This window comes from Vigna unguiculata, chromosome 9 (genome assembly GCF_004118075.2).
Source record: "Vigna unguiculata cultivar IT97K-499-35 chromosome 9, ASM411807v1, whole genome shotgun sequence".
Taxonomy (NCBI): Eukaryota; Viridiplantae; Streptophyta; class Magnoliopsida; order Fabales; family Fabaceae; genus Vigna; species Vigna unguiculata.
The window spans coordinates 4,521,040-4,593,128 of record NC_040287.1 but is presented as its reverse complement, the minus strand read 5'-3'; the positions used below and the strand labels follow the sequence as shown (position 1 = coordinate 4,593,128).

Genomic DNA, 72,089 nt, shown 5'->3' with positions numbered 1-72,089 from the left:
TGATAACCAATGTTTTAAATTAAAATAAATAAGTCGATAGTAAATAGTGATGTCAATATTAAAGATAAAGTTTAAACTCATTCCAATCTTCGATAAACAAACTCATATGTGAATAAATATTCTATTATGAATAATCTAAAATTTATTAATCAATATAATATATTAAAAGAAATCGTAATTAATAATAACAAATAATACCAAAATTTGAAAAATCTAATCTTAGTTTGTTTAAATATTAAAATAAATAAGTTAATGGTTACACAGCACCTCGGAAGAAGATGACAAACACAAATATAATATATAACGAAAATGCACAACTGTTATACGATCGGATGAAAAACATAAGATAAAACAAGACATCGGGATGATGCATATATAAGACAAGACATTATTTTTCGATCAAATACTTACTATTAGGTAAAAAATTATAGTTATCAGTTAAAGTATAACTCTTTCTACTTAAGAGCGTAATAGTCTAAACACCACGATTCAATTTTGACCTGACCCATTTGTTCTCTACCACAACACAATTGATATCATACACAGCAATTATGATTAAATGATAACTACCAAAAAAACATAAACATGAATGTCGTAAATGTTGAAACACATGAATTTCACTATATATAAATAAATATAATTTGCTAGACGAGTTTCAACAATAATTCTAACATAATAAAACATTTTTTTTTCAATTTATTGTTTTCAATAATAGTACTTGTGTTCAAGTTTTTTAACTAAAAGGTTTTACAAATATCGTTAACGAGAACCATATATAGCCTGAGCCTACCGAATAAATCAATATAAAACTTTAAGTGTTCGGTGCTTACTTATGTACCATTTTTCAACTTTTCTTTTAAAGTAGGATAAATAAATTATGGTTTTAATCTCTAAATTTTGACATAAAATTGGAATTGATACTTATCCGAAATTTTGATACATTTTGATTTTCAAATTTAAAAAATGAATGGATATAATTTTTTTTAACTCAATTATGTTAATATTTTTTATGTGTCAAATACATTACATGCTAGCATTTCAATTGTTTACACTATTTTATACGTTCCCGCTTCAATATCTATTAGGAAATGCGTTTGACAAGTCAAAAAATTTTAACGTAATTAAATTAAGAAGACTATATCTATTCATTTCCAAAGTTTATGAACCAAAATTTATCAAAATTTTGAATAAAGATGAATTCCAATTTTAGATAAAAGTTCGAGGTTTAAAAACATTTAAAATATTTTGTATATTGAATCACACGTTAATCTTTAGTAAAATACATTTAAACAAGTTTATTAAAAGACGTAAATTAATAATTTGCTTGTTGAATAGTTTTGTCTACAAAGTATAATCTTTATGACTTTTGTATATTGATGTTTCTGATAGAATTGAATTGATTTTATTTTTAATTGAAATGTTTTCTTTATATAGATTATTTTAAGGTAATATATCTCAATAGTTTATCATTGCATATAGAGGTCGAGGAGCAACATTTGTAAGGAATTTCAGTTTATTTGTGTTTTTTCTTTTCAACTTTTGTATTCATATACATGCATTTTGTGAAGGCAATACAATAAATAAATATTATATATATAATGTGTTTGATATCTCATCTACTTATACTTCAAAGTCTTTGATTTTAATAGATGTTCACAACATGGTGTTTTAATGCAAATAATGAAAAATGAAATTTCAACACGTCTATATATCAAAGTTGAATGTAAAGTTATAAAATTTTATACCAAAAACCCGCGTATGCAAAGTTTTACTGAATATTTTATACAAAATATTTTAAAATTTTAAAATGATGATACAAAATAGACTGATGTTCTTGTTCATTAGAATTCCGTATTGAAAGTTTTACTACTTTTGTAATCTCACCTTTTCATTAACGTTTTGAATGTTCCATGTAAATTCTCAAATAATAAAATTTAGGTTCTATGCCAGTGTTTTCTGTGGTGGTCTTCTATTCTGTGTTCAAAATTAATTAGTAGATACTTGTTTTAATGTTTTAAAATATATTATTTTTTTAAATATCAACATTAATGTTTTTTGAAGACATATAACAGGAAAAAAAATCACTACAGAATTTGAACTTCAAATAATATACAAAATTGTTGATTATAGGTTTCTTTGTATAGTTTTGGCTCTTTATCATTTAACTTTTAGTTAGTTATAGGATTAAATATATTTTTAGTCATAAATTTGGATACAAAATTTGAATTCGACCATATTTCAAATTTTGATTTTTAAATTTTAAAAATAAATGAATTAAATTATTTTAACCTAATGATGCTAATTTTTTTAATTTATTAAACCGTGTTTGAGATTGATATTTAAACTAGAACATGTCAAAATGATATAAATAATTCAAATGTCAATCTTAAAACTCATTTGAGACGTAAAAAAAGTTAACGCTGTTGGGTTAAGACAACTAAATGCATTCATTTTTCAAATTTGAAGAACAAAATATATTAAAGTTTGAGATAAAAACGAATTCTAATTTTGGTCTAAATTTAAGAACTAAAAATATATTTAACTCCGGCTATATTATTTCTCTATTTTATAATGTTTAGTTTTTCTTTATTGTATTTCATTTTTAGTATTAACTTTTACTTTCAAGAATTATATACAGAGAAACACAGACGCATGCACGAATTGTATTATGTATATTATCTTAAAAGCAAAACATATTTTTCACAAGAATATGTATAAAGATACTGTTGACATAATTGAATTGCTTTATTAACATTTCCAGTTTTGTATAAGTTACAATAAATTTAATAAAATATGTAATTTGTTTCTTTAATTAATTTTAATTGAAAATACTCCCCAGTAGATATGTTCAGTATTATATAATACTAAAAATAATATTTTTCAGTTCTCAAATGTTTGTTTCATGATATTATAATCCTAGAAACGTAATTAATAAGAATATTACAATAAAAAAATAATTCTGAAAATACCTTTTAATTCAACTTTCCACGTACTCAAAAATATTTTTTTAAACATTCTAAATACTCTCACTTCTATATTTCCAGAAACAAAGAGCCCATGAATCAAACACCTCCTAAGCTATGAAAAACAAATAATGTTTTTTTCTGTGATTGCTTCTGTCACAATTTTTTTTTAAAACAAATATTTTATTACTAACGATATATCTATTAAATTAAATATCAGTTTATGTTTTGAGAATTAAATTCAAGGGAAGAAGTACAATTATACAATTGTACTATCATACAATTATTTTATATTCATATTTTATTATTAAAAAAATTAAGTGAATTTTTAAGAAAAAAGAGGGTGTGAAATTATGTTTTCCCATTATCAATGCCCCTGACATTAATTTATAACTGAGATGCCCCTAGGTTTGGATCTCATTATGGTAAACCTAAAACAATTAAAAATAAGGAAAGAATGTCTTACAAATAAATGTTACAAATTAATCCAGTTGACTAAAATGTTACAACTAAAAGAAAAATAATATTCGTACATTAAACTTAATCTATAAAAAAAAGGTTTAATTATGCCTTTGGTCCCTATTTTGGAGTCAAAATCTCAAAATGGTACCCATATTTTTAAAAGCCTCAAAATGGTCCCCTTTTTTGTTAAAACGTCTCACGTTTGCCCTTGCCGTTAAGTCAGGGGTGACGCCGTTAGAGGAGTGCCACGTGTCAGTTCCTCGATTTTTTGAATTTTTTTATTAATTTTTTTTTGAATTTTTTTTTTATTTTTTATTTTTTTTTGAATTTTTTAAAAAAATCAAAAAATTGCCACGTGTCAAGTTGTCATCGTGCCACGTGGCAGTGACAGTGACACGTGGCGTAATACTGACACGTGTCATTTTGTTAGTCTCAATTTGGTCCCTTTATTTTAATTTGTCTCAATTTAGTCCCAATTTTTGTAAAAATTAGCAATTTTGTCCCCCTTCAAATTGAAACAAAATTTAATTTTATATAAATGTTATACAAATATTTTTATTAAATTTGATATTTGTATTCAAATTGATATTTTTATTATATGTTTTTAACATAGCTAAGTTTAGTTAAAATTATGTTTCACATTCAACTTTACTTAAAATTGTTTTAAAATTTTAAATTTATATGTGTTTTATTGTAACATGAACTAGGTAATTTATGAATTTTTTTCTATGAACATTATTTTCTATTAACAACTTTTAAACCATTTTAAATAAAGTTCAATGTAAAATATTAATTAAATGAACTTAATTTGGTTAAAAATATTTACTTGAAATATCAATTTTGATGGAAATATTTGTGTACATTTATACATAAATTAAATTTGATTTCAATTTGGAAAGGGACAAAATTGCTCATTTTTACAAAAATTGGGACTAAATTGAGACAAATTAAAATAAAGGGACCAAATTGAGACTAAGGAGATGACACGTGGCGTAATACTGACACGTGTCACTATCACTGCCACGTGGCACGATGACAGCTTGACACGTGGCAATTTTTTTAAATTTTTTAAAAAAAATTCAAAAAAAAAATAAAAAATTAAAAAAATTAAAAAAAAATAAATAAAAAATTCAAAAAATCGAGGAACTGACACGTGGCACTCTCTCTAACGACGTCAACGTTGACTTAACGGCAAGGGCAAACGTGAGACGTTTCAACAAAAAAGGGGACCATTTTGAGATTTTTAAAAATATGGGTACCATTTTGAGATTTTGACTCCAAAATGGGGACCAAAGGCATAATTAAACCTAAAAAAAAACATTCGTACTAAGTACTAAGAAGATATTGAGAACTTTATCCCGAACCCATGTCTACTTTAATTTCTTAAGAAATTTTTTTTTTTTTCCTGACTTCGAGAAAAATAGCTCATGATGAGTCTAGTAATGAAATTAGAAATTATTAATTAATTAGAGAAATACACATATATTTATTATAATTTTAAAGTATCGTGGTATAATTTTTTTAATATGACAGGATGGTAATTTCATCCGAAGAAAAATTAATAATTATTTTATAAGTTATATTTTAAAATAATTATCATTATTTTTATTTTTCTATTCATGTTTAACTTAAAACTAATAAAAAAGTAATTTTCTGCATATAACACAATAATAATAATTTTTTATTTTTTATTATCAATAAAAAAGAAAATCAACACATGCGCTGTTTTCACTAGTGGTAAATAAAATAATTATTGCAGATAATGTTAATTACTACATCAAAAGACAAACAATCTATGGCTATCCAACGCAACATGTAAAAGAGTTATGAAATTTAGCTTTATTAAAAAAATAATGATTATTTATGAAAAGTACAAAAAATGGTTTATAATATTTTAAAATAAATTAATATAATTATTTTATTATCGTATTTATGAAATAAATATATTACCTAATTGAATTGTGTATTTTAAATAATCTAATTGTATTATTATAAAACATTATTAAAACATATATTAGAAATTTATGTATAATTATTCATTCAGAAACTAAGAAAAACTACTAATATAATAAATATAAGGTTATTATTTATGAGAAGGGTTGACATGCGTACCGTCCTATGAGTCATATCATGTTAATGAATGTCATTCAAATTAATTTATATACCAAAAACATTATCATTTCATATCCATGCAAATTCTATGTTGGACCAACCAGCAAACATATCTTTTTTTTTATTTACTCATTTTAAACCACCAAAAAATAAATATTTTTAACATTCCAATATATTTTACTTGTATTTATATTTGCCGCTGTATATAATACTGTTACTTGTTGTAATAAAATAACATACGCAAGGAAAGTTATTAAAATAAATATTTAACTTAATAAAATATGTATAAAGAAAATTAATATTGTAGTTTATAACAAAATATAATTCAATTCTATTAAATTTTATCCATCAAATATATTTGACAAGTGAAATATTGCTTGAGAAATTTGAATCTCCATTTTATTATTGTTTAAGTGAAAATTTGTCCTTGAAGGAAAATATTAAAAATCAAGTTTAGTTGTAAAAAAAATAATAGGTCAAATTTCAAAATGGTTTCAAAAACGCATTAATAATATAATTTGTAAACAGTTTTAAATAATTAATCTGATTCAGAATATTATAAACAATCATTTATCAAATTAATTTAAAAACTTTCAGTTTCAAACATTCAAAAAAGTTTTCACTCAATCATATAATAATATAATTTGTAAACAGTTTTAAATAATTAATCTGATTCACAATATTATAAACAATCATTTATCAAATTAATTTAAAAACTTTCAGGTTCAAACATTGAAACAAATTTTCACTCCATCATAATTTCTAAACTCAATATGTTTATATTCAAAATAATTTCAAAGCCAAACAATAAGATTATTCCAAAATTTAGATTACAATATATTCGAACATAAGCATTTAATAAAACAAGTTGAAAGATCTCTTTTTTCAACTTGTCTCAAGTGGGTTTACCAGTATTGATAATAAAATTATAAAAACAAATGAGAGAAAAAAGAATCTACAAAAATTAAAAAAAAAATATTTTGTTTAAAAATCTAATTGAATTATAAATGTTTCCGAGTCCCTCAGTTATTGTAAAATATAATTTGTGAAAGAGATGAAACATAAAAAAACTAAAAAAGAAAAAAAAAGATATATACTAAAGGAAAGAAAAAGAAAAGGAAAAAAAGATTAGAAGTGGTCATAGTTCATTTATGTGAAAAGCTAAAAAGATTAGAACAAAATTCGTCCTCTTTAATTTATGTTTTATATTTTTTTTACGTGATGTGACCCATTTCCAAGACTTACTGTGCTTCATCGTATACTAATAATCTCATTTTAAAGTTAATTTTAAAATACTTAAAAAAAATTAGGTTTTATAGGAAGAAAAGATCAGCATTGATGGTAGCTTTTTCACCTTAGAAGGTAATATTTGCAGAACAGAATACTAAATATAACAAGAAAACTTGTACAAAAGACTTGCCTAAATATTTAATGTAACTCATAATAAGGACTGTTTCAATTACCCTGGTTGTAAACTTTAATGAACTTAATTGTTTGAATAATTGTAGCAACTACATTAGAGTTGACCAATATGATATTCCAATTCTTATATATAAATTAGCTATGATAAACTCATAGTTTCTTTACAAATTTAAATATTTTTAAGTATGAATTTGCTTTAATATTGATAATTATACATTTTTATGTTATTTATGGTCTGGAATTTTCTTATTATCGTCTTCCCTCGTTCTTATGTTAGTTCAAAAATGTCCTTATGTTAGTTCAAAAATTGAAAAGTATAAGATGATAACCAATGTTTTAAATTAAAATAAATAAGTCGATAGTAAATAGTGATGTCAATATTAAAGATAAAGTTTAAACTCATTTCGATCTTCGATAAACAAACTCATATGTGAATAAATATTCTATTATGAATAATCTAAAATTTATTATCAATATAATATATTAAAAGAGATCGTAATTAATAATAACAAATAATACCAAATTTTGAAAAATCTAATCTTAGTTTGTTTAAATATTAAAATAAATAAGTTAATGGTTACACAGTACCTCGTAAGAAGATGACAAACACAAATATAATATATAACGGAAATGCACAACTGTTATGCGATTGGATGAAAAACATAAGATAAAACAAGACATCGGGATGATGCATATATAAGACAAGACATTATTGTTCGATCAAATACTTATTATTACGTAAAAAATTATAGTTTTCAGTTAAAGTATAACTCTTTCTACTTAAAAGCGTAATAGTTTAAACATCACGATTCGATTTTGACTTGACCCATTTGTTCTCTATCACAACACAATTGATATCATATACAACAATTATGATTAGATGATAACTATACTTATACTTATACTTTCTACTTATACTTCAAAGTCTTTGATTTTAATAGATGTTGACAACATGGTGTTTTAATGCAAATAATGAAAAATGAAATTTCAACAAAATGCGGTGATCGCTTAAAATAAAATAGCTGTAAAAACACGTCTATATATCAAAGTTGAATGTAAAGTTATAAAATTTTATACCAAAAACCCGCGTATGCAAAGCTTTACTGAATATTTTATACAAAATATTTTAAAATTTTAAAATGATGATACAAAAAGATAGTGATGTTCTTGTTCATTAGAATTCCGTATTTAAAGTTTTACTACTTTTGTAATATCACCTTTTCATTATTACGTTTTGAATGTTCCATGTAAATTCTCAAATAATAAAATTTAGGTTCTATGCCGTGTTTTCTACGGTGGTTTTCTGTTAGTGTGTTCAAAATATATTAGTTGATATTTATTTTAATGTTTTAAAATATATTAATATTTTTTAAATATCAATATTAATGTATTTTGAAAACATATAACAGAAAAAAAAATCACTACAGAATTTGAACTTCAAATAATATACAAAACTGTTGATTATAGGTTTTTTTGTATAGTTTTGGCTCTTTATCATTTAACTTTTACTTATAGCGTTAAATATGTTTTTAATCATTTGGATATAAAATTTGAATTTTGACCATATTTCAAATTTTGATATATTTTGATTTTCAAACTTTAAAAATAAATGAATTAAATCATTTTAACATGATGGCGCTAATATCACAGATATGCTAATTTCATCATAAGAAAAAGTAATAAAATTAATAAGTATTTTATAAGTTATATTTTAAAAATAATTATCATTATTTTTATCTTTCTATTCATGTTTAACTTAAAACTAATAAAAAAGTAATTTTCTGCATATAATAAGTTTTTTTTTTTGTTAACTCTTTTACGTAGAAAAGAACGAATTCATATTATATATTCCTATATATATAAATATATTTCCTTTTTCAGCATATTGTTTTTCAAATTTACTTTTCAAATATTTTTTAATTCAAATGATTATTTTATCAATTTTTTAAAATTTAACTATTATTTTAAATTGAATTAATTTTTAAATTTAACTACTTTTTGAATCTTAAGATTACTTACAAAATAAATAAAAACTATTTATAATAAAATTATAACAATTATTTATATTTAATTTCATAATAATTATAATAATAATAATAATAATAATATTTTTTTATTTTTTATTATTAATAAAAAAAATCAACACATGCCCTGTTTTCACTAGTAGTAAATAAAATAATTATGTGTAGATAATGTTAATTACTGACAAACAATCTATGGCTATCCAACGCAACATGTAAAAGAGTTATGAAATTAAGCTTTATTAAAAGAATAAAGATTATTTATCAAAAGCATAAAAAAATGGTTTATAAAATTTTAAAATAAATTAATATAATTATTTTATTATCGTGCTTATGAAATAAATATATTACCTAATTGAATTGTGTATTTTTAATAATCTAATTGTATTATTATAAAACATTATTTATCATGTTTACCATTCTAGTTAGTTTTTTTTTTTTTAGCATTAAATTATCTATATTAAGGGGAAAGTATTAAAACAGATATTAGATATTTATGTATAATTATTCATTCAGAAACTAAGAAAAACTTCTAATATAGTAAATACAAGGTTATTATTTATGGGAAGTGTTGACATGCGTACCGTCCTATGAGTCATATCAGTTAATGAATGTCATTTAAATTAATTTACATATCAAAAACATTATCATTTCATATCCATGCAAATTCTAGGTTGGACCAACTAACAAACATATCTTTTTTTACTCATTTTAAACCACAAAAAATAAATATTTTTAACATTCAAATATATTTTACTTGTATTTATATTTGCTGGTATATATAATACTGCTATTACTTGTTGCAATAAAACAACACACGCAAGGAGAGTTATTAAAATAAATATTTAACTTAATAAAATATGTATAAAGAAATATTTAACTTAATAAAATCAACACACGCCAGCAGAGTTATTAAAATTAATATATCCATCAAATATATTTGACAAGTGAAATATTGCTTTGAGAAAAAAAAAAAAAAGTCACCCCAAGTAAGATTTGAATCTCCATTTTATTATTGTTTAAGTGGAAATTTGTCCTTGAACGAAAATATTAAAAATCAAGTTTAGTTGTAAAAAAATAACAGGTCAAATTTCAAAATAGTTTCGAAAACGCATTAATAATATAATTGTAAAAAGTTTTAAATAATTAATCTAATTCAGAATATTCTAAACAATCATTTATCAAATTAATTTAAAAACTTTCAGTTTCAAACATTCAAACAAATTTTCACTCAATCATAATTTCTAAACTCAATATAATATGATCATATCACCTTAGAATCAGATTGCGTATTCTAAAGTTCTATAAAAAAATATATATAAATAACTTCTCTAGGTGAATATGTTTATATTCAAAATAATTTCAAAACCAAACAATAAGATTATTCCAAAATTTAAATTACAATATATTCGAACATAATCATATTTGGGCATTTAATAAAACAAGTTGAAACATCTCTGTTCTCAACTTGTCTCAAGTGGGTTTACCAATATTGATAATAAAATTATAAAAGCAAATGAGAGAGAAAAGAATCTACAAAAAAAAAAAAAGTTAGCATTGATGGTAGCTTTTTCACCTTAGAAGGTAAATATAACAAGAAAACTTGTACAAAAGACTTGCCTAAATATTTAATGCAACTGATAATAAGGACTGTTTCAATTATCTTGGTTCTAAACTTTAATGAACTTAATTGTTTGAACAATTGTAGCAAGTACATTAGATTTGACCAATATGATATTCCAATTATTATATATAAATTAGGTATGATAAACTCAGTTTCTTTACAAATTTAAATACTTTTAAGTATGAATTTGCTTTAATATCAATAATTATTCATTTATGTCGTAAAACCCTCTTTATTTTTCTACCATAATTTTAAAGGGATGCCCCTAATCTAATGGGCCTAAGGGCTGACCCATAGGGTGACAAGGTCCCTAAAGCAGCCAAGGCCCCTCATTCTGCACTCACTTGCCAAAATCAGTGCTCTCACTCTTCCCTTTTCTCTCCACAGAAGCTCTGTTAGGGTTTGGGTCTTACCCTTCTTTGCGTTAACTCAACCCCATTCTTCAATCCATGTAAGTTGATCATCGTACCTTTTTCATTCCCAGCTCTGTCATCATGATTCTAACTAGGGTTCACCATGGTAACCCATTTTGAATCTATTCCACTGTTTTACAGATCGTAAATCTGCTCCGTGGTCGGTAGTACTCACTTGTTTGGGTGTCGGGATATTCTACTAGCTTTTTCCAAGTGAGGGAAGCTAGGATTTTTCATGCTTTTATAAATAAGGTGTTTTTCGTTTCTGTTGGGTGCTCTTGATAATTTGATGTGTTTTTGATGGTGTGAAAATAATCTGTATATTGTTTCTGGATGGATTTTTGGCTTTGCATGCGTGAGAGCATGTGAGATCTCCTATGCTCGCCTAAGCGAGTTGTTTCTCGGCCAAACGGGAAGCTCTCGCCTAAGCGAGAATGGTAGTAACTCGCCCCCTTTTAGTTTCGAGTGCTCGCTTGAGCGAAGGCCTCTCGCTTGAGCGAGATGGGTTAGCTTGAGCGAGAACTCGAAGTACTCTCTGTTTTCAATCTCGTTTAAGCGAAAGTTTTTCGCTTGAGCGAGAGACCCTGTTGCTTGAGCGAGAGCTCCCTAGCATGAGCGAGATTGACAGTTGTTAAATGCTTGTATGCTCCCATGATTGATTTGTTTACTCTTTTAAAGCATGAAATATGATGCCAACGTTTTATACAACGTGCTTGTGTTTTCTTAAATTTTTGTTGTTTGGGATTTTGTGTTTTTACATGTTGAAACCATTAAAAAGCTGTCAGTTTAGCTTAAGCGAGGGATTTTAGCTTAAGCGAGATCAGTCTCGCTTAAGCGAGAATTTCTAGCTTAAGCGAGATCAGTCTAGCTTAAGCGAGATCAGTCTAGCTTAAGCGAGAATTTCTAGCTTAAGCGAGACCAGTCCAGCTTAAGCGAGACCAGTCCAGCTTAAGCGAGATCAGTCTAGCTTAAGCGAGAATTGCTGCAAAATTTTAATTTCTTACTTTATCTTGAACTTGTGGATTGATTCAATTACTTTCAAAAGCATGAATTGGGCGAATGGGTATGAGTAGAATGATTTATGGTCTGTGATTGATAAGTTTAACATGACCTTGGCATGTGACTTGTATGAGATGGTTGGTAATCAAAGTGGCATGGTGTCGGTATGACTTACACTTCTATATTCATGAATTGGGAAGGATGATTTGTAATGGATTCAACATGGAACATGTATGAGGATGGATTATAAAGGTTGGCATGAGAGTTATGTGCATGATAAATATTACTTTATTGATTGAGTATGTTTGGTCTGTGTCAGTGCGTAATTCCATGAGCCTCTAGGTGAGACCTCATGGTAGTGCTTCAGTGGTCGGGACGTAATTCCATGACCCCTGTTAGTGGGAGTTCATGGTGGTGCCCCATCTATATAATTTGATAAGGATTCAAGGTAAGGTTGCATCCTGACACTCTAAAGAGTGAGTTAGTCTCACTTAGAGCGGACTGACTCTTGTGGTGAGAGTAGCAGGAGGCCTGAAACTCACTAAGGGCTAACCTTGTGTGTGAGGGATTGATTCATTGTAAAACTTGTAACACATAGCTCAGGGGTGAGCAGAGGTATCCACCACAAGTGCAAGCATCCGCTGAATCCGGATGAGTCGAGTTGAGTCTTAGTGTATTGATTGGAAGGTCATAACATGCTTGGATGATGTATGTATATTGGACCGTGAAAGTATATTTGATTGCATGATAAAACTAATTTTGGCTCTAGCTTACCCTTCTATTGTTTGTTGTATGTTCTGTGGTGTGGTCTTTTCTTTTGCAATGATCATCAACTTGTTGATGTGAACAGAGGTGAGAACTCCCCGTAATCGTCAGGGTGATGGAGGTTCCGCTGCATAGTCTGCTTGGACTGGATTTAAGTTTACTTGGACTTTCCTTTAGGGCTATGGCTCGTGTACTGTTGGCCTTTAGGCTTAAAATTTGAAATGTTATTGATTTATATTTTATACTTTGTTATGGCATCGTAGTGTGCCATTTTCTTATTCGGTTTTCTCTTGGATAATCGTGATGAGTAGTGTCTACACTCCAGGACTTTGTTTCTAATACTATTCCGTGTGACATTCCTTTACTTAGCGTTATTAATTAAATGGGGTGTTACTTATGTTATTTATGGTCTGAAATTTTCTTAGTATCTTCTATCCTCATTCCTATGTTAGCTAAAATTGAAAAGTATAAGATGATAACCAACATTTTAAATTAAAATAAACACGATGATGGTAAATAGTGATCTCAACCTTAAAGATAAAGTCTAAACTCATTTCGATCTTAATTAAACAATCTCATATGTTAATAAATATTCTATTATAAATAATCTAAATTTTCTTAATCAATATAATATATTAAAACAAATCGTGATTAATAATAATAAATAATACCAAATTTTGATAAATCTAATCTTAGTTTGTTTAAATTTTAGAATAAGTAAGTTAATGGTTACACAACACCTCGTAAAAAAATGATAAACACAAATGTAATTAATAACAAAAGTGCACAAATGTTAGACTATCAGATGAAAAACATAAGATAAAACACAAGACATTGGATTATATATATATATATATATATATATATATATATATATATATATATATATATATATATATATATATATTAATGTCTAATTCTGGCCGATTAGTTTAATCCAAGTTTGTTTGTTTGATAGCTTCAAAAGGAAATGTGTTCTTATGGGATCTAGTTGTAATCCGCAAATCTTCGAAGGCGGCGCAGGGGACTTGCAAAAGATATTCTGATGCTTAAGTTAGTACTGATGATGTTAGGGTTTCACGGAATATTGTAATCAATGCATTGAATAGTGTGTTATTTATTCTTTTTTTACCTGTGGGTCCTACCTGGAATGGGCCTTTGGGCTCAAAATACCTCTTTTAACTGTTTCTGGATCCAGTGACAATGGGTGAGATTACCAGAAGGTCCCTCAATAGTTACTGGTAAGCGATTGTGGGTTACTAATGTCGGATACCGCATACTCTGGAGGGAGGGGGGTTCTGAGTATGCAAAGCGGTCATGTGGATTTGAGTGGCTGGGTACTTCTTGGCCGCTTAGTCATTTAAGTAATTATGGTTGGATATGGTCCGCTTACTCTATTCGTGAGGGCTCTCGAGTGCAAAGTAGGCAGCCTGAGGATGTTGTTGACGACCGCATACTATGTACTAAGGGAGTCCTCAGTATAAAGTATGCGGCCTAAGGGATTGTTAATGGTTGCATACTAGGGAATCCTCAGTATAGAGTATGCGGCCCAAGGGGTCTACTGGTTGGCAGTATACTATGTATGCTCTTTATAGCTCAGGATAGGCAGCCTGGGCAGGTTGCTCACTGGCCGTATACCGCATATTATGTGCATTTTCCTATGGTTCGTGGTATGGTTGGGACAAAATGAACTATCAATAGGTGAAAAACTAACTTATGGTAGATGAAAGTTCCTTAGTTATGTTTGGTAAAATTATATTTCTAAACATCTGCTACATAAATTTTATTCATGAAATATATTTGTTCAGTATTTGTAATTTTATTTTATTTGTCTAATTTTTAACTCTTTTAATAATTTTAATTCGTTATGTGTGTATTTTATATTTCCTTATATTTTTTATAATTAATTATTAAATTTACTTTGTTATCACTGTATGTTTATTTAATCGTTGTTATAAATGAAAATAACTAATGGTCTTTCTCTGCTTCCATTGTCCAACATTTCCTGCACAAATAATAAAACACATAGACCAAAAAATGGAGAGAGATGCAGTAGCAATGACGACGGTGAGATGAGCTCGATAGAAATGGAGGCACCACGACTACTCACTGCGATGTTTTCTAATCTGAAATGAAGAACGGAGATGGGAAAGAGTGGCGCCGGTGAAGCCGACGACGTTGCCGGAAACTTCGCACAATGATGCGACAGCGGCAACGAGTTTGGCTATATGTAGGTCATGAATGGAGGATGGTGGTGATGGGTGCCCCACTCGAGAAAGAAGAAGATGAAACAGAAAACAAAATGGCTTGAGAAAGAAGATGAAAGAGAAAATAAAAAATACTTTTTAAATTCTCACATGTCCCAAATAAAATGTTAGACTTGGATTATGGTTTGTCATATCAAACAAAATTCTAACGTCAATTCCACAAATTTAGGAAAAAAACATATAGTTAACCCTAATTTTTATCCTGGTCATGTCGTACATGTTCCAAACACATCTCATCTAATAATGGTAGCAGAGACATATATAAACATGGTTCAACAATGAAATTTTTAGGGTACGATAAAAAAAAAAAACAAAGAAAATTTTGATTTAACCTATAAATTATTACGTAAACTTAATTGTTTTCATTATCTCTTCACATCTCATTCTCTGTAATGTCTCTAATATTTTACTCTTACCTATGATCATCTTACAATAACTTGAGGCAACACTAGTGCAAATTTGACATTTTACTTCGCCTTATAGGCCTTGGTTATAGTGGAACCGAAGCCTATAAGGAGGCGGTGGCATTTTTGCAATTTCGTCCAATTATATTGCCTCGGGTCAACTAAAAATCGGTGCAGTAAGAAGTTTTAGGCCTCGGTTACAAAAGAACCGAAGCCTATAAGGCAACCCAGTAACCCTAATTTCAAAAATGCCTCCAGCGTCAGTATTATTGGTCTCGTATTGTAATGGACCGAGGCAATAAAGGGCTTTAGGCCTCGGTTATTAATTGAACCGAGGCCATAAAGCATGTTATAATTCCCAATTTGCGAACCCTATTCATCGTCTCCCACAATTTCTTCCCTCTGCACGAACATTTGCATTCTATTCTCTCTTCACGAACGTTTATTGCTCTGCCACCACCAATTCTCTTCTCTCTGCACAAACCTCCAATTTCTGGTCTCCGACGATTTGGGGATGGGTATTTGGAGATAAAAGATAGGTTGAAGGACGTGACAATAAGTGGGGGAGAGAACGTGAGCAGCGTGGAGGTGGAGGCCGTGATGTATGCGCACCCAGCAATGAGAGAGGCGACGGTGGTGGGGCGACCGGACGAGTTCTGGGGGGAGACGCCGTGCGCGTTTGTGGAGCTGAAGGAGTGGTTGGAGCGGCGGCCGATGGAAGAGGAGGTGGTGGAGTTTTGCAGAGAAAGGATGGCGCACTTAATGGTGCCGAAGACGGTGGTTGAGCGGTACGAGGTGGGGAGAGACCGGTGGGTGGGGTTTGTTGGCGGGGGAGGGAGGGAGTTCTGGGTGGTGGGAGGGTACGACGCGTCGCGGTGTCACTGTTTCGGTTGTTTGAAATGTTTGAACCACTTCAAGGCACGTTTTAGGATACCCTAGTTGAAGGTGGACCACAAAACAGAATGTTTGTTCAGGAACCTCATTGCCTTGGAGCAGTGTCAATACCCTGAGGAAGCTTTCATCTGCAACTACGTGTCTCTGATTGATTCTCTGATACACACTCAACTTGATGTGGAGTTACTGGTTGATGGGATTTGAGGGTGGGGCGTGGCGGGAGGTTGGAGATGTGTGGGGGGATGGGGAGAGAGTGAGGGTTGGGAAGATTGTGGTGGTGGATGATGAACCAGTGTACCAGTGTTTATTTTTTGTTTCGAATGAATTTTGAGTTTGCATTCTATCATCAGATTGAATCCGGGAGGCGTTTCTGGATTCGTTGTAACGTTCCAAGTATATGGCTTCGGTTCAACCATACCTGAGGTAGAAAGAGGGTGTTTTTGCTTCGGTTGACACCTGGGGCCAAAAGTTACCCCTTTCTACCTCACCCCAATATGTCTCGGTTTTGGAACCGGGGCAGAATATTGAAAATAACCGAGGTCAAAAGCCCTTATTGCACTGGTGCAATGAGGCATGTCTTGTTCTTGCATCACAGAATATTTCTTATGCACCTCCAAAGATTTGTGATGTTTCATTTATGCTTTCTGAAAAATTAAATTAAAATTAAAAAGTGAATTTGGACAGAGTATTAATCAAGCATTATGAAGTTCCAGAGTTTGGTGGGTGTCTGAACAAATTTATTAAGTGATGATAAATGGTATATACTACAAGTCACCTTTCTCTCCAGAAGTACACTTCCGATTAATGTAAAAGTTATCAACTTTTTTTATAGAATTTCATTCCGGAAATGAACTTCCGGTTCATGTAAAAGTTATAAACTTTTTTTAATTGGTATTTTTTATGTTTTAGTATTTATTTATGGCTTTAGTATGTTATATATATTTAAATTATGAGAGATCTGGAACATAAATTCTCCGGTGTAATAAATAGGCATCTGTTTATTAGTGTAGGCTAAATATATATGTTGAAGAATGAGCCTAAAGTTAATATGAAATGGAGAGGGTAAAAACTTCCGTAAATAATTTTTTTAATATCGAATTTTAAAACATATTATAATTATATAAATTTTAAAATAATTGAAATATTAAATAATTGTAAAAATAGTAAATAAAAACATAATTAAAATGTTATGAAAACTAAAACATCTAATATTTGTATAGTTTAAGTGAACTTGGTTTTATATTTATTTACTGAACTCAAAACTACATAAAAATTTTACTTCACGAAAATCTCCCAGGATTTTACTGTAAACAGAATATATTACAACACATATTCTCAGCGTCATTTATAATAATATTACTATTTGACATTATAATCCACAATTTCTCCCATATTCACTGTAAACTCACCGAATCAACTTTGCAATTCTTAAGTCTATGTAGAGAAGTTGAACTCAACTTCTGATATTCTCCCACACCAAACCAATCTTATAAATTATAAGTGTTATAGTGGAGAGAGTTACACTAAACTCTTTTGGTATGACACTTAATCTTTTCTTTTTGTTTCCCCTTTCAAACATTCCTTTTGAATGCCAAAAAGTCTATTTTGAATAGCAACTTTGTTAGTTTATATTCATAATTATATATAAAAATGATATATCCGATGTCTTTTTTATTTTTGCTAATTTTACTATTTTAATTATTACTTTTTAAATTTAAATAAGGGTTATATATATTTTTTATCTCTTAATTTTTTTTTTAAATTAGAATCAATTCCTCCTTAAAATTTTAAAAGAAATATAAAAGAAAACTATTTAAAAAAACTAAATTCAGGTACCTTTATTTCAAAAACATATTTAACTTTTCAACTTATTATTGATAATAAAAAATTATTTTTTCAATTTTATTATTCTTAGTTACTTTCTTGAAATTCAAATAATTACGGTAAAAAAATCATTTATACTTTCATTATTTTAGTAATTACTATTTTAAATTTAAATAATTATTCTTAATATTATTTACATAATATTAGTTATAATATTTTTTATTTCAATATGTAAAATTTATTATATATATATATATATATATATTATTTTTTCAATTTTAATTTTCTAATTATTATTTTAAAATTTAAATAATGTATAAACATTTAAAAAATACGTATACACAAAGATATTTTGTACTAATTGTCTTTTGATATTTTTGCGGTGAACTTTACTTGCCCAAAAAGAAGTTTATACGTGGTTGTATATGTATATGTATATGTTATATACATCTTCTATACTAATTATTTTATTACTTATTATATGCAGTCATAAATTCCTATTTGTTTATGACATGTTGTCATTAATTGCCTTCTAAAGGTTTTGCTCACAAATTCTTTAAATAGATAGTCTTCTATCTTAATAAAAAAAACTCACAAATTTTGGATTTTTTTTATCACCCTTATGGCAGAGGTTACATGGATTATAGCTTTTCATGCTTACAGTGATTTGAATCTCTACCTGCCCCTAACAGAACAAAGAAAACAAATGAAGATGACGTAAAAGAAAGGCATAATTTTTAGACGAAAAGAAAACGCAAAAATAGAGAAAACACATAATTCAGAATAGAAGAGATGTATTCTATATATGATGAAATTCTAGAAGACGAACTTGAGGGAACAGTAATAACAAAGATACCAGTTTAGTTTCTTTGTATTCATCGATAATGTATAACTATCCGAACATTTCGTAACCATTTTATTTTTATCAGCATAAACTATTTTATTAATTGTTTATCTTTAAATTTTATAATTATTTTTTGAAGAATATATTTTTATAAATTTAACATAGGGTTTCATAACAGAAAGAAACACTTGGTTACACAGTGTGGTACCAAAAACACAGATAGAAAGAAAGAAGAAAGGTTGGTAGCGAAAGGCATAGTGATAGTGATGGAAGGAGGAGGAGTGCGAAAGAGGAGTTGTTGCAGCATTCAGAAAAATGACTTCCTGCCGGAGGAGTCGTTCAAGAGCTGGGGGAACTACACGACGGCGCTGCGGGAGACGCCGGCGAGGCTGAAGGACCGATTCCTCACGCGATCCAGCGAGCAAGTGGAGATCAGCGAGATGACGGCGCGTAGCAGCCACCAGATGAAGAAGACGCTCAACTGGTGGGACCTCATCTGGCTCGGCGTCGGCTCCGTCGTCGGCGCCGGAATATTCGTCCTCACCGGATTGGAGGCTAGGAACGTCGCTGGTCCCGCCGTCATCTTGTCCTACGTCGTCTCCGGTTTTTCCGCCATGCTGTCCGTCTTCTGTTACACCGAGTTTGCCGTCGAAATCCCTGTTGCCGGTGCGTGACTCATTCCTTCACTGCTCACTGTTCACTGTTTTTTAGTTTTCATTAACAAACTCTGCTTCATCTTTTATTACGGTTATAATTGGTTTTGTCTTATTCTTCATTAGGGTAAAAAGAATAAGTTTTTGGGCAATTTTGCTGAATATTCAAATTGATACCTCCACGTATACATATTATATGACTTTGTCCGTTTATGCATTATTGATTTGAAACTTTTTCATATTTATATTAGATGAGTATAAAAAATTAAAGGAGTCTATTAATAATACGTATTAAATGCATTGATTAGATGTATTAAATGCATTGATCAGATGAATTTAATCATATATATTATTAGACAAAATTATTAATACATATATATATCATGGATGTGTCCATTTATTACTGATTAGACAGTCTAAACATATATAATAACTAAAAAATATATTAGTCATATCTAATTATACATATAGACTAGTCATATCATATACTCATGATATGAGTATAAAAATACACATAAAAAAGGAGTTAGTTCATACACTACTTAAAAAGTCTTGTTACACACATTATACAAAGTTACATTATTCTTCAAAATCTAATTATAATCTTAAAAATATTTATCGTGTCTTTCTTTAATCTTTTTATTAACATAAACAAATATTGCTTAAGCAAGAATTTAAAACTAGATTGTTATGGGGAAATTTGTTCAGCCGTCTATTTTATAGAAAAAGGTATAAATAAACTAATAATTGATGAAAACCTAAAACTGAGTAAATAATTTTTCTCGTTATATTTAAAAATAACTTTAGATTAATATATATATATATATATATATATATATATATATATGCAAAGGTTTCATTTTGTAGTAGAAAAAAAAAATCATAAACTAAGAAAAAGAAAAAAGAATACAGCCAAAGAAGAACTTGCTTTCTTTTAAGAGGAGCATTTGTAATACCGTAATACATCATGAATCAATAACGTTGTTGAAACTGTCATCAACTTCTTGTTTTGTTTCTCATTTTTTCCTTAGGTGGTTCATTTGCCTACTTAAAAGTGGAGCTAGGAGACTTTGTGGCCTTCATAGCCGCAGGAAACATTCTTCTGGAGTACGTAATAAGTTGTGCCGCAGTAGCAAGGTCATGGACCTCTTACTTCGCCACCCTCTGCAACAAAAACCCCGATGATTTTCGCATAGTTGTGCATAACATGAACCCCGATTATGGCCACCTTGACCCTATAGCTGTTGCCATCCTTGCACTCGTATGCGTCATGGCGGTTTGCAGCACCAAAGCCTCTTCAGTATTCAACTACGTTGCCTCAGTCATACACGTAGTCATCATCGTCTTCATAGTCATAACAGGTCTCATCCACGCCAAGCCTCAAAACTACGTACCCTTTGCACCCTTCGGTGTTAGGGGCGTGTTCCAAGCTTCAGCTGTGCTCTACTTTGCCTATGTGGGGTTCGATGCTGTTGCAACCATGGCCGAAGAGACCAAGAACCCTTCAAGGGACATTCCAATTGGGCTTGTAGGCTCAATGCTGATAGCCACATTGGCATATTGCTTGCTTGCAGCCACACTGTGCCTCATGCAACCGTATACCAATATCGACGTGAATGCACCCTTTTCGGTTGCGTTCAGTGCCATTGGGTGGGATTGGGCGAAGTACATTGTTTCATTGGGGGCATTGAAGGGAATGACCACGGTGTTGTTGGTGACTTCTGTGGGTCAAGCTCGATATCTGACTCACATTTCACGTACACACATGATGCCTCCTTGGTTTGCTTTTGTGGATGAGCGCACCGGAACACCCGTGAATGCCACAATTTCGCTGGTTCTTATCTCAGCTGTGATTGGTTTCTTCACTGAACTGGAGGTTCTCTCTAACCTCTTGTCAATTTCCACTCTCTTCGTCTTCACGTTGGTGGCAGTTGCTCTCCTTGTGCGTAGGTACTACTCCAGTGGAGTCACAACGAAGGGGAACCAGATGAAGCTCATTGTGTTCATTGTGGTCATCGTTGGTTCTTCATGTGGGATTTCATCTTATTGGGCACTGAGTGATGGTTGGATTGGTTATGCTGTTCTTTGTCCAATTTGGGTTTTGGGTACAGGAGGGCTTTGGCTGGTTGTTCCACAGGCAAAGGAGCCAAAACTTTGGGGGGTGCCTCTGGTTCCATGGCTACCTTCCATATCTATCTTTGTTAACATATTCCTCCTTGGATCTATTGATAAGGATTCGTTTGTTAGGTTTGGTGTTTGGACTCTGCTTCTCTTGGTTTACTATATCCTCTTCGGGTTGCATGCTTCTTATGACACAGCTAAGGAGTTTGAGGCACAGCGTTGTGTCCAAAGGGAGTTGAACAGCTTGGAAGATGGGGCGGTGTCTTCTACTACGTAGTCTCTGCTTGTTTTTCTTTTCCAATCTTTGTTTTTGCACTTAGTTTTATATTAATGCAGAATGATAGTTGTACATACAAAGTTAAGGATTTTTCGCTTTATTTCTTTATTAAATAAAGTAGATTTAATTAAATTTTAATGTTATAAATTTTGATATGTGTAATTAATTCAATATTTATTTTTTTAATTTTGCCATTTTATAATCATAAAATTATATGTTTTATATATGAAAATTGTGAAAGGGATTGGTGGATAAAATAATGAAATAATATATTATAACGATTAAGTATGGTGACATATAAGATAAGAGCATTTCTTCTGCGTCTTGTGTCCTTTAAAAAGAAGGGTTTCAGGTGTAGTTTGACATGGATAAACGTGTTATTATTTCGATAATAATATTTTGAGTATTAAACTTTTTTTTATAATGGTTATCTATTTTTTTATTTTTTTATTCATAATATTTTAAAACTGTTTAAAAGATATCGCATCACATATAAAAAAATAGTTAAAATTTAATAGTAAAAGATATTTTACTTATTATTTTTGTTGATATTCAACATGCCCTTAGTTGTCAAAGGAGATGAAGGGACTAAGTGTCATCACCCACTCTACAACTGCATTATACACCCGTCATTCAACCAACCTAACGTCAACGTCGATTACAATTCATTACCTTGTTCAACAACAGAGATGATCGAAGGCCACTACTACAAAAATAGCTTTTTAAATATGTAAACTTAAATTTGTTTACACATCCGCAATACAATTTTACATTAACATCATTTTTTTAGTTTTTTCAATTAAATCAAATTCATATATTTAAAAAAATATAACAAATAACAAATTACTATATTAATGTTTATACATATTATAGTATTAAATGAATCAACAATCAAAGCCAAAATATATGAAAATTCAAAAAAAAATAAAATATATATATATATATATATATATATATATTTTGCAGATGTCGATATCCACGATATAATTTCACATTAACATCATTTTTAAATTTTTTTAATTAAATCAGATTCATATAATTCAAAAAAAATTAACTAACCACTATATATATTAATGTTTATATATATTATAGTATGGTTACTGTAAGGCCTTTTTTTTTTTTTTCTTTTCAGTGTATAGAGTTGGGCCTGGCCTTTTCGGAGGCCCAAGGCCCTGCCCTACAGAAGGGCACCTTACCCTACCACATACCCTACATTCTCATCCTTTCCTCACCCTTCTGTTCCACAGAGCAGCTTCTCTCCCTCTCCAAACTCCAGCAAAGTGCTCTGCTAGGGCACGACTTTCGTTCGTCTCCGAGCCATCAAAAGACCTTCTTTTCTTCCAGGTAAGTGGACTTCGGAGCTTCTGGTTCGTTCATTTCCTTTTCCTCTCCGTTTAAAAACGCGTGGGTCAAGTTGGGGTTATGGTTCTTGACTCCGTTCTGTCCTCTTGTTCCAGTTTCAGCCACTGTCTTAGTTCTTGGAGCTGCTGTGCTACATAGTTAGGATCTGCTTGCTTTTAGTGCTCGAAACAAAGGTAAGGGAAGCTAGATTCGTCTGTTTTAAGTTGTCCTTGGCTGTTTTTGGTTGCTTTCGTGTTTATATGCATGTATAGTGTGTTTTGTTGAGAGAAATGGAGTTGCATGCGTGTTTGGGTGCGGATCCGAGCTGGGTTCGCCATTGCATGTGGATGGACAGTGGCGAACTCTGCTATTTTCGCCCAAGCGAGCTAGTCTCGCCTAGGCGAGAGTACCAGAGTACTCCCTGCCACGAGAGCTCGCCCAGGCGGCCCTCTTTCGTTTTGAGCGACGTACGGTCTCGCTCAGGCGAGAAGGCCTCGCTTGAGCGAGATCCCGTGAAGCCTCCACTATCGCGTGTCTCGCTTAAGCGAGAGTCCGCAGTGTTCTGAGAGGACAGCATCTCGCCTGAGCGAGAATTCGTGGAGACCCCTTTAGCTTATCTCGCCTGGGCGAGAATTCGCTGCCTCAGAAAGGTCAGCGTCTCGCCTGAGCGAGTGTGCGAGTGGGGGTCATGTTTCCTTGGCTGTTAAGTGATTTAATGCATGCATTGTTTTGATTATTCCTCCTAAATATGATGTACGTGAATATGCTTGGGTGTTTGGGTTTTTATGAATGAAACTGGCATGCTTGGGATGAGATTGATCATGGAGTTGTGGTTTTGTGATGTTTTAACATGAGGATTGTATGCATGAGATCAACGTGGTGGTTATGGTATGAGAAACATGATTGTGATGATGTGATAGGCGTAATTCCATGAGTCTTGTAGGGAGACTCTATGGTGGCGTGTGATAGGCGTAATTCCATGAGTCTCGTGGGGAGACTTTATGGTGGCGTGTAGTGTATATATTAAGATAAGGATTCAAGTAAGGATTGCATCCCGAAAACTCTAAAGGGTCAGTGAGTCTCAAGTAGAGCAAACTGACCCAAGTGGTGAGAGTAGCGGGAGGCCCTAGTCTTTGGCAGGATAATGGCCTTAGACGTTTGAAGGCTAACCTCGTGAGTGGTAGGGTGAAACCCATTGGCAATGGCTCTGCAGAGCAGTAGAGGCCACCACGAGTGCAGGCATCCAGTGAATCCGATCTTAATATATGTATCCGGATAATTGAGTCATAGTGTCCTGTTTGTCTGCTATAACATGATGCTCTGTGTTTGTGTGTTGTATGCTAAGGAATGTTTAAGTACTTGTCTGTTGTAGCATGATAAGATCTAATTGCACTAGCTTACCCTTGCATTTCTGTTTGTGTCCTATTGTATGTTCTCTTTTGCGATGATCACCTTCTGGTGGGAGCAGATGGGAAGAATGATCGGGATGGATCTGAGAGAAGCAGCGGTGCGGCCTAGATTCCTTGTCAGGACGTATTAGGAGAAATTCTAGGGCCATGAGGCCTTTTGTACTAGTTGCCTTAGTGGCAACCCCTTTTACAAAACTGTTGCACTCTTTTAAATTCTCTTTTGCTTAGGACTATGTGGTATGCCTAAGCTTCCTTTTAAGTACTTCAGGATGACGGTAACAGTTATCTTCCCTACGTTTGAGGTTCATCTGAATGTTTCTCGTTATTATAACTGTGTGATGTTTTATTTAGCAGTTTAATCTTCTAAAATGGGATGTCACAGTTACCGGATTAAATGGATCAACAATCAAACCCAAAAAAATTATTTATGAAATTTAAAAATATATATATATATATATATATATATATATATATATATATATATAATAAGTTATTTATAATTTTTAAAATAATTTAACATGTAACCGTTATTTTACCGTTTGTTTTTTCTCTGTAACAACATCATTTTATTACTGTTCTTTTCGTGAAGTTGTCTTGCCTTGCTTATTGGCTTTGTTTTCACACTCACTTTGTTGATGTTATTTATCTTCATTGGACAAAACAAAAAGGATATTTTTCATTGTTCCTTTTCATTTATAATTATCTCTATTGAATGTCCAATTGTCCTATTTATGATTACTCGCTTTTCATTTTTTTTATTGTTTCTGATGTTTCAAATTTTTTTTTCCTATCCTTTTTGAATTCATTATGATGAACAAGTAATCAACCAAGATGTTGTGGAGAAGTTCGGGGAAATTCCTCTATTGCAGTGGGAACAATGAGAAATAAAATTTAATTTTTAACACAAATACTTATAATGTCACCATTATTTTTTTGTGGGCATCTTCATAGTTGTTTTATGATAGATTCCGTTAAGGAGGCAAAGACCTGTGCGACGGTGAGGGATGCGACAGAAGAAAGTGTAAGGCTAGATTGATATGCAATTTGCATACTGTTCGCACAGTGTTTGTTTAATGGCTTCAAGCCTTTCCACCGGTTCAAGCATTTAATCTGGAAGAGAAATCCAGCAGGTGCACCAAATCTCATTATAAATTTATTTTTGTTTTAAATTATTTTATAACTTTACAACAGAAATACCTTTCCTTATCAGTATTTCTAACTATTTTGCATATAATAACTGTTTTTAACTTTTTATTATTTAATAACTTTACAGTCAGCATATCTTTATATACGTAGTTATTATTATTATTTTCATTACTATATTTATATTATTATTATTATTATTATTATTATAATAGTTGACCATAGTCTTAGTGTGTTAGCATTCATATTAATATTTATAACATAAATGTTATTATTATTATTATTGCTATCATTATTATTATTATTATTACTATTATAAGTGTGTTTTTTTTTAATTATAGAAAATATTGGTATACTAAATATTTTTGCAAAATAGAGTTTTAATCTCTTAAATTTTTATAATTTATAATTTATATTAATATTATTATTATTAGTATTTTTAATGGTTAAATAAATATAATAATAATTATATTATTATTCTAAAAAAATTTAAAATAAAAAACAAAAAACAAAAAAAATGTTCGCATGAATTATAAACTATTATAATCATTTCGTAAATTCAGTTAAATGTATTATATTGTGATATCAATTCTATTTATTATATTGAAAACTAAAATTATTATTGCATCACTTAGATTTACTATTTCATTATTTTAATAACAACATTTACAACAATATAACTTAATTTTTATAATATTTCATTACATAATACTTTCACTATTTTATTATTTTAAGGGTTAAATATGTTTTTGGTCCCTTAAGTTTCAGTAAAATTTGGAATTAGTCCCTCTTCAAAAATTTTGACCAATTTAGTCATTAATCTTTAAAAATGCGTGAATTTAGTCATTTTAATCAAATTTTATTAAGTTTATCTGACGTTTCAAGTGCATTTCATGATAATATTTGAATTGTTTACACCGTTTGACACATTTTTGCTTCAATGTTAAGTTAAATATTATCATAAAATGCGTTTAAAATGTCAAATAAACTTAACAAAATTTGGTAAGAATGACTAAATTCACACATTTCTAAAGATGAATGACTAAATTGGTATAAAGTTTTGAAGAATGACTAATTTCAAAATTCACTGAAACTTGATGGATCAAAAACATATTTAACCCTTACTTTAATATACAAAATAAAACAAATACGTTCCGTGTGTACGCACGGATCAGTATACTAGAAAAAGGGGAAAATAAAATAATAATGAAAAAAATAAAAGGAAAATGAACATAAGCTCAAGAGTTTCACATCTATTGTAATACAAATTAAAATTAAAAACATACTACAAATAGTGGTAGTAACCTTTTAAAATCAAAGGGAAACGTTTTTATTTTATTTTCATTGGACAACACACAGGCGCTGACACGTCTATATATCTGCATTTTTTAATTTTTATAAGATCAATAATATTTATTTTTAAAATATATATTTAATAAATTTTAAAATAATTGTTAAATAAAATAACTGTTAAAAAAGGTTTTTAGAATAACAGTCAAAATAAAAAAGATTTTAAAAAAATGGTTAAAAAAAATAATTATAAAATAAATAATTTTTAAAACAATAATTAAGGGTAAAATTGGAAAATGAAAAGTGGACAATATATTGTTATAAAATAAATAAATTTTAAAATAATAATTAAGGGTAAAATTGGAAAATGAAAAGTGGACACAAAAAGAAGAATCCCCTTTATATATTTTTATAATTAAGGGTAAAATTTCAAAAATTAACAATTTTATCATCATATATAAAGGCATCAAGTGTATCATATTATACAAACTTAATGAAGATTAACAATCAAATAACTTGTCATACATAAGTTTAAGAACTAAATTTCAAGTTCAAAACAAAAGTAAAGTTTAATGTTTTGTGTAGAATTTAAAGTTAATTTAAAATATTTATAGAAATATTTAATAAAAATGTTAATTTTAGTAAGAATATTACCATAAAATTTATAAAAAAATAAATTTAGTGTCAATTTAAGGAAGGACAATATTACTTCATTTTTACAAAAAATTTGACTAAATTGAAACTAAAAAAAATACAGGGACCAAATTGAGTCACTTTGACACGTGGCACAACTATGAAGTGACACGTGTTAAAAAAAATTAAAAAATTCAAAAAATATTCAAAAAAAAAACAGAAATTGACACGTGGCGTTGACTTTAACACCGTCTGGTCAAAGTTAACGGTGAGGACCAAATTGAATCATTTTTAAAAAAATGATTACCAAATTGAGATAACGAAAAACTTGAGAACCAAACTAAAATTTCATGACAAATAGAGGGACCAAAAGAGTAATTTAACCAAAAAATAACAAAATATTATATTAATGTTTATATATATATATATATATATATATATATATATATATTATAGTATGGTTACTATATTAAATGGATCAACAATCAAAGCCAAAAAAAGTTATATATAAAATTTTTTAAAAATATAACACTACTATTATCATTGTGCAACGTTAATTTAACATGTGATAAATTATTACTTAATTTTTGTAACTTTAAAAAAAAATTATATACTAACATGTGACACCTCTCAATATTGTTAGTATAATCTTAACAAAAATGACTTTATTACATCAAAAATTTTAAAACAAAAATCAAATGAAGACATACGAAAAGAAATACACGAATTGAGATTTAAAAAGAAAAACAAAGATATAATTTAACTTAAAATATTAACTATTACAATCTATCTACTATAAAAGTATTGTGAGACTATGTGAAATTTCATTTTAGTATAAGTTCATCTTACTATGTCATTTTAAGATTCCCTTTCTCTAACTTTAAAACCTTATAAAACTCACATGCATGTTTGTAATTTTTTACTTCCACTTTATTTTTTAACAACTTGAGAAAAACATAGCTTACTTATCCTCTTTTTTTTTTTTTTCTATCATCTATCTATTTTATTTTGGGTTTGATCCTTTAGGTTCAATTAAGTCTCTCAATCAAATAAAAACCCACAAATTTGACATTTTCAATATTCAATCAATTTCTTAAATTTATAAAATTGCAACAATGTGTTTTTTTCTTCTATTGTTCAATTTGAGTCACTGGTTTCACAAATATTTACTATGTATGGGTTATAACATATTAGGTGTAAATTAAATGTTAAAGATCTATTTATTAACTATTGTACTGCTAATTGGATGGAAAACTGTGACTTTAGTGCACTTTTAAAATTTGACCGGATTTGATTCAACATTTTATTAATAATCAGGTCAAATTAAATTAAATAAATAAATAATGAGATTAAAAGGATAACTAAGTTAAAACTTAATTTAATTATTGAAATTAAATATTAAATTAATATAGGTATAACTATAAACAAATTATATCATAGTATTTTTAACAAAGAAATGTTTATAAATTTTATTATAATGTAAATCCCATTTAGTTGCTTCAAATTATAAAGAACAAATTCTCATTAATTGTAGGCTGATATTCAGATTAGTAATTAAGTTAAATATATTTTTATTTACAATTATTAAATTAGTTATTATAATTATATAATACAAAATATAATTTTCTCGTGGCAACGAGTCTTTATTATTCTTGTGATACTTAGACAATTATTTTTTCTCTAAAATTGATGGTTGAACACTTTATATTAAAATTATTATCCTTAAGACTAACATCTCATATAAGAATCACGTTTTAATCATATCGCATGTTCCAATAAAATTTTATTTTAAGACCTAAGGCTCAAATTGCAAATCCTCCCTAACACCTTAAATTACAAATATTGTTAAAGATGAAATGAGATAAAAGAATATTCCAAAAATTAAGTGAAGAAAATATAAAAAACAATAAATAATATTAAAAAAATAGTAATATATTAAAAAGAAAATAAAAACAGGAAAATTAATTTACTTCGGCGTTTATAATTTTTTTTTATCTAGTTGAAGAAAAAGGACTACTGTCATTTATTTTAATTTAAATTAACAACATGCGAAAAACAAGCTATTTAATTATAGACCAGTCTTTTAACAAAACGCTACCGTATGGTGTTGGACTTCAACACGGATTACCCCTAAAACCCTAAACTCATAAACCTCCATTCCCGCCACACACCACCGTGAACTCTCGCAGTTCATGCAAGTAACGCACCTGTTCTACTCTACCACCACCACCAACGAAACAAAGCAATGAACTTTAGGTTTCAGAATCTATTGGGAGCCCCCTACAGAGGGGGCAACGCGGTAATTTCCAACAACACCCTGCTGCTCTCACCCGTCGGTAACCGCGTCGCCGTCACCGACCTCCTCAAGTCCGAAACCACCACCCTCCCCATCCAGTCCTCCTCCAATGTTGCCCGCATCGCCGTCTCCCCTGACTCCACCTTCCTCCTCGCCGTCGACGACCGCAACCGCTGCCTCTTCATTAACCTCCGCCGCCGCGTCCTCCTCCACCGAATCTCCTTCAAGGACCGCGTCGGCGCCGTCGAATTCAGCCCTGACGGGTCTCTCATCGCCGTCGCCACCGGCAAGCTTGTCCAGATCTGGCGCTCTCCGGCCTTCCGCCGCGAGTACTTCCCCTTCGAGCTCGTACGCACCTTCGCCGAGTTCGACGCGAAAGTAACCACCCTCGATTGGAGCCCCGACTCCAAGTACCTAATCGTCGGGTCCAAGGATTTAACCGCGAGAATCTTGTGCTTGAAGAAATTGAATAGCGGTGGTAAGAAAAAGCCTTTTTTGCTCCTGGGGCACAGGGATTCGGTTGTAGGTTCGTTCTTCGGTGTCAATTCGAAAACTAGTAGAGTTTGTAAGGCTTATACGATTACTAGGGATTGTTATTTGTTTAGTTGGGGTTTTACTTCTGATGATGGTGGTGAGGCTGAGGGTTCGGAGCCGCCCTCGCCAGGGACGCCGGAGAGGGACGTGGAACGGAATTTGGAGGTTATTGAGAAGGATGGTGTGAAGAAGAGGAAGAAAATTGATGTTGAGGATGGTGATGAGGGTTACCTGAGTAAGGGAAAGTGGGAGTTATTGAGGAAGGATGGGTTTATGCAGGGATGGGCAAAGGTGACGGCATGTGATTATCATAGGGGGCTAGATATGGTGGTTGTTGGATTTTCTAATGGTGTGTTTGGGTTGTATCAGATGCCAGATTTTGTGTGCATTCATTTGTTGTCTATTTCGAGGGAGAAGATTACCACTGCTGTGTTTAATGAGCTTGGGAACTGGTTGACATTTGGCTGTGCCAAATTGGGGCAGCTGCTGGTGTGGGAGTGGCGGTCTGAGAGCTACATTTTGAAGCAGCAGGGTCATTACTTTGATGTGAACTGCGTTGCGTATTCGGCAGACTCGCAGCTCCTTGCCACTGGAGCAGATGATAATAAAGTGAAGGTGATTGAATTTCTCTTGTGGTTGGGGTGTTGAAATTGGATCCAGCTTTAACTGATTACTTTGTGTTGTGCCTTTTGTAATGTGTGTTGCGCTGGTTTTAAATTGAATGTTTGAATTGAACTGAAGTGAAAGCCCTGTTGTTGTTTTTACAGGTGTGGACTCTTTCGTCAGGATTTTGCTTTGTTACATTTTCGGAGCACACTAATTCTGTTACGGCTTTACATTTTATGGCAAGTAACAATTGCCTTCTTAGTGCATCTCTTGACGGGACTATTCGTGCATGGGATTTATTACGCTACCGGAATTTTAGGACATTTACAACCCCTTCTTCTAGACAGTTTGTTTCCTTGACAGCTGATCAAAGTGGTGAAGTGATATGTGCAGGCACTTCAGATTCCTTTGAGGTATAGTTTTGCACAAAAGAGGTTCATTCTAACTATTTCATTATTATTTTACCATTCACCCTTTTTTCTCAATCATATGTGTAACAGATTTTTGTTTGGTCAATGAGAACGGGACGCTTGTTGGATGTTCTTAGTGGTCATGAAGCTCCTGTTTATGGGCTGGTCTTTTCTCCTACAAATGTTAGTTACATTTTCTTCTGCTGATATTTGCTTGCATAAGTTAATTTCTTAACTTGTGTAGTATTTTTAACTGGTTCCAAGTTTCCTCTTTGGTAGAAATTTATGTGAACCCATGTTTCATGTTCTCAGTTTATAAAATAATATTATCTTCTAAGCATGTAGCACATCATCAAATATCAATCATTTTATTGTTTCTTGAGATATATGACGAAAGGAAGTACTAAAGTTGGTATTTTGCTTTTTGTTTTACATCTATAACGACAAAAAACATTAGCATCATCTCTTTTGACTTTGTCCAGGCTGTCTTGGCTTCATCATCACATGATAAATCTGTTCGGCTGTGGGATGTCTTTGATGGAAAAGGAGCAGTTGAAACATTTCCTCACACACATGATGTTCTTACAGTAGTTTATCGTCCAGATGGAAGGCAGTTAGCTTGCAGCACATTAGATGGGCAAATTCATTTTTGGGACCCAATAGATGGTTTGTTGATGTACACCATAGAAGGTTCTAGAGATATTGCTGGTGGGCGTCTTATGACTGACCGTAGGTCTGCGGCTAACTCAACTTCAGGGAAGTTCTTTACAACCTTGTGTTATTCAGCTGATGGAAGCTACATATTAGCTGGGGGAAGTAGCAGATACATATGCATGTATGATGTTGCAGATCAGGTTGGTCTACATACACACTTTGGTTGATTTTTCATATATGTAATAGTCACATGTTAATGTCATGCATACTCTCGATGTGTTTCACTCTTCAGTTTTGTCCAACTCATTAAGGGTTAAACTGGTATGTTTTGGATGTGGGGCAATTAGATAATTTATAAACTACAAAAAACATGAAATATTTTACTAACTTTTGTATTATAATGATACAAACCTACTCAGTAATATCGTTATGTTAAAGCCCCCTTCTATATCATAAATTTTTGTCTAAATATCAAAGCTTAAATACTGTCTGGGGTCCATGTGTACAGTTGCCTTTTAGTAAATATGGATAGGTTGAGAATTGAAGAGGCGTATCATTTTATACTCTCCTTATTGAGATGCTTCTGAATGAAGATTTTTGAGTCTCGTCGTACCTAAGTTAAATGATACAGAAGTGAAACGCTGATGAGCTCAATAAGTTCTTGTAGAGAAAGGCTGTCTAGTTCACAAGTTGGATCCATTCTTGTGATATTTAGTAAAACAAATACTTGTGATACCTCTGTCCCTCCTCTTAGAGTTGTAACCAGGCATTTCCATTACAATTTGATTTGTTTGAAGGTTTATTTTCCCTAGTAACCAAGTTTTCGTAGGGGTTTTTTATTCTTGAACCAATTCAGTTTCACTAGGTGTCAATCCTATGGTTACTTCTTTCCAGGATACAGTCATCAATATAATCTACAAGTGCCAGTATAATTGGAAAGGTGCTTATGCCATGGATCAATCTTGTCCACTACTCTCTCCGATTTTTCATTTTTTTCATATCCTGAATGGTGAGGAACTTCATCTGGTCACTAGGATAGTTGAAAAAAAGATTATCTTGATGGTTGAGAGATTTTACCTGAAGGGCGTATATCTAGTTGTAAAGTGTCTCTTTCTTGGGTACCTTAGCTCATAATAATCTTTTACTGAGCTCCCCCATTTTAATTTGTTTTATACCTAGGTTTCTCAATAGGAAAGTCAGCTTCTCTTGAAGAGGCTGAAAGTTTTTTGTTTGTATTCTCTGAAATCTATTTTTGCTTAGAAGGTATGTTGAATGTCAATGCATCTGATGGTTAAAATATGTTATTCTTGAAGTCTTCTCTTATCTGTGCCTGATTGGTCTTATTGTTTGCATCCCTTGCCTGCGTGTGTATTGTAATATAAATTACGGGGTGTTTAAAGTGGATGCATATTTAAAATGGACTATTCTATCTACTTCTGTACATATTTTAGTACACTTCTGTTTATTAATTGAAATCTCTTTGTTCAGGTTTTACTTCGACGTTTCCAGATAACTCACAATCTCTCATTAGATGGAGTACTTGACATTTTAAACTCAAAAAATATGACAGATGCCGGCCCTCTGGATTTGATTGATGATGACAACAGTGACATTGAAGAAGGCATTGAGAAACAAACTCGAGGGAAACTAGGATTTAACTTGCCAGGATCTATGCCTAACCGTGGAAGGCCTATTATTCAGACAAAGAGCCTGAGGATTGCACCTACAGGGCGTAGTTTTGTTGCAGCAACAACTGAGGGAGTTTTGGTTTATTCTGTTGATGAATCGTTCATATTTGATCCAACTGACCTTGACATAAATGTTACACCAGAGGTAATTTAACTTTTTGAAAGAACTACCATTGTTTATTTCAAAGAATATAAGAATATTCCAGAATTATTTTCTGTAGTAAGAAATGAGTTAGAAAACACCTACTCTGGTAACTTCTTGTCATTCAATAATTTGTGTTTTGAGTCGTTATGATGGTAATTGACATATACTTGCAAGAAGAGGATGCAATTTTCTTCTTGAAAGTGCGGAGTTTTTCACATCATTGTTTTTTATTCATGACAGTCAACATAAAACTCAAGAAAAGTATGATTTCATTTCTCAGCAATTTATTAAAAATGATAAAATTTCTACATGAGATATAAATGAAGATAACTAAGTCCTAGATCCGTCTTTCCATTTTAATCATGAAAAGGAGGAATCAAAATCAACATTGTGCAGCTTGAAAATGCAGCATATATAAATTTCATAGCACTCCATCTAGCTGTATATAGTGTTCTTCCTTCACTGCATTTTTCCAGTTTTTGATGTTAACTTGAGCTGGTATTTCTGAACAGGCTGTTGAAGAAGCTCTTCGTGAAAATCAACCAAGTAAAGCCTTGATCCTTAGCCTTCGCTTGAATGAGGATTCCTTCATTAAAAAATGTATATTTGCGGTTAGTCCAGTAGATATTCCAGCAGTTGCCACATCAATCCCTTACAAATATCTCCAACGATTAGTGGAGGCACTTGCAGATCTCTTAGAAAACTGTCCACATTTGGAATTTATACTTAGATGGTGTCAGGTATTCTTTGCTTGCTTAGATTTAGTCTTTTCATAAGTTTTCTGCTCAAGGTCATGGTTGTTCTATAAAATCATCTTATCTTTGTTATGATTTGACAGGAGCTGTGCAAAGCCCACGGGAATTCTATTCAGCAGAACTCTCGTAATCTGTTACCATCATTAAAATCTTTGCAGAAAGCAATCACTAAAATCCATCAGGATCTAGCAGATACATGTTCCTCCAACGAATATATGCTACGATATTTATGCTCATCTGGTGCCAAGAAATGAAGTTAAGAATTCACGAGTTGAATTTTTGCAGCTTTGATCAAGAATTACTGTCCAAACTGAGTATTATTATAACCTGGTATCTGATGAGCATCAAGTAGCAACTAGCAAGCAACCTCTGAAGAATCCAGCACAATTTTGATGTAATTTCGAATTGAATGAAGTTTCAATTTCTTGAAGGTGTGGCCTCCGTCAGGTGCAATTTAACCAGGACATCTCAGAGAGGCATTTCTTTGTAATGTGGTGGTTAACAAATTGCAGAGGTTGAGGTTCGTGCTTGATATACGCAGCAATGTGTTTGGAATCAACTATTTTAGAATTAATTAATAGAAAATATTAGAAATTTTTGGTCAGAAATTTTGCCCCAATGATAGCAACCACCTTGGGTGGTATCAAATGTGGAATTTTTTATCTGTGTCTTGTACCATTGTTATTGGTTGTTTATAAGTTAAATTAATTGTTGGCAACGTTTCAATTTCTACGTACCTTCGATTTTTTTGGTTCCAGGAATATCTCTGATGAATGTTCAGTTTTAGAATTTAGTATTTAGTATTATAATTTTTCAAAATCAGACATTAGATTTTATTGGCATGTGTCTGGAGTTATAGTTCTGCAAGTCTATGGGTTACACGTTAAGAAAATAAAGACTCAAAAGTCTTTTTGTATTGTTTATAGTTTATTTATTTTATTCTGAATCTGAATTATAATTTTGGCATCGAGATATTTAATTTTGGAATATATAATAAACAGGTTTCCAAAAGTTTAATTCCAGAATTAGTGTCAAGGATATGTTTCGAACAAAGTTCAATAAAAGTGCCCACTATAATTAGTTAATGCATAATCTAGTTTATAGGATTTTAATTTTGTATGTATTCATTTGTATAAAATTAGTTCAATATTTGGAAAATTCATTTTATTTTTAATTTTTTTTTGAAAAAAATTACTTCAACATTTTTTAACTAGATAAACTTTCAAAAAGTTAATTACGTAATACACTTTAAAATGTTGAGGAAGAGGAAAATATGTAAAATGTACAAATTACGTTAATTAGGATTTTTTAAATATATATATATATATATATATATATATATATATATATATATATATATATATATATTAATTACGAGAACTTAACAAAATGAAAAATTAAGATAAAGGACAGAAACTAAAATTACATTATACCTTATAGTCTATGCACTAAAAACCTAGCTACCCTTCATTTAAATTTCAATCATTGAAATCATGGAAGACTCAACTCTTTTTGAATTCACAGCACCGTAATTTTCAAGTATTTCCTAAACTAGTCTAAATTAAAAGTGAGTTTATTCTAAATTAAAACTAAACTTGCAAATTATTTTAAAAAATATGGATTGAGGTAAGAGTGATGGGACGCCAAAGTCAAAATCCAAAGAAATATTCCCTAAGATCTTCATAATGAATGTGGACAAATATTTAACTTAAGAAGTTGACACATTTGAACGTTTACAAATTAATGTTATATATATAATATATCTCAACACTAAAATTTGTTTGAATTTTTTTAAAGAAAAATATTTAATTAAAAAATTAAAAAATAAAAACATTTGAATTTTAAGAAAATAATATTAGATTTTTCTAATAAACTTTCTTCTCGCTGATTTCAATAAAACATTAGGAGAGTTTTTATTACAATTTGTCCTCATATATCCCTCGTAGATCCCACACCTTATGAACGTTTAAATGTAACACATGTCAGTGACATACCATGAATAATGTGAATTAAAACGCGTGATAAATGTTTATATATGCATATCTGGATTTTCGTTGTAATAAAGAATAATATCTACTATTAACCTATGTATTATGATGATAAATTACTTTATCGTTTTCTGATTTTAGTACCAAAACATATCTCACACTACTGTGTTCATGTATCTATAAATAACCATATTATTTACCTTGTATGCACGGTGCCTAAAATCTTATTAGTATTACATAAAAGTAAATTAGTAAACTTTTTTGTTAGTGAACAAAAAATTTAATATGTTAGTTACCTTTTCTAAAAAGAGATTAAAATGTGTTTTAAAGCATTTTAAAATATTTTTGCAAATATTGATGAATGTGAACAGAAAGAATATGTGTGAAGGGTTCAACTATAACATAATCTATTCAAGTTGTGTCTAATAAATGCGGAGAGTGTAGATCACCTTTTCTCTTGCTGTAGAGTAGTCCAAAAGGTGTGGAGCCTGTGTGATAACTCGTTCCGGGTGAGCTCTATGCATCATTTTAAAGCTAGGGAGAATTTTAAACACTTTTCTATTATTAACCTTAATACTAGGCAAAACTCTATATGGAGAGAGATGTGGTTAGCAATAATGGAGGAAATCTGAAAAACATAGGAATGAGGTAATCTTCAAACAAAGAAAAGTTGATCATGATGAAGTATTTAGTTTAGCATAAGTGACAGTTTGGATTTGGATGAAACACAAAATTCCTTCAGTAAAGTTTTCGTACAGTGATTGAGTTTTTTCACCTCTCTCGTGCTTAAAATCCTTATGATTTGATAACTACCGTGTGTTCTTAGATTGACAAGTGAGAAAGATGCAGGACCTTTTTAACAGGGACGTATATTGTTTAAGTGGAACCTGAACATATTTGGGATAAGTAAAACCTTGTCTTTCTCTCATGACTATGTTCCTCAATTTTTCTTCATTTAGGTGAGGACTTTGAGCTCTTCAGTTCGGTATGAAAATCTGTCCAGACTATGTTAATTATGTTTATTGCTTCATGTTATGTTTGGCTCCTGGTTGGGTTCCATGAGCCCTCCATAAATACTCTACTTTAATTTATTCATTCTTTGTTGAAGAAAAGAAAAAATTAAAAGAAGTTCATATTTAGCATATGTTAAGTGTTAATATATTGCATTTGATGATAAATATCAGACTCAACTTCAAGTTTGATAAATAAGTTATTCGAAAACACTTTTCAGACTTGTTTTATTAAATATCTCATAGTAAAGTTAGTTACAGTTAAACAACATGTAATTTAGTATTACATAAAAGTAAATTATATAAACATTAGTAAACTTTTTTTATTAATGAATAGATAATTTAATATGTTAGTTAGCTTTTGTAAAAAGAGATTGAAATGTGTTTTAAAACGTTCCAAAACAAATTTCGTAAGTATTGATGAATGTCTACAGAAAAAAATATTATATTTAGCATATTGTATGTAGATTGCGTTTAAATATAAAAATCTATGATTGTTTAAATAGAGATGTGGTCATATTATTTCGTATCTAATTACAAATTTATATTGACTTGCTTTACCCCAATCATAACATTAATACACGACTATTGATAGAAATTATTTTGGTCATACATGTAAATGTTGATTACTTTTAAATAAATTATTGATGAAATTTCTTATTCAAAATTGTTTTAACTATACTTTTCTCTATTATTATTATTACGTACTTTACATTTTTATATTAATTAATAGGTGGTAAATATAAAATAGAAAAAATAGAAAAAATAGAAAAAATAACAAATTATATATATAATAATAAAACTAAAAAAATATTATAAACAATTTTGCACTACTTTTTTTATGTTAAACAATCATTTCATATAAATATGTGTATGATGGTACATATCACCTTATCTTATATTTAATGTGTAATTATATATAATTATTAATGAAAAAGATTTATTTTATAACTTTTTTGTAATCACTGTTTTAGCACATAACTCTTACATACATTATTTTAATAATAGTGATAAAAATTAATCTTTGTTATGAGAAAAAAAATAGATAAACATAACGTGTCTATTCACTAATTTAAAATGATATCCATTTAACATTAACCGTCCCTGTAATCTTTGTACATTAGAATTTATTAAAAAAATGCAATGTTACCAAAAGAATAAAGGTTTTAAAAAGTAAAAACTAAAGATAATTTAACACCCACACTTTTTTGTAAGAAAAATAAAATAAAATTCTGCGATACTTATATTGTAAATGGTAGTACACAAGAACAAATTCAAATAAATATTCCCATAATTTTTTTATTATATTATTTTAAGGGGCAACAAATAAACATTTTTCTTATTTCATGATAGTTTTTATCTATTTCTTTCAGAAGATTTATGTTAATATGTTACAGTAATTTTAAAATACAATCTAAGTGTAAACGGAGGACAAACCATTTTCTTTTTTTTATTTTTTATAATCACATATAACAAAAATAAATGAAGTTTTGTAATTTCGAACTTTAATTAATACAGGGAAGAAAATTAATTAACTGATGAGGACAAAAAAAACAACTTTTTTGTCCAAGAATGGTTCCTTCGTCTCACAACCCGCCCTTACTTTGGCGCGTGCTATGGACAAAATTTTTTGAAAATTTTTAGAGGACCCTACCCTACCCCACAAGGGTCCATTCCCACTTTTTGCTTCATTTCTATACTCTCGTTTATTGGTTCCAGCTCCTGTGTCCCTCTCACACTCACTGCACCTTTGCTTTTTGGCTACCCTCTACCCACTTCCTCTTTTTTTTCCTCACCCTCTTCTTCAATCTCAACTCCTATGTTACTCTATCTTCATCTTCTAACCCACCTTCGCTTTTAGATCTCTACATTTTTAGGTACCTCGTGAAGGAACCGCTTTAATCACGCACATTCTGCGCACTCTTCACGTTATGTTTCTTTTCTTTACTCGCTCGCACTTAGATCCAAGCCATAGCTCTTGGCGTTTAGTTCCGAACGCTGCGTTTGATACTTTAGCTCTTTAACTTGTTCCTCACTTGCTATTTTTGTTTTTCTGTTCGTTCAGTTTCTGGAATCTTCGCGGTCCAATGGAGGTGTCGTCGGAGCCGTCTGGCGAAGATGTGGCGCCGGAAAAGCCTCTGAGTTCTCCGAAGAAGAACGTTCCTGAAGCTTCCAGGAGAGCTGCGAAAACTGCCGCAGACCCTGGCGGTCCGGCGAAAAGGAAAGTTGAACCGCGAACTGGTTCGAGTGCCGGTGCCGGCACGGTTGCGGCGAGGAGATCGGGTTCAGTCGGTGGTTCCGCGAGTTCGGTTTCCGCGCCGAGACGGAACAGTACTGGAGGATTGTCTCAGAAGTCGTCGATCTCTGTTGCAGGGAGGAAAGCCGGTGCTGAGTCTGTTGGTGGCGGTAAGAGCAGCGTTTCGTCGGCGAGTGAACCTATCCGAAAGTCTCTGCCGGAGCTCCGGCGTAATTCTGTAACTTCTTCACGTTCGGCGAATCCGGTTGCGGCCTCGCCGGTTGGCTCGGCTTCTAGGACTTCTGGTGCGAGTAAGGCGGAGGTTGCGAGGAAGCCGGTGAGTAAGCTGGCATTGTCGGCTTCGGGTTCGGCTTCGTCTGTTTCGAGAAGGATAAGTTCTTCTTCGGTGGATAGCACTGCCAGCAGTGGAGGTTCTGCTCGAAGGACGGTTTCCAGGGTTTCTTCGCCGACGGTTTCCAGCGGGTTGAAGGCGGGCTCTCTGTCCACATCGCAGGATAGAGCTTCTGCACTTTCTGGAAGGAGAAAGGGAGGCACTCCTGATAGCCGGGATTCGCGGTTTATTGCGCTCCCGCATGTTGAGATTAAGGCCAATGATGACTTGGTAAGTCTTGAGATTATTGCAGCATTTTAAGTTTACTGTTAAGGATCTCATTGGTGAGTTGCTGTTGGCTGTCATGTGGATATGGAATTATTGGGGAAGGAATCGGAAGAAGGAATAATGTCTGCATAGGTGTGAACAGTGGAAATGAAATAATTGCTGGAAAAGAAGGAATTATGAATACCAGTTGAATGATTTTTTGGACGAGTAGGGGACGTTGCTGTTAATATATTAGCTAGCACAATCATTCTTTTTGAAATTTATTGATCCATTTGTCTACGTTTCATTCACTTTTTAGTAACTGTTACTAGTTGGTGTTTGGTGGGCGCAGTTGCGGGTATCGCTTGTTTGTCTGAAGTTAAAACTTCTTCTATGTTATATTGAGCAACTACGATTGAATTTTCAGACCATTCATTATCTAATTCTAATTTCTAACCCATCTCGATCTCGATATTTTATCAGAGACTGGATCTAAGGGGACACAGAGTTCGCAGTCTCACTGCCAGTGGATTAAACTTATCCTCAAACTTAGAGGTAAATGTATCTTCTGTTTATCTAACTATGTATCTTAAGATAACATGTTCAATGTTGTTTTATTACAATGTTTAAAACAATTTATGCTAGGGAACTGCCAAATTTTATTTACGTCCCATATAGCAAATGAGCATCCTAATATGAATATATTTATGTCGACATGCTCTCTTTTAGTTGCTTTAGTTATTTTTCGTCGTTTTCCTTTGTCTTTGTATTCTTGGAATGCAAATCACTCTGCAGTCTGCATTGAAAAACACAGTAAGTGCAAATTATTCACTGGCATGAAAAAGTAGATTTGAGGAATGTACACCGCTTTTTTGGTGCCCAGGAAAGTACACCGCTTTTTTGGTGCCCCATTATGTATTAACTATTAAGCGTAAGCACCTCAATGACATGGCTAATTTAAAAATTATAGGGATTTGCTCTTTGGTATATGTATACATCTAATGTTGTGTCTCCAAGGGTCATATACCACGTGAAATGAACTGTAAGTTACACAACAAATGATCTGAAATAGTGATTTAGGTTTGTATTTCCTTGTATATTAGCTTACCATATGATACCAAGCCTTAGAGAAAAACACATTGATAGTCTTGGATTTTTGGACTTAGGTTCTAAATCAATTCACAACCAAATTGTAAGGTGACAATGTCCAAACCTTACAAGCATTGTTTAGGTCTTATATTTAGTCAATGTGGGATCCTAACCTCTTAATATTTGATGTCTCATTCCTTGGTTGCCCTACACTATGATGCTTGACTTAGTCATTTTGGTCAGCTCCTTTATTGGTAGTCCTTTTTGAGACATTGTGCCCTGGTGGTGACCACATATGAGTTGGCTTGCCAACAATCCACTCATGTCTAGGGCTACGGGTCTGGAGTTTGTCATTGCAAGCGGTCCAACAATAGATTTAGGATAAATTTCGATATCTTTTAGAAGATTCGACTAAGAATCTAAGTCAACTTTATGAAATTGGCCTATAAAATGAGGATTCCCCAAGCCTTGCTAGCATTACTTATGTCACATCTTTAGTTAATATGAGATCTCAACTCAACCTACTAAAAGTGTAGTGAAAATAGAGTATTGCAAAAGGAAAAGCAAACATCTTGGTTTGCATGTGCCCTCCTTTCTAGGGATTTTTCTTCTCATGGGCCCATCTCCAAGCTCTTTTATTATCTCAGTTTCAGAAATTGACGAAAATACAAACTAAATGGACTTCCTTAAGCATGTATGTTCACTGTTTTTAAGGACTTATTCGCAGTGTATTGCAAGTCCTCTAGGATACAATAGTAACTTTTTGAAATTTCCGAGGAATTCAGAACTAGTAAGAAACTATTAAAGAGTAATAACTAGGATATAAGAGAAGACAAGAAAATATGGGAATGAAAGAAAAAATGTGTACTTTTGGAGGAGAGGGAGCAATCTATTTAGAGGGAGGTAGATGGGTTTAGAAACCCATGACTCGCAACACAAAATTTGCGAAAGAAACCAATAGATGTAGAACGATCCACTACTTGCCCAGGATATATTGCAAAGTTCGATTGAAGCCACATGAATTGTTGCAGAGCAAATTGTGGTAATAAAGTCAATGACCATTAACTATTGAGCATAACACAAACGGAATAAAGTCATGGGGTCTAGGGAGCCAAAAGCATATCCCCTTTCTTTTGTAATATCTTGGAGCTGTTATAATCAAATAGCTTGGAGATGGCCCTCATGAGAAGAAAAATCCTTAGAAAGGAGGGTACATGCGGATTAGGAAGTTTGGTTTAGCTTTTGCAATACTTTGTTTTCACTACAATCCCCCACATATTGCAAATGGTAAGAGACATGAAGAAGGAGAAAAGAAAATTGTAGGTCTCATTCAAGATGTAATGCATCAAAGCTGGTATAACAAACTATATGAGCTGGTCCTAGATTGAGAAACTTAACACATTGTGTAGTTGGTATAACAAGTTATATGAACGAAAAACACATAGTGTGTGTTAGTGGTTTATCAATCACAATACACCACGTGTCTAATATTCATGAGTTCTGTAGTGATCTTACCAAGATCTCATGGAAGTGACCCCACGCACTCGACACTCATATAGGTGATTTGATCAAGTGTATGCTACAAATCATACACCACCCTTAAGGAATATAAAAATCATTAAAAACTTTGTTGGATTAAAATTCTTACATCACATAGAATTTTGATTAAAAGTTTAACTTCTCAAAAATGTAGTATCTAGCACTTTTAGTGCTAGCAAAACTAAGAAATTAAGAAGTGCTAGCAAAACTAAGAAGTGACTTGTTTTTACCCATATGAACATTATTCATGGGATATCCAATCACAAAGGTTGGGTTACCATTACTTGGTTGTTTGCAAGTGCCTTGAGTCTCATTCTCTTTGATGTTTGTAAAATGCTTTGTGTCAATACTTTGTTATTGCTAATCAGCATCAGCAACAGTATTTGAATCAAAGATGAGTTCAACACTCTGACTTGTTAAGTGAGAGATGTCTTTGCATCATAGTCAATTGCTTGTATTTTACTCGTAGTACTTATTAACTCATTATAACTACCATTTATGCTCTTTTTACTTCAAGATTGATGGTGATTATGTGAATAAAATTGTGTTGTTTTATCATGAATTTCTGTAATGTTTTGTTTCAAGTGTTTATGTGTAGCATAAATTATTTAGTTGTATTATAATATCTAAATAACAGACATTCTTCCTCCTGCTATAGTGTTTTCAGAGCAACTGTTATGCACCACTATTTAAGGTTGATAACTTTATTCTGTGGTTATATTGGCTTAGGCATACCACTTCTCCAAATGTTTGCCCTCCTTGAAATACTAGGAGGACTGAGTTGATGTTGGTTTAGCTTCAACTATTCCTGTCTATGGCTTTAGGTTTTGTTCTGCAACTATTCCATAGTGTAAATGTGAGTGTATAACTCCTTTGTGTTTGTGTTGGAGATCTCACTTTACAAGTTGATTTTGTAGGGTCAAATTAAATTTAAAGTCCATTTCTTCACATCGTATTAGAGTCATGTTAGAATTTATCCTAGCGAAGTTGGTTGTTTGTTGGGTCTATGATTTCACCCACCATTGGCCGCTACTTATCACCCATAAATATTTAGTCCGATTCTCGAGATGTACATGTTTGGTCATGATGCGGTGTGCTGGAGTTTCCGCATTGACTACAATCCGAATTACAGTATATAAGTGGGTGCAAACCTTATTTTACAAGACGATTTGTATGGTTGAGTTAAGCTTAAAGTTCACTTCACATTATAAAATAAAACTCCTGCCATTACTATAGTACAGGTGCTATGTGTTGTCTGTAACGAACTTGGTTAGTCAGTTATAGTGGTTAGTTTGAGATAATTAATGGTTAGTCTGTTGCAACTGATTCCTTATGAGTCTCTGTGGTATATCTGGCTGTGTAAATAGACATTATACATTTTCTCTATAACAGTAAAGGAGAGTGTTTCAAGTTGTATTTTTTTGTATCTTGGTTTCTTTCTGTTTTGAGGATTTCATAATTAATATCTTTTAACTTATGATTCTTGTTGGCAGTTTGTTTATCTCCGAGACAATCTCTTGTCTACACTGGAAGGAGTAGAAATATTGACTAGAGTGAAGGTTTTATATAATGATAATTTTCATTCAGGATTATATGTCTGAATAATATCATAAATGATTTCTATAGACTGATTGAAGGAAACTATTTACTTTATCAGGTTCTTGATTTGAGTTTTAATGATTTTAAGGGGCCTGGATTTGAGCCTCTTGAGAATTGCAGAGTACTGCAGGTATGTTGCCTTCAGTTGAATTTTGTTTTTTAATGCGTGGATGATATTGTCTCATGACCGATATAGGACAGTTAAAAGATGTTAATACTTCTTTAATAACAGTAATTTAAAATCTTTAATTTATATGCAGCAACTCTATCTTGCTGGAAATCAAATTACATCATTGGCAAGTCTCCCTCAACTTCCTAATTTGGAGGCAAGTTAAAATCCCTTCTATATTCTGAATTTTAATTCAGATATTCAACTTCAGTGTCCATCAAAAACTTTTTGGTATCTTCCGTGTTTCATTTTTTGCAGTTCCTTTCAGTAGCTCAGAATAAGTTGAAGTCTCTTACTATGGCTAGCCAACCTCGACTGCAGGTTGTTCAACTTTATGAAGTGTTGGATATATGTATTCTGTGTATTTTCGTGTATGCATGTGTATAACTCAACTGTTTATGAACAAAATAATTTGGTGCAGGTCTTAGCTGCCAGCAAAAACAAAATTTCTACTCTTAAGGGTTTCCCGTATTTACCTGTTCTTGAGGTTAGTAGAAAACTTTTTTTTATTTGGTCTAACCACTTAAGTGAGAGATCTGACTCATACCACTTTTATTTTAGTTGACTTTGTATGGGACATAGTTCATCATGGGAGTTTGTGAGATGTCTAGTTATCTCTTCAAGGCATATATTATTTCTTTAGTGATTTTAGGACTCATCATTTTAATTTTATGGTTTGTGTTTTGGTGAATCGCTATGTACCAAGGAAGTTGTATGGTTTGTCATGTGAATGTAGGGGTCACAAAGTAGGTTGAGCTTGATGGATCAGCCTACCGACTTGTCATAATTAAGGCGGGCTGGGTCAGATTTTTAAACCCACCAGCCCAAAGTAACTCAGCCAAGTCCGCTAACCCATCGGGTCATAAGCGGGCGGGGCAGGCCAACCCTCCAGCCTGCCCTCCACAACAAAACACGCACACATAACACCCAACCGAACCTGTGACCACACAGAAAAAACAAGCACGAGAGGGAGGGTTTGTCAGCCACACCACAACAAGCACCAACGAGCGGAGCCGCAAATACTACCCATCACCCCATTTTCTCAGCTTGGGGCTGTGGAAGCACTAAGTGAAGCTTTGGGAAATGTGAAGAGGGATGGTGTTCTGAATGGAGCTGAAAATTGGTCATCATGGTTGCTTGATTGTGTGGGAGGTGAAGCCAATGTGAAGGCGGTTGGAGTTGCAGGGTCACGTGACTTTGGCTGGGGAGGACCATCGAAGTTGAGACCTTTGCTTCTCTCTGCTAAAGGACTTCAATCTTGAGTCCCTCCTTTGTGGCTTTTGAAGAATAAAAACACTGGGCCACAATAAAACTGCACTGCACACAAATCAGTGCCAAAAGAATTTGCACACAAAAAAAACACGGCCAAAGGAAACTGGGCCAGCCCATTTCATCATAAAAACATGTAGAAAAAAAAAACGAAAAACTGGTGGGCCAGCTTGCCAGTCTGCCCACAGGATGTGTTACACTTTTCAACCTGACCTGTTTTGTCACCCCTATGTGAATATGATGTGTGGTTAAGTTCTATGTGCATCATTTTGAGAGATTATGTCTTGGGCTTAGGTTGTGAGGAATTTCATCATTGATTCCCTTTCTCTAGGAACCTAGTTATAGGAGGAGTTCCACATTGAGTTACTTTATGTGGTACTTAAACATGGAGGCTCTCCTACCTAACGGACTAGTCTTTTGCATTGGATTCTCCTCTTGTGCTTTAGTACTAATAATTGGTGCTTTAGTTGAGAGTTGAGCTACAGAGAGTTCTACCTAATAGGCTCAATTAAGATGTAAGCCTAATACTGATAGTTGTTGAGTGAAGACATTGAAAGGAAAATGGGCTGCCATCAGTTCTCCTATATATAATGTACTAGTATTTTAGGTTGGGCTCTTCTCTTGTTCTTGAGTTCTACCAATTGTATTATTTCTTTTTTAGAATTGGTTATGGAAAAGCTACTTATAGGTTGGATTAAGATACGAACCGAATATTTACAGATGAGTGAAACTGTCTCAGAGAAAAGGGTTACCATCATGTTAGTGTTGATAGAATGAAGGCACCATGGACATTGGGTTGTGAATCTAATTGTGATACAGTGTTATATTTACATGTGTGGCTGCATACATAAACATAGACTGGTTGATGTTACTCTCAGTCATCTTTTCTGTACTGTAGCATTTGCGAGTAGAGGAGAATCCTATACTTAAGATGCTTCATTTGGAAGCAGCCTCAATATTGCTAGTTGGACCTACATTGAAAAAGTACAACGACAGAGGTATGCATAGTGAAGTTATTCTTATTCTTAGCCTTTGGTATCTTTTTTTTTTTTGGTTGTATTCATAGACAAATAATTCGTACTATAGGTTGAGGAGTACGTGCCATATATGTTTTCTTCAAGTGATTTCTACTGGAATCATTGAACTCTTCATATCATGTATTAAGATAATTTATTTATTGAATATGAAAAGTTTTGCAGATCTCTCTCGTGAGGAAGTGGCTCTAGCAAAGCGTTATCCTGCACATACAGCTTTATGCATTAGGGATGGTTGGGATTTCAGTCGCCCTGATCAAGCTGCAGACTCAACTTTCCGCTTTTTAGTTGAGAAATGGAAAGACCATATTCCTCCTGGTTTTCTCCTCAAAGAAGCCTCCATAGACAAACCTGTGGAAGAAGATATGTGTCGTTGTCACTTCACCATTATTCCCGATGGTGCAGCTAGTACAGGCCCCCCATTAGATTTAAAATATCAATGGTTTTGTGGTGATTTATCGCTTGCAAATTTTGTCCCTATTCCAGATGCTACCAGTGAGGTAAAGAGTTGATTACATCATTATCACTGCTTCACACTACTGTTTATCTGTATATTTGTTTATTTTATTTGTGCTCATTACATTTGTATGATTTTTAGGTTTACTGGCCGAAGCATGACGACATTGGAAAAGTTCTGAAGGTGGAATGCACACTCACTCTAGAAGAAATGACATATCCTCCTATATTTGCCATCTCACCTCGTATTTCGCGAGGTAGGCCTGTGTTGTATGGTTTTTATTGTATAATTTAGATGAACAGCTAAATTTCTAGATCCTAAGCCTGTATGAATAAAGTGAATCATGTATTTTATTAGCATAATGCTGTGGAAGTATGTGTGATGTTTACTGTAAATGTATTTTTGGATTCCTTTTTTGTTTGTCTTTTTGATGTTGCTGTTTGCTTTTATTTTTGTCTGAAACTAAAACATGCATATTCTATTTATGTTATTGTGTGTACACATTTTCGAAATAAGCTTTCAAGCAGTTGCATTCTTAAAATTTTCTTTTTGGAGGTAAAACCAACATGCCCTTGAATGATCATCAGTGAAGGTTATGAACCATTGTGTTCCAGAAATATGGTTAATCCTTCACAGCCCCAAATATCATTGTGAATAGTGAGGTCCAGATTATTTGTATGGTTCGATTGGGATAAATATAGTGAGTTTGTTTAGCCAAAATACAGGTTTCTCAGTGAAAAGAATTGATGGCTTTATTCTTAATACAAATATACAGATTTTGTATATTTGTATTAAGAAAGTTATGTAATAAGGTTTGATACCATGTAAGAAAGAAATAACCAGAGAGAGAAAAGATGGAAAGCTGTATTGTATATCTTGTAAAAGAGTGTTACATTAGCAAAGAGAAAGTGTAAATATATAGGAAAAGAAGAGTAACCGATAAAACAGAATCAGTTACTCTTGCGATGTATTATCATGTACATGTCTGAATCACCTCAACCAATTTTCTGTCTTCTTTTCCACAGTTGTTGTTAAACTAAGATATTGTTTACAATTATTTCATATCTTATCCTTTCTTGTGTCTACTACACATTCATTTTATCACTCATTTTTGGTACTACTACCTATTATCATAGAGTATAATCAGACATAAACCAAACGTGCCTATGAGTTTGGTAGGGATTTTGTGATCGCATGAATTGTGATACTTCTCCATTGTATCCCTCATGCTTGTATTATATGTGTGACACTCTTGTCAATTTCCCTATTATTAAATGTGGATAAAATGTTAGCTGTTTAATTTTTTATGCTGTACTCTTGCAATATTAAATGTTCATTGAGATATTGTTGGCTGACCTGTCTCTTACTGGCCAAAGAACAAGCAGCTGTTTGACTTTAGGGTTGGGTTCCATGTCAATGTTATGAGTTCCTTAATATGTTCATTCTTCATTCATTTTGAATAATTTTACACTTCTACTTTCTCCAGGAAATGGAATTCCAAAGGTTGTAGATCTTGAAGTACATGGGGAACTGGTTGAAGGAAGTATCATCAGGGGTTGTGCTAAGGTTGCTTGGTGTGGTGGAACTCCAGGAAAAGGTGTTGCTAGGTAGGATGGCATTTCTTGTATTTGTACAGGTGTCTGTTTGTGTCATGTCATAGCATAACACTACCTAGATTTTTATTTTTTTTTAAATGGCGTGACTCAGGTATCCCTTTATTGTGTTTTTGTTTTTTGCTCTAGTTGGTTACGGAGAAAGTGGAATAGCAGTCCTGTGGTCATTGTTGGGGCAGAAGATGAAGAGTATAAGTTAACCATTGATGATGTTGATTCAAGTTTAGTTTTCATGTACACACCTGTAACAGAAGAAGGTGCGAAGGGAGAACCTCAATACAAATATACAGATTTTGTAAAAGCTGGTGAGTATTTTAAGTTTTTTTTCATTTTTATGTAAACATGCTTTATAGCTATTTCCAAAATACTAATTCATCAACAGGTTTAATTCTTCTTTGAATTTATGGTTGATGATAATTATGATTTCCTATTGTTAGTGAGTAATTTGACTTCAAGTTTGCTATTGCTGTGCTCGATTATTTCCTTGATTTGTTTGGTTATTGTTACATTGGCTTCAGTTAGTATATTTTGTAAGATATTCTCACATGAGATTGCTGATTTGTGGATTGGAGTATATAGCCTGTAAAATTTGGGTATTTTGTACAGAACTCCTTTAACTAGTTCATTAATTATTGTTCTGAGCACTCCTTTTATGTGCTGCATTGTGAAATCTTGTAAATTTCTATTTGAACAAGGATAGGCATATATTTAATAGATTAAAAGAACATCATGAAAGAGGTGACTGAATTTGAAGATTGATTTGTCAACACAAGGTTAATACTATTAAAGAAATGATATTGTGGGAAGTATAGAGTTTGGAACTATTCACCAGTATTCTTGGACCACTCAATTCTCATGCTACCAGTTGTCAAAACATCGAGTATACTTGCCAACCTACATGATTCTACAAGTATGGGAGACCCAAGTGAGTGAATGTGCAAGGCAGTGAATGGAGAAGTCACTGATCATTTTGGGATCACGATTTTGCTTGTGAAATTGATGGATCGTGCATTGCATTGATCCTGAAAGTCTTTGTGCAAGCTTGGGCTTTTTTAACCAATTTAATTACCCAAATCATGTAGTTGGATTTCAGGTCAGGTTTATAATGATTCAATTCCAAAAACTTAAAAAAGCTAACCTTTTTCCCCTAGGCTTCCCAATTGCAAATCAAAATCAAACAACAACCTGCGTGACTCTGCTTTGGTCAACTCCGTTTAATGAAAATTGGTTTTAAGTTGAAATCTGTCAGTTTTGAGTTATATTATGACTTCTGAACTTAGTTGCGTTACATATTGGATCTTATAATTTAAGATTTGTGATGACTTATTTTTCTTGTCTATATATTTTTTTGATTTATGGCCATGTATAAGTATAGTTCTTTTTGTATATGCATAACTCTTAGTTGTCAAGTTATGATCCTTGAGTTATGGTCTTTTTATTTTCCTACCAACCCTCTTAGGATCCTCTAGTTTTATACATAGCATGCTACTGTCTAATTGTTCTCTGATCATAGTCTTATCACATGGCAGCTCCTCCTTCTGTCAGTAATGTGAAAATAGTTGGAGATGCTGTTGAGGGAAGTACCATCAAAGGAGTCGGAGATTACTTTGGTGGAAGGGAGGGCCCGAGCAAGTTTGAATGGTTGCGGGAGAGCATGGATTCTGGGTCAGTATTCTTTTCATTGCCCTTCCCCTAAGGGCATGAAAGTATCAAGTTGAAACATTAATTCTCTTATCCTAAACTTTTTATGTGTTTTTTCTAATTAGAAAGTGTACTGTTGTATTTATTACAATGCTTTGAGGGTGCTTCCTGCTTTTTATTTTGTTTTCTTTACTCCCTTATTGCACTTTACTGAGTTGTTTTCTCTTGTTACAATGTGGAAAATCTGTGCAGAGGCTTGTTGTTGGTGTCAGCAGGCACATCTGAGTATACCTTGACCAAAGAGGATGTTGGTTGTTGTGTGGCGTTTGTGTACATACCCATTAATTTTGAGGGTTAGTATCCATACATGATGAATATATCTTTTCCAAATACTGTAGATGTGTTTTTGTAATATATTCATTGATATATCTTTCAGGTCAGGAAGGAAAATCTATGTCTGTAATGTCTCCTGTTGTGAAACAAGGTACCTGGATGACTATTAGCAATGTCTCCTGTATTTTGGTTGTTTTCTCTGTGCTATTGCGTGATATTTTACTAGTAGTTGATGCTGTTTTGTTGTATACTGGCAGGTGATATTTTTTTATTATTGTAATAACTGAATGGTATTGATTTCTTTGTCATGTACCAGTTTCTCATTATTATTGGTATAAAGCCATTCCTAGACCTCCATATAACAACCTAGACTTTTAGAATAATTGAGCTTTGACATTGTATGAAAGCCTCTCTGTTCAGTAGTAGTCAGGAGGTTGGTCTTTGTTGGCTCAATCTTAAATATCAATACTCTCAAGATTAGAGGAAAATGATTTCTCTGATTCACTTTGATTACATACATATAAGATATATACATACTTTGTCAGATAATTTAGGAAACAGGCACAAAATATTCTAGGAAACAAATCCCCAAGATTGCAGAATTGATACAAAATTAAAACCAATAGGAATAAAATCTTAATCTTCCTAAAGTATCTCGAGAAATACAAGGTGCAAAGAGCCTCTGGATTGTCAACATATCAAGCACAAACAACTCTCACATGAGGTGGTGCATTGGATATATAAAACCATCCTAGGTGACACTCATTCTGACCTTCCACCTAATAATTTTAAGCCATTGGGAGAGGTAATTGATACACATCTTAATTATCGTGTGATTGTTGTCTTATAATGCTACTTTTATGTTGTGATTAATTGATACTCATCTTAATCATCTTGCTTTGACTTCAGCATATTGATATGCTTAATCCTTCTATTTTAAGGGATTTGTTAATATTTTTCTTTTCTTAGTACACTTCGAGCTTTATATTGAACCCTGAGTTTCATATCTCTATGAATACATTCCGTGTGCGTCCTAGGAAAGAAGGTTTCCACCTTTCCTATAATGTGATACAACTGTATTCATTCTTCTAAGAATCTAAATGTATTTTCTGGATACTCTGTTGCTTATGTGTTAGTTCTTTTCCTTTCTTTTGATAATACAATTAGATGTTTTATGGTGATGATTTTAAAAAATTCTTAAGCTACTGGTTTATACCTACAGTTTGAATGAATATGATGCACTGTTTCATTTTCAGCACCTCCAAAGGTAACAAATCTCAAAATAATTGGTGAACTACGAGAGAATAGCAAGGTCACTGCAACTGGTATTGTAACTGGAGGAACTGAAGGATCTAGCAGAGTTCAGTGGTATAAAACACATTCGTCAACTTTGGATGAAAACAGTCTTGAAGCATTAAGTACTTCTAAAATTGCCAAAGTAGGTTTGTGTTTTGTTCTCTTTTTTTGGAGATGGAATCCTATAGTTACACAATGATTTTTTAAGTACAGTGCACTATTCCCCCCTATAAATCTAGTTTCAATTTTTTGTGGGTTTTGTGCTACTTAGGCATTCCGCATACCTCTTGGAGCTGTGGGCTATTACATTGTGGCAAAATTTATTCCCATGACTCCTGATGGTGATTCTGGAGAACCAGTGTTTGTAATATCTGATAAAGCAGTGGAGAGTAGGTGTACTTTTTCCTTCTCAATCCCATTTGTTCTTGATCTCACAGTAATATAAACAGATCTCTGATAACAGGAAAATAAATCCAATAAAATCTCTATAAGCTGAATATCCAATAGTCTTAACAACTTAATGCATTTCTTACAGCTCTTCCCCCAAGCTTGAATTTCTTATCTATCATTGGGGATTACAACGAAGATGGAATTTTGACAGCTTCATATGGATATGTTGGAGGTCATGAAGGAAAGAGTATTTACAGTTGGTATATTCATGAGGTATATCTACATTAATGTTCCACAGTATTTATCTAACTTATTTAATTTATGCTATGGGATTCTACTTCTTACCTTAGCAACACTGTAAAACCGTCTGTAGTACTTTACAAAATATGTGCCAAAACTCGAACAGTAATTGCCTAGTGACTGTCCTGGATTTGATTTTTGACTAAATACTATTAAACTTAACATTGTAGTTCTTTCTACTTTACCAGCCCAACATTTTTGCTATGTTTACTAGAATGTTTGACTTTTCAGGGTTTACTTTTTCTGAGTTAATTTTTACTGATGCTTATTAGTAATCTTTTCCTGCATTTATTTGAGTTAGCAATAATATATTTTGAACTCCTATAAGAAAAATAAATAATGTCATCTTAAAATGATAGAAAATTATAATATTTTATACATTGAATGAAAAAGTAAGTATGGGTTTAGTTTAAAAGGGTGAATTTCAGAGGAACTAAAGCATTAAACTTAACTAAAGTGGTTTACAGTAGTTGAAGTGATGAAAAAATCCGAGTATTTATTCTCAGCTGATTTATGTATATGTATAAAAGCGTAAGTACAAGTACGTCTCAAAGAGAGCTTAAGTTCCCCAACCTAGAGCTAGGTACTCCCAAAAAACAACTTAATTCAAGCTGTACACACTATAGTACTTAACAGTAAATGAATGTGATTGATTGTATAGAATTATAGATATGCTGTCAACAGTGTCATGAGGTTATTAAAATGTCTTATAGTGGTTAATTTTGCTTCAAGTGTTTGATAATGTCACTGAGTTATTGATCACCAACATGGTTAACTACCTTTTCAAATATAATTAATTTTGACTTGAAAGTATTTAAGAATAAATGAACATGATTTGATACAATTATTGATTTGTAGTTACGAATGTGATGAGGTTAATGAAATGTTTAGTGGTGGTTAACTTTTGCCTTAATAGTGTCATGAGGTTATTTAAATGATGAATAATAGTTAATTGTGGCTTAGAAGTGGTTAATACATTCACATTGTTAGTTGAGGCAATCATATTCCTTTATTCTTAACTGCTGTATTAAGTTAATCATGCATATGGGTTGACATTCAACAATCCCTTTTTGGTTGACTGAAAGCTCCTTAATATGCTGTCTGGGTAAGCTGTATGTCTCATGTTTTATTTGTTTTCATTCTAGATTTTTGGTGCATTTAGTGGATGAGAATAAAATGGATTGACTATTGAAAAATTTATTCTAAGGGGTCAAAAAATAGATGCAGATTTGACTTACTGAAATAAATATAAAAAAAAAATATTCCTTTTAGTCACAAAATGTCCTTTAGATAGAAAATTTTTGTTCTAAATGTCTCTGGAATGTGCAGGTTGAAGGTGATTCAGGTTCTCGGATACCAGGGATTTCGGGACTGCAGTACCGCATCACCAAAGAAGCCATTGGAAAATTCATCTCATTCCAGTGTACTCCAGTACGGGATGATGGCGTTGTTGGTGACACAAGAATTTGCATGGGCCAGGAGCGCATTCGCCCTGGTAACATTAATTGGATTAAGCACGAAAATATGAATATGAATTTGGGCTATTTTTTGAAGTAATATACAAAGAAATTGGCATTAACAACATTTGTGCTAAAGATTTCTAATATCAAGCACTGAAAGATTAGGGAACTGGGATTATGTCTAACTTGGGCAATGCTTCTAATAATTATTCTAGTATGTAGTGTAAATATATTTTTCTTGACTTATTAGTCACACTGTTTTCTCCCCAAACATATAATTCTAAATTATCATCTGTGTTAGAATAAATAGTGTTAAAGATCATTCATTGAACTGTGTGTTGGACCTAGTATCTAGGAGCATGCTTTAGATCTAGTTCCTAGGAGCATCTTCTAGAGTTCTCTTTTTTCCACTCATCCATTGTATCTAATGTACTATAAATATGGAAACCTAAAAGGAGAGAATACACACTCTCACATTCACTCTAAAATCTTCTTCACTTTAATCTCAAGTATCTGAAAATTGTAAAAAAGAATGAGATATTTTCATCTTTTCAATCTCACTAAGTTACCTCATGCGCTGTATGATTGATAATATTAATAGATAAAATTTGCTTCACTTTTTTGGTCACATTATTTATTGATGCCTTATGCTTTGTTAAGGTCGTTCAATATGTGTTCCACTTTGCATCTGTTACGATTATTGTAGAGATAAATGTGGTCTTCCATATTTTAGGTTTCTCTTGTAGGTTTAGTTTGGTTCCTCCACTTTTGTATTTCCCTTTCTTTTTTATTTAGAATATCACCAATGCTGCATATGATTGATACAGGTTATCCTAGTTAAGATGATAACCTGTATAGTGATGCAATAACGTTGGTATCTTGATTTAGAAAAAAGGTCATTCAATTTGCTTTATATTTTGTTCTAATATAATTTTGGTTTTTCTTGGTGATCAGGAAGCCCAAGATTGCTTTCTTTACACATAATTGGAAATGCTGTTGAAGGAACAATTCTAAGAATTGAAAAAAAGTATTGGGGTGGTGAAGAGGGAGATTCAGTTTGCCGCTGGCTTAGGGTACTTGTAACTTCAACTTTCTGTTGTGAAAGTCTTTGATATGAATTTAAGTTTTAATTATGTTTAAGTCTTATGTCTTACTCTGAAAATTTTGAACTAGTAAGGTATTGTTGTACAATTATTAGTAATAACAATAGTGGACTTGCATTTAGGTTTCTAATTAAACTTTAAATTGCTGGTGATTTTCTAACTTCCCTTGCTCTTTAGATATTAAGTCTTTTTCACTTCGCATTATAATGCCCCTATCCTACTTGGTTAAGAGTTTACATTTTTGTTGAGTTCTACCATATGTTTGTACTTCTTTTTATCAGAAGAAAAAGAAAAAAATGACTTTGGTTGAACTGATGCGTTTTAATTACCATTCAAGATAGATTGGACCTAACTTAACCCTGCATGTTTACTTGAGGGGGACAACTATTTAACTAGTGTCTAAAAAGTTAGCATAAACAGAATGGTTGGTTCAATGAACCTCACTGGTTTATGTTTCACACACACTACCTTCTCAGCATCTGTTGTTACAATCATTCTTGTTGAGTTTGCTGACCTTCCCTAGTTTTGATCTTCAACACTTTAGCATATAGCATATCAGTCTCTCATTCAAGACATCCCTTTGGTGTATTTAATGATTCTTTCTAGTGTTGCCCATCTCTTGTCTCCTTTTCTGTGCTATTTGTTGAATTTGTTTGTTTACAAGCATATGTTGTTGTTTGAATCTGAAGGGTTAGTTTGGTGTTGGTATGCTAGAGATTCTTTCTTATGTTGTGTGCAACATGATAGAATTAAACATTTGCACATCTACTCTAATAATGTTAGCAGCACTCTCTTGCTGCTGTAGCCACAGAACATGTCACTTGTCAGGTCTCCATTCAGACTGAAGGGTAAGTTTTTGTAGCCTTCCAAAGCCTCAATTCCTCTTTGAAGTGGACACACCACTCCCTATTTTTACATCATGGCTGAGCATATGGGTTTTTCCTTGGGTCTCAATGATCTCCGTACTGTGCTAGGTTTGTATAGATTTGATGGCTGTATATTGTGGCTTGACTTTTTCTAAGGCATCTTTTGTTCAACTTGGGTCATGGCATATTTTGGGGCTTTAACAACTTAACCTCAGTCATAACATCTTCAGTTGGGTCTTAGCTAGGACATCTCTCAAATAGCATATGGCATGACATCTTTTGACAAGCTCAACCATGTCATCTTTTGCTAGCCTTGGTCAAGACATCTTTATCATTGGCTAAGATCTTGACCAAGGGAGCCTTAGCTTAACATTGGCTAGAGCATCTTTGGCTCAACCTTGTCTTGATATGTTCAATTTTGTCTTGTGCAAGACATCTTGGCCTCGGTTTAGACACGTTTAGCACAACCTAAGTCAACACATGTGTTTTAATTTTTAGGTAGGCCCTAACCTCTTGACCCTATTAGCCATTTATATACATGTCAGCCATTTTCCCTGACGCACGTGGACTTGGGACAAATGGCTTAGGGCTGGCCCATTTGACAACTTTAATAAAATGTTTCTAGTTCCAAATTCTAGAAACTGCCTTAACATATTATGATCTGAACTTGTTAGAGGGGTTGCAGTAAACATATCTAAACTTCAGTAAATTAATAAATCAGAGCCAGAAAAAAAATGTCCTTATAGTTGCCATAAACAGTGGATTCCTCCGTTCGATGTTTTATTGTGGTTACCATGTTGATGCTACTGTTTATAATTGGTCAGTTAAATATTTGGGTGATCAACTAACTATTTTGTGGCTTTATGTAGACCACTCCTGATGGCACAAAAAAAGAAATTGCGGGTGCCACTGATGCATCATATATGCCCTCAATCGATGACATTGGCTCCTTTATTTCTGTTTCATGCGAGCCTGTTCGAAGTGATTGGGCTCGTGGACCTATGGTTCTGTCTGAACAAATTGGGCCTATAATACCTGGTATTAGTTATTTCTTATTTTATTATTGTGCTTTTTAAGCTTTATATTGTTCATGAAGACATGCAGATTTTTCTCAGGTTCAGACAATTTTAATGATACAACTATTTTTACATTACAAATTTAGGTCCCCCAACTTGTCACACCCTGGAATTTGTTGGATCAATGATAGAAGGGCAGCACTTAAGCTTTAATGCTGTGTATACTGGAGGGTCAGGCTTCTATTATTTATTGCTTAGACTTCACAAGTCTCTATTCTTATAGTACTTTTTATTTTATCCATCTGGTTACTATCCCTGTCTTAGAATTTTGTTGCTTGCTTTTCAGGGAGCAAGGAGATTGTACCCATGAGTGGTTTAGGGTAAAAGACAATGGTGTTCGAGAGAGAATAAGTAGCAAAGGTAACTTTTATATTGTTGTTTTATCATCTAAGGGTTATTTATTTGTGATGGAAACGTAAATGCTTAATATTTACTATTAGCAGACTTTTTGGATTTGACTCTTGAGGATGTTGGTGCGTGCATTGAAATAATCTATACTCCTGTGCGCAAAGATGGAATCAAAGGCAACCCAAAGCACATTGTGTCTGATCTGATTTCTCCTGGTAAGATTGTTTTACTCGTGAAATGGACATGTTATGATTATAGTGGTACCTCCTTTGTCAACATTAAATAACATAGCCTAGTTTTTGTAGGCGGATGTTAGATACCAGTTTTATCAGGGACCTTTAATTAAATGTTCACCTGCTTTATGTAGTTATGCATTAATTAATTTTGTAAATAGTTCCAAATTTAATTTTATAGAAATTTTCTTGAAGTTGACCATTTATCAATTATATTAATAATTTATGAATATGTTATGCTTTGTTTGTTGTTGATTATCTGGGCCCTCAATTGGCCGTTTGATTGATAGTTTTTGCTGGCAAAAACTACCTTAGACAATGTAACTATTGTTCTTTATGTTGGTAATGATCTCTAGGAAACATGAGGTTTTTGAGTGTTATTGTACTCCTGGAGTATAATATCATTAATATTGGGTTTATTGCATTTGTAGTACTAAACATACTAATTAGCAACTTCAGAACAATACAAAAGAACATATAATGTGGAAATAGTGAAAACTAGGTATAGGCTTAATTCTCGAATCCATGACTTAGAGGCTACTATGTATAAATGGATGTAAACCTCACTTTACAAGCCGGTTTTATGAAGTTAACTTTAAAGTTCAATTCTTAATAAACTTATGATTTTTCTCGTTTCTTTGTCTATCAACAGTTTCTTTGAGGTATAATTTTATTTTTTAAATTCTACGATGTTATTGCAAAGTAGTTATATGCATCCCTGATGTAATTTCTTTGTGGACTCCTGTGAACAGCGGATCCTAAGGGAATAGAACTCTTAATTCCTGAATGTTGTGAAGACAGAGAGCTTATGCCACTGAGAAAATATTTTGGTGGACATGAGGGGATTGGAAAGTATACTTGGTATTGTACAAAGCGTAAACTTGAAGGATCTGAACTGCTAGATATAACTAATGCCTCTGATGTTGTGATATCTGGGACAGAGCTGTAAGTACTGACATGTTCATGCTTTTTATAGGAATAAAAACTGTAACCAAGGTTGAGGGTTTTTACCCTTATTTTTCTTGACATGGCAGAATGTATAAACCGCTACTTAAAGATGTTGCATCTTACTTGGCTTTGTATTGGGTGCCTACTCGAGCAGATGGAAAATGTGGGGAGCCATTGGTTGCAATTAGCAGTGCCCCAGTTTCCCCCGGTATCTCTATGATTCTTTCTGGAAGTTCATTGCACTATCTGTTGATAGCTTTTCATCACATGGTTTAAATAGTATTGTGCTGTGGTGGTTGTGCCCGCTGTATTTTGTGTGCATTTGTGCATGTGATAAGCTTTATTATGTTTTAGATTTTCATTTGTTCTAGCATTTTTGGACTAACTGACATAAAATGTGATATTTAGTATATTTTATTGCCTCACTCCTTTAGTAATTTGCAGCTCCTCCAGTAGTTTCTAATGTACACGTGAAAGAGTTGTCAACGGGAATTTATTCCGGAGAAGGTGAATATTTTGGTGGACATGAAGGAGAAAGTCTCTTTAGCTGGTATAGAGAAAATAACGAGGGAACCATTGAACTAGTTAATGGAGCAAATTCTAAAAGCTATGAAGTTACTGATTCAGATTACAGTTTTCGGTTGTTGTTTGGGTAATTATTCTATATTATCTCTTAGCCTTTAATGTATGACAATGAAAATAGTGTATTGTATGACATGCTAAACATTTTAGCTTATCTAAACTTGAACTTGAAAGTGTGAAAGGAATGATCTTTTCTTCTTTTATGTCCATGTTGCTTTTTATCAGTATAAATTATTAGATGATCGACTTCTTGGTGCTATCCAAGCTGTTGAATTTGTGGTTGAGAAAGGATGGCATAGTCTATGAATTGAAAAGTGATTCTATGTTGGTGGTGCAAGCTCTCTCCAATCATTACATTGTGAGGAATATGAGATTTCATATATCTCGTATATGTAGAGAGGGAAACCATTGTGCCAACATACTTTCTTCTTTTGGAGTTAGATATAGATGTACTATGTGGTGGGATCTTGTTCTAGATTTTATTAAGTTTGATTTCTATAAGAATAGATGGAATTTACGTGGTTATAGGTTTGTTTCTTGAGTGGGTTTTGGTATAGTCCCCCCATTTTCTTTTGTATTTTTGTTATCTTTTATGATATTTGAGCACCTCGTAAATGATTGATATATCTTGGAGTGTCAATCTAGATGGGTTGCTTGTTATATAGTGATGTTTTTGCATACCATTGCTTTTTAATGAAAGCAAGTTTTGAAATTCCCTAATTTGCTGTTTATTTTAACTAGGCTTAATAGTCTTAACTGTTGGTGGGCTGGGATTGTGCCGGTATTACTATGGTGGTGCTTGACCTAATAATTAGTTTAAAGATGATGAATAGATTGTATTGTATCACTTCATTTTATGTCATACCAATGAAATATCTTATATTTGAGATAATCCTTTCTTTTTTTCCTCCCTGTCCAAACCCTTTAATTACAACCTTTATATCATGTTGATATTAACATTTTCATCCTTTTTTTCCCAGATATACACCAATTCGTTCAGATTCGGTTGTGGGAGAGCTTGTTTTATCTGCTCCGACTAATATTGTGTTCCCAGGTAACCATTTCCCATGTTTAAGCAAGCCTTGCTTTTCTGCATTGCATTTACTTTTAAATATAAAGCATTTTTTCTTTCTAGATTTTGAAGTTCTTGGAAAATAAGTATGGTTCTTGCATTGTTCTGTAGAACTTCCATGTGTCGAGATGCTTGCTCTGACTGGAAAGGCAGTTGAAGGTGATGTTCTTACAGCTGTTGAAGTGATTCCAAATAGTGAGACACAGCGACATGTTTGGAGCAAGTACAAGAAAGATATAAGATATCAATGGTATGGTGATATAGTTTACACTGCTACGTGGGGATGGCAAAAATACCCGTGCCCGCGGATATCCGCGGATAAAATCCGCGATGGATAGTTACTACCCGCGGGTAATAAATACCTGCGGGTAGCGGGTAGCGGGTATTTTAATACCCGCTTATAAACGGGTCGGGTACGGGTATCATACTATCCGTACCCGCGGGTACCCGTTACCCGCAAAAAAAGTAAAATTAAAATTTAATTTATATTTTATTAAGTTAAATTTAATTAAAATTAGAAGTAACAATATATTTTATTATGTCAAATTTAATTATAATTATAATTTAATTTAATTTATATTTTATATTTATAATTTGATACTAAAAAATTTATAAAATACATATTTTTTTAAATATTTGTGGGTATCGGGTATCCACGGATACCCGCGGGTTTTAAAAATATCCGCGGGTATTTTTTAAACAGATACCCGGCGGGTAAACGGGCGGGTAACGGGCGGATTTTTTTTTAGCGGGTCGGGTACGGGTATCATACTATCCGTGCCCGACCCGACCCGTTGCCATCCTAGGCTACACCAAAGATAGTAGGTTGAATTAAAGTACTTCTAAAAGAATAAACAGCAAATTAATATTATGGCTCATTAATTATGAAATTCTGTACCATAACCAAATGAACTATAATTTTTTCCTTTAAAATGATCGAAAAAAAACATTTGCATTAGCTATCATGCAATAAGCAACTTTAATTACTAATAACTAGTTTAAAAGCATTGACAAATAAGTAGGTAAAAGAAGCTATCACTAACCACAGTAATGTCTTTTCATTTTTTGATTAGTAACCCACTTAGAAAATAATAGTTTTTAGTACAAAGTTATACAGATTAAGCAAATATTTTACTTGCGGATATTATTAGAGTCTGAGTTATATGTATTTATGTAAATTAGGGGAACCATCATTTTTTACAATTATCGTTCTTGACAGGCAGCCTGGCCTATTTCCTCCCCTACTATTGACCTTGTCGGTAGAGTCTGTTGCATGATCCCTTGTCATGGTCAATTCTCCCAAACACTTGAGCTTTTTTTTGGGTGATGGCATGTATGTCTAACAAAGTAACAATTATTGCGGTAGTTCTTTTTATTATCAGGAGAATGGTGGTTGCTAACTCAACAATTCTTTTAGTAAAGGCTGATTACATGTATCACTTAATCACATTAACATAATTTCAGGTTTTGTTCGTCTGAAGTTGGAGACAGTCTTTCGTATGATCCATTACCAAATCAGAATTCTTGTTCCTATAAGGTGCGGCTAGAGGATATTGGTCATCATTTAAAATGTGAGTGTATCGTAACTGATGTGTTTGGAAGGTCTGGTGAGGCAGTATGCATTGAGACAACACCTGTGTTGCCAGGTAATTGCTTTCATTGATAGTGGCTGTGTTGGTGCTTTAAGCTTCTTATTTCCACATACATTTCCCGCAAAGATATTGTCTATGAAATATTTATGGCCATTCATGTTATTCACATCAAAGAACTGTTTCTCTTTCTCATGGAAATACACAATGGCTTTGCAAATGAAAATTTGAAATTTGACTACCTGATGCCCAACCATGTGATTCTTCATCCTATCATTTCCTACTAAAATACTTGTAACTTGCAACGAACTAAAGAGTGCAGTGTTTTTAAACATTTATTGTCATTTTTTTTCTAACTGAGTTGCCCTTGATCTTTTTGTCATGCATTCTCCTTTTGTTAAAGTATTTTGTTTGAATTCTTAGGAATTCCTAGAATACACAAGCTGGAGATTGAGGGAAGGGGATTTCATACCAATCTCTATGCTGTTCATGGCATTTATAGTGGTGGAAAGGAAGGCAAAAGTAGGGTTCAGTGGCTTAGATCTATGGTTGGAAGTCCTGACCTGATCTCCATACCAGGTATGCTAAATCCTTTGAGTTACTTATATTGATACATTTCCAGTTAAAGATATTGAGAAGTATATAATTTAATTTCAATACATCCAATATAGGGACCATATCGTTTATTTTGACATTTTACTACGTCTTATATTGAAGATCTTACATTGACTAATGAAATCATAATATAAATAGAATACAAACCCCATTTTATAAGTTGATTTTATTAAATTAAGTAAGACATAAACTTATTTACTGACATGGTATCAAGGTCATTAGAAAAAAACTTGTCCTAGCAATATTTGTTGAAACTATTGTCCTCTTCGTTACATGTCTTGTATTTCATATATTACTTGTTATGTATCTTCATTAACCCTGTTATTTTTTCTTTCGACTGATTAAACTACAGGCGAAACTGGCAGAATGTATGAAGCGAATGTTGATGACGTTGGTTATAGGCTAGTGGCGATCTATACTCCTGTAAGAGAGGATGGAGTAGAGGGGCAATCAATTTCTGTATCCACAGAGCCAATAGCTGTTGGTAAGATGAAATTCTTTGTCTAATTAACTAGTGGAAACACACTTGACTATGTGTATGTGTGTTCACTTTTATGGTAATAAAAAAATAAAAATTAGTTTTTCTAATTATTATTAAAATAAAAAATGTTATTACATTTTAAAAAAATTGAATAATTATTATAAAGAAAGTTGTACAATTTAAAGGGTAAAATAATTTATATTAGAAAGGACAAAATCGACAATGAAATGTGTACACAAAACAATTATTGAGCAGTTATAAAAAGCAATCTCTTTATTAATAGGTATTAGTGAAAACACTTGCTCGCATATGTGTTCAAGTCTTGTTATGATTACAAAATGTAATAAAATTATAATTATAAAAGTAAATATAAATAATTATTAGAATAAAAATTAATTTTTATTATTTTATTGGTATTTTTTATTGTAAATAATTACTTTAGTTTTAAAAATTTATTAAGTTGAAAAAAATGGTTGAATTTTAAGAACGGATAAAATTGGTAAGATAATTACTTTAATCTAAAAAAAAAGCTTTTCTTCTCTATATAATGGGTGCCACAGCAGTGGATATGCCGGAATACCTTCTCTTCTCTATATTTGGTTTTACTTCTTTGGTTTTATGATATATAGATAGTTTGGAACTGTTCAGTTAACCATTTTTTTACTATTTTCTAGACAGAACATAACATTGTATGATCTTTAATTCAATGCAGAGCCCGATGTTCTTAAAGAAGTGAAGAACAACCTTGAACTTGGATCAGTGAAGTTTGAGGTGGGATATTTATTGTCTTTACCATGTTGAAATGTATTGTTGATTGGGAAACGCATGTAACGCGCTATACACCCTCACTAATAAGCCTTGCTAAAGTAATCCATTTTGTCCTAATACCTGAAATGTTAAGATATATTTTTGAATAGATGATTGCTGTGTCTTCACTTCGGAGTCTTCCTGTACCTCATTGATTCATTCTTTTTGAGTTTTGTTCTAAATTTTATAGCTTTGATCTAAATTTTGGTCTTTTTAAGTTTTGTTTTACCTTAATTTTGAGATGTTTAACCTTTAGTTTTAACCCTTCATAAACTCATTTATGACTTCTTTGACAGGTATTATGCGACAAAGACCAAACCTCAAAAAAGGTAATCTATAGTCATCTGATATTTTTATGAATTCGTTTTATTAATGGTGGAAAAGCCCAAAAGGGAGTGGTGCCAATTGTCATAATTTTTCTTTCAGATTTCATCAGTGGGCACATACGAGAGACGTATCCTTGAAATTAACAGGAAAAGGGTAAAGGTGGTAAAGCCTGCCACGAAGACTTCTTTTCCAACTACAGAACTTCGTGGTAGTTATGCCCCTCCATTTCATGTAAGTTTGGTGACTTGGAAACTTATTTTCCGTGATTCATTAATTTTAAATTCAGCTCATCATATTCTTGATTTTCTTGTATTGATCTTTAAATGAATGTATCAGGTGGAGCTTTTCAGGAATGATCAACACCGTCTTAAGGTTGTAGTGGACAGTGAGAATGAAGCAGACTTGATGGTGCACTCCCGACACATTCGGGATGTTATTGTTCTTGTGATTCGAGGACTTGCTCAGCGATTCAATAGTACTTCCCTCAATTCTCTTCTCAAGATAGACACATAAATTCGCTTACATTGTACAGTCATATTTGTTCCGGAAATTACGCTGTTGAGGGCAGTTTTCTCACATTTTGTTTGTCCTGGGTGCTGCAATTGTTGTTATATTAATAGAGCAGTTTTTAATGTCGTAATCATTGTTGGCCATTGATTCCAAGATCTGTGCGAATGGCTCACGGCATACTCATTTAAAGATTTTTCGTTTTTAATTTTTTTTTTGCATTTTAGATTAGGGATGATAATGAAAGGATAGTGCGTGTGCGTGGGTAGTGGTTTGGCTTTTTGCTTCCTGTACCCCATCATTACTTGCTAAATGCACTCACACTAACAGTGAAATACTCATTTATTGTACATCACAATCATTGCTTCCACCGTTGTCATGTTGCAAAGAAAGAAAAAAGGGAGAACTTTGTAAAGAAATGAGAGAATGAGCGAAAAAAAAGCTAATTTCGAAAACCTCTTTAGAATGCATTTGATGTTTTGAAAAGTTTGTTCCGAAATTTATTTCATGCATTCCGCCGATATTATATTAAAAAATTTGAAAAATTTATTAAAAATTTCGAACAAAAAATTTATAAGTGACGTTTTCAGATGATAAAATGAAAAAGAAAAAGTCCTATGGTTTTCGTATATATCCTTTAAAAAATGTTTTACATATTTGGTAGTTTCTTGCTTTTCATTATTTTTTTCTTTTTGGATTGTATAATTTGAAAGTAATCTTATTCTTAAAAACATTATCGCACCTTTTTACATGTGTTATTTATGGTCATATGTAAATTAAATGAAATGAATAACTATTTTGTGTTAGTATTTATTTCGTATGTATTTAAATATATATATATATATATATATTATGTCTCTAAGGTAATGATGAACACAATAAACCAACATTATATGCACATAAATGGAGTTTCGCCAAAAAGAACGAAGTTCAAGAGTGACAATCTTCTAGTATTTTAAAAAAACGTTTATCATTTTACAAAATTTGAAAAATAAACTATTACAAAGCTTATTATAGTATATTAATGAGTAATGATGATGAAAATGTCCTTATAATACTTTTAAATTATTTTAATTAACTAATAAAGCTCTTGAATGATACAATATTATTAATGAATTAGTTTAAGAGGTTTAATGAATGTTTGAGACCAAACAAAACATTGTTTTAAACTTGAAAGATAAATTAGAAGTGAATGCTGACGTTTTTTACTATTTATGTAAATAAATATATTTCATTTACTTTTACATTTTATATTTTTAGTAACTTCATAAATTATAAGTTAATTCATTGTGTAATTATCACATGATGTATTTTACTTTAATAAAGTATAACATTGTATTTGCCATATTAAATACAATTGAGAAAAAAATGATTATTTGTTAACATATTCCTTTATTAATGTTCTACGTAATATCAATATGCATACGACATTTGCTTTTGAAATATATTATCAATCATATACTAAAGTTTCTTTAATTAAAATTTCAGAATATATTTAATCTTTAGCATTTGGTTAATAAATTTAATATATATTAACCCGGGCCGGACGGGCTCCACAAGTTAATTTTCCTAAAAGTATATATATATATATATATATATATATATATATATATATATATATATTAATTTTAGTGTAAGTACATTATTATATACTTATAATATAATTTTAATATCCATAAATAAATTATTATTATTATCATTGAGTTGCTTAAAGATTACACCTAAAAAAAATTGTTTTGTGATAAATATAATGTTATTTTATTAGAACAGTATCATGAAATCTAAACTGATTATATTATCAACAAATATAGAAAATATATAAAAACATATATGTTATAAAAAAATGTACTTCAATTTATCTTCTCACATACTTAAAAAGGTTAAGGTTGAGTGAGAGCATCATTTGACTTCAAGTAATAAGAAAAGTGTAAGACTCTCCAAAGTTCATGAGTTAGTTGGTGTAGAAGTTGTTCCATGTACATGCAAATTCTTTGGTAATAATGGGGGAAAAAATCAAACTAAGTTTTTCAAATTAACAACTTTGATTTTTTTGCAATGGGTACCACCATCGTAAGGAAAGAGATATCTCAACCATATTTCATATTTCAAGTCAAACATTTCTAGCATCATTGTTTCTTATAGTACAAACAAGGAGAATTCACACCACTATATATAGATGTACAATTCACATTTTGTGTGCATAAAAGAATAAATTAAGTTTGCTAGCAGTATAATTTTTATAAGCAAAAAATTATAAAAAATCAGGATAAAAAGTATTTTTAACTCATAAAGTTATAAAAAATAAAATTTGTTAAAAATTCAAGTGTGAGTCGAAGATCCACATACATTAAATACAAATGAATAAATCAGGATAAGACTTATAAATTTATTGATAAGGTGATGTCAATTCCTTTTACATGAGTTTGAATTACATTTCATTCATGTCATTGGTGTTATGTCTTCTTAACAATATTTTGGCAAAAGATCCATCAAAATTAAAAAAATAAAAAAATATCATATAATCAATACAACAATAAAAAAAGATAATAATTAGTATTATCCATTTTGGCTTTAGATTATGTTATTAAACCTAGAAAATAAGTAATAGTAAATTTCTATATCCATTACTTTAAAAATGAAAAATGTTATAATTAATTCGGAATTTATAGTTGGAAGTAATATAATATGTGACCAAGTAAACGCATAGAGATAACTAAAGTCATATACTAGCTAGATTTAAGATTCGACTCACCAAAAATGACAAATGATAATGGCAACGAGTGTAGATCATTAACAAAAGTCATCAAAACCCATCATTTATATCCAAAAGGACATTACTACCAAGAAAAAAAATAACTTGTGTATGACGATGAAATAAGTTGGTAAAATGGTGATTATGCGATTGATAAATGAATTATTAGATTGTACGAATATTCTTTGATTTTGGTTTTTCTTGTTGACATTATATTATTTACATGTTTTATTTTTTTTAGCGCACGTATTATTATTATTATTATTATTATTATTATTATTATTATTATTATTTTATTTTTTATCGAAGTTACTACTATAAAAGTGATGGAAAGAATACTTTTGAGCAGCATTCAAACCATAAAAAGATTAAGAATTTTAGAACATAAAAGGGCCAAAGTGGAAGATGCATGAAAGGCAAGAACTAAAATGATATTTTAATCTTCATATTTTGGGAAAATTAGGTTTCATGATACTTTTAGAGATAAATATTAACGTATATAGTATTTTTAAAATATTATTAATATAAACATGAATACTTTCTCCACTTGACAAATAAGAGGATTAACATAAAATGTAAAAAAAAAATATTTATAATGTATGTAAGATTGTAACGCAAAATAAAACAGCTGAGTTATATTATTCCTAGGGATGTAAGTGACCATGTTGAATTTAATTTACTTTAATTTAAAATCATACCAGTTAAACTTTAATGGATTGAGATAGGATTAACTGGTTTTATTCAGGAAACACGTCTAAATCTAATTATAATTGAGTTGAGTTGAGTTGGCTCAACTCTTAAAACAGCATATTTAAAAGTCAATATATTTAATGTTTTCTTTATAAGATTATAGCATTTATAACATAAATATATAGACAAAAGAAATTGTCTATTTATAAAAGATTGCTAGATTTAATATATATCGGTCAATGATATTATCAGATAAAAGTATTATGATCTACTTCTGAAAGTAATTGTATTCATTTCTCAAAATTAATTAACATATATTATTGGCTATAATAATATTTTTTTTCACTACTAGAAAAATGTGATTTGGATAGCCACTAAATTATATATAGTTCCATAGGAACATGTGCTTAAATATATCTATAATTGATTGGTAGCATCAAAACAAAGAAGGAGAAGAACACCAATTGTGAGGTGAGAATTGAATATACAAAAGAATGAGAAGCACTTGTATAAAGATACAAAGTTCATCAAACGATATGTAACGTGTGATATAAAACAGCACATGAATCAATCACTTCTATAATAGCTTATGTGAGGCAATAATTGACACAACTTTTTCTTACACCATACACTTTTTCTTATCAGTATCTATAGAAAAAAAAATAGTTAAAATCAGTTTTTAAATTTATATATAATTTAAATTACAAAAGTTATTTTTTATTAAATTTTTCTCATGCAGAACTCTTCTCCAGGATAATAATTTTCCTTTTTTTATTTACTAAATGTATTCCGTATTTACAATTTCATATACCAAATTTGAAAGCGATATTTTACTGCAACTACTTTTTGAACTTATAATTTGGATATGTCAAGACTTAGAATTCAAACCCTAATGAACTTACCTCATTTTAAAGGAAGCAATATAATATATATAGAGGAGAAGTAACTATTTTCTACGTGTTCATATATTCGAAGTTCTATATCACAAAAGATGAGATAATTATATAATATAGAAGTGAGGTGTAAATTTTATTTTATAAGTTAGTTTTGTAGGACTGAATTAAAATTAAAACTCATTTCTAACATAAAAATAATTATTTGACTCTGTTAATTTTATGGAAAATAATGTTTTGACAAATTTTTTTTTGACAAAGTTGACAAAGTTACTATAAATGGAATTAAAATAGATTATCATTTTATTTTTTAACCAAAATAAAATAATAAAATAATACTTTTTTACTTAAATTAGTAATTTGTCAAAAAGTTTGTTAAAAAACTTTGTTAACCAATCACTTCCCTAATTTTATATATTTGTTCCCATCAATATATTATCCGATTAGAGGTTTAGATCATTGATCCCATGTGTAATTTATCCACATAAGTGGTTTGAAAAATATTCACAGTGGTATGGACTTGTACCTGCATGTTCCCTTCCACTTTTCAACAGCAACATCCAAAAAGATTCACCTACTGAGATCACAACTACTACAAGGCCCTCCAAACTGGTATAAAAGGACATCATAGTCGTGTGCAAAGAACATCATGGTTGTGAGTAAAACATCATTGTTATTGTGTGTTAAGGAAATGAACAACATGGTGATTGTTTCCTTAAGCTCTCTGGTGCTCCTCTTTGGTGCCATGGTTGAACTCCCTCAAGCACTTGCACACTCTCCTACTAAACCACCTCTTCACAACGCTCCATCTGAGGCACCATCTCCCACTTACGACCCTCCAACTCACACAACACCCTCCTTTTATAAGCCACCAACTCAGAAACCACCGTTCGAGAAACCACCGTTTTACACTTCACCGTTTGAGAAACCCCCACTCTATAAGCCACCGTTTTACGAGTCTCCACCCTTTGAGAAACCACCACTCTTCGTGCCACCCTTCAAGACGCCACCTTTTCCGATGCCACCCTTCGAGAAACCACCACTTTCTGCACCGCCATTTACCATGCCACCCTTTGAGAAACCACCGCTTTTTGTGCCACCCTTTAAGATACCACCGCCACCACCGCCACTTCACATGCTACCTTACCCTAAGTTCTTTCCCATGTACTGCACTTGCTTCTGAAGCAGTGTTACATGTCTACAGTTGCATTGATTTCTGCTAAATAAGAGGTAGCTGCTGCATGCTACCACTCTCTGTCTTCTCAGTATTGTTATAATTAAGGTGCAATGTAATACTTGTGTGTGTTATGAATGCTTTTATTTGAATATCAAAAGAATATAAATGTTGTTTACTTTCAAAATTACGAGATTTAATACATGACCTTATCTGAATGTGGAAAATATAAATTAAAAGAAATAAGATTTTTATCACTTAAAATTTATGATATTACATTACTTTTTACAATCTAAAAAGTAGATTTTGAATTTTCTGTTCTATGTTGTTCCTTTGTTGAGTTTTTTTTATGTTGTTTTTATTGAATGTTAAAAATACATTATTTAAAAAATTAGTGATTATCAATCTATTTTAAAGACAAAAAATAAAATATAAAAAAATAACACAGAAAAATTCCAAACATCGTGTATATGTGTGACTAGCTTTGTCTAAAGAAATTAATGATCAAATTAAATGATAAATTTATCTCGAGGATGGTTAATAACACAAATAAATGAAATAAGGTATGTAATAATGTAATCATTGATATGTGTTGATATATATAGTGCTTAAATTTCCGTACAAATGGTTATAGTATAGTTTCGTGAATTAATTGACCATGACACATCGTTGACTTCAATTGATGGAATGAATTGAGTCACTGAAAAGCTATTTAAGAAACTAACACCCAAAATTTCTAAATTTTGATCCACGTATAGTTATTATTAAGGTAGACAAAAATAATCTATATTTTGAGTTGTCAAATGTAATTATTTAATTTCCACAAAGTCTTTAGAAAATGAGGCAGATACAATTATTTAAAGAGTAGGATATATCTACTAAAAAACACTAAATGTGCAAAAAGAAATGCAATTATAACAAGGGTTAAATATGTTTTTGGTCCCTCAAGTTTCAGCAAAATTTGGAATTAGTCTCTCATCAAAACTTTTGACCAATTTAGTCCTTTATCTTTCAAAATGCGTGAATTTAGTCCTTT

The 72,089-nt window shown here is 31.8% G+C and overlaps 4 protein-coding genes across 5 annotated transcripts; all 4 read left to right on the top strand.

Annotated features, from left to right (window-relative positions):
* Positions 1-19,198: 19,198 nt before the first annotated feature.
* Positions 19,199-22,144, top strand: LOC114164662 (cationic amino acid transporter 1-like). Its single transcript, XM_028049399.1, has 2 exons — positions 19,199-19,680; positions 20,699-22,144. The coding sequence occupies exons 1-2, from the start codon at positions 19,281-19,283 to the stop codon at positions 22,063-22,065; spliced, it is 1,767 nt and encodes a 588-aa protein (XP_027905200.1). The 5' UTR covers positions 19,199-19,280; the 3' UTR covers positions 22,066-22,144.
* A 7,836-nt stretch (positions 22,145-29,980) lies between these two features.
* On the top strand, positions 29,981-35,699 carry LOC114163819 (periodic tryptophan protein 2). Its single transcript, XM_028048168.1, has 7 exons — positions 29,981-31,326; positions 31,479-31,730; positions 31,818-31,910; positions 32,210-32,581; positions 33,870-34,214; positions 34,727-34,954; positions 35,053-35,699. The coding sequence occupies exons 1-7, from the start codon at positions 30,127-30,129 to the stop codon at positions 35,221-35,223; spliced, it is 2,661 nt and encodes an 886-aa protein (XP_027903969.1). The 5' UTR covers positions 29,981-30,126; the 3' UTR covers positions 35,224-35,699.
* A 3,975-nt stretch (positions 35,700-39,674) lies between these two features.
* Positions 39,675-65,902, top strand: LOC114163068 (187-kDa microtubule-associated protein AIR9). Of its 2 annotated transcripts, none has more exons than XM_028047131.1 (37): positions 39,675-39,844; positions 40,033-40,825; positions 41,285-41,356; positions 44,923-44,988; positions 45,087-45,158; positions 45,289-45,354; positions 45,456-45,518; positions 45,619-45,684; positions 47,365-47,464; positions 47,666-48,000; positions 48,099-48,213; positions 49,444-49,564; positions 49,700-49,875; positions 51,100-51,235; positions 51,464-51,564; positions 51,648-51,695; positions 52,801-52,982; positions 53,112-53,229; positions 53,376-53,503; positions 54,860-55,025; positions 55,945-56,063; positions 57,829-57,997; positions 58,122-58,206; positions 58,322-58,395; positions 58,479-58,598; positions 59,369-59,561; positions 59,651-59,772; positions 60,009-60,216; positions 61,127-61,200; positions 61,330-61,468; positions 62,683-62,864; positions 63,231-63,386; positions 63,775-63,906; positions 64,616-64,674; positions 65,007-65,039; positions 65,137-65,268; positions 65,374-65,902. In XM_028047131.1, exons 2-37 carry the CDS (start codon positions 40,055-40,057, stop codon positions 65,548-65,550), a joined length of 5,076 nt encoding a protein of 1,691 aa, XP_027902932.1. In that variant the 5' UTR covers positions 39,675-39,844; positions 40,033-40,054; the 3' UTR covers positions 65,551-65,902. The 2 variants fall into 2 exon arrangements, with proteins under 2 accessions (XP_027902932.1, XP_027902930.1); XM_028047129.1 differs by having other exon boundaries at positions 39,694-39,895.
* A 4,624-nt stretch (positions 65,903-70,526) lies between these two features.
* On the top strand, positions 70,527-71,240 carry LOC114163027 (repetitive proline-rich cell wall protein 1-like). Its single transcript, XM_028047071.1, has one exon. The coding sequence runs from the start codon at positions 70,529-70,531 to the stop codon at positions 71,060-71,062; it is 534 nt and encodes a 177-aa protein (XP_027902872.1). The 5' UTR covers positions 70,527-70,528; the 3' UTR covers positions 71,063-71,240.
* The last annotated feature ends 849 nt before the right edge of the window (positions 71,241-72,089 follow it).

What these genes read in the sequence shown, in the direction of transcription:
- LOC114164662 (XM_028049399.1), top strand. Translation starts at nt 19,281, where the DNA reads ATGGAAGGAGGAGGAGTGCGAAAGAGGAGTTGTTGCAGCATTCAGAAA. An exon ending in CGTCGAAATCCCTGTTGCCG is followed by an intron (nt 19,681 to 20,698) that starts GTGCGTGACTCA and finishes TTTTTTCCTTAG; the next exon opens with GTGGTTCATTTGCCTACTTA.
- LOC114163819 (XM_028048168.1), top strand. Translation starts at nt 30,127, where the DNA reads ATGAACTTTAGGTTTCAGAATCTATTGGGAGCCCCCTACAGAGGGGGC. An exon ending in GCACTTCAGATTCCTTTGAG is followed by an intron (nt 31,731 to 31,817) that starts GTATAGTTTTGC and finishes TATGTGTAACAG; the next exon opens with ATTTTTGTTTGGTCAATGAG. An exon ending in ACATAAATGTTACACCAGAG is followed by an intron (nt 34,215 to 34,726) that starts GTAATTTAACTT and finishes ATTTCTGAACAG; the next exon opens with GCTGTTGAAGAAGCTCTTCG.
- LOC114163068 (XM_028047131.1), top strand. Translation starts at nt 40,055, where the DNA reads ATGGAGGTGTCGTCGGAGCCGTCTGGCGAAGATGTGGCGCCGGAAAAG. An exon ending in GAAAAAGTACAACGACAGAG is followed by an intron (nt 47,465 to 47,665) that starts GTATGCATAGTG and finishes AAAGTTTTGCAG; the next exon opens with ATCTCTCTCGTGAGGAAGTG. An exon ending in TTGGATCAGTGAAGTTTGAG is followed by an intron (nt 64,675 to 65,006) that starts GTGGGATATTTA and finishes CTTCTTTGACAG; the next exon opens with GTATTATGCGACAAAGACCA.
- LOC114163027 (XM_028047071.1), top strand. Translation starts at nt 70,529, where the DNA reads ATGGTTGTGAGTAAAACATCATTGTTATTGTGTGTTAAGGAAATGAAC.